At 42.2% G+C, this 70,261-nt stretch overlaps 3 protein-coding genes and 2 long non-coding RNA genes across 17 annotated transcripts; 3 read left to right on the top strand and 2 right to left on the bottom strand.

The window, feature by feature from the left end:
• The first annotated feature begins 2,785 nt into the window (after nt 1–2,785).
• LOC118250333 (cell division cycle-associated protein 4) lies at nt 2,786–11,431 on the top strand. Of its 7 annotated transcripts, XM_035551354.2 has the most exons (5): nt 2,802–2,920; nt 4,700–4,770; nt 6,428–6,508; nt 8,380–8,670; nt 8,810–11,431. In XM_035551354.2, the coding sequence occupies exons 3-5, from the start codon at nt 6,470–6,472 to the stop codon at nt 9,563–9,565; spliced, it is 1,086 nt and encodes a 361-aa protein (XP_035407247.1). In that variant the 5' UTR covers nt 2,802–2,920; nt 4,700–4,770; nt 6,428–6,469; the 3' UTR covers nt 9,566–11,431. The 7 variants fall into 7 exon arrangements, with proteins under 7 accessions (XP_035407248.1, XP_035407247.1, XP_035407254.1 ...); XM_035551355.2 differs by lacking the exon at nt 4,700–4,770 and having other exon boundaries at nt 2,786–2,920; XM_035551361.2 differs by lacking the exon at nt 8,380–8,670.
• Nucleotides 11,432–16,987: 5,556 nt separating this feature from the next.
• LOC118250227 (SERTA domain-containing protein 2-like) lies at nt 16,988–31,076 on the top strand. 2 transcript variants are annotated; one of them, XM_035551139.2, is made up of 3 exons: nt 16,988–17,109; nt 19,627–19,745; nt 27,400–31,076. In XM_035551139.2, the coding sequence occupies exon 3, from the start codon at nt 27,404–27,406 to the stop codon at nt 28,253–28,255; it is 852 nt and encodes a 283-aa protein (XP_035407032.1). In that variant the 5' UTR covers nt 16,988–17,109; nt 19,627–19,745; nt 27,400–27,403; the 3' UTR covers nt 28,256–31,076. The 2 variants fall into 2 exon arrangements, with proteins under 2 accessions (XP_035407032.1, XP_035407033.1); XM_035551140.2 differs by lacking the exon at nt 16,988–17,109 and adding an exon at nt 17,363–17,721.
• Nucleotides 31,077–31,375: 299 nt separating this feature from the next.
• LOC118250228 (uncharacterized) lies at nt 31,376–67,152 on the top strand. Of its 2 annotated transcripts, XR_004779369.2 has the most exons (5): nt 31,376–31,906; nt 34,500–34,620; nt 61,844–61,962; nt 63,360–63,431; nt 67,008–67,152. It is a non-coding gene; the product is annotated as an uncharacterized LOC118250228 (long non-coding RNA). The 2 variants fall into 2 exon arrangements; XR_004779370.2 differs by lacking the exon at nt 34,500–34,620 and having other exon boundaries at nt 31,392–31,906.
• On the bottom strand, nt 36,276–48,220 carry CLBA1 (clathrin binding box of aftiphilin containing 1). 5 transcript variants are annotated; one of them, XM_050710837.1, is made up of 7 exons: nt 48,157–48,220; nt 45,821–45,935; nt 44,832–45,533; nt 41,385–41,533; nt 39,763–39,892; nt 38,328–38,441; nt 36,276–37,044 (listed from the first exon to the last, which is right to left on the bottom strand). In XM_050710837.1, the coding sequence occupies exons 3-7, from the start codon at nt 45,285–45,287 to the stop codon at nt 36,880–36,882; spliced, it is 1,014 nt and encodes a 337-aa protein (XP_050566794.1). In that variant the 5' UTR covers nt 45,288–45,533; nt 45,821–45,935; nt 48,157–48,220; the 3' UTR covers nt 36,276–36,879. The 5 variants fall into 5 exon arrangements, with proteins under 5 accessions (XP_050566794.1, XP_050566792.1, XP_035407031.1 ...); XM_050710835.1 differs by lacking the exon at nt 48,157–48,220 and adding an exon at nt 46,799–47,179; XM_035551138.2 differs by lacking the exon at nt 48,157–48,220 and adding an exon at nt 46,659–46,779.
• Nucleotides 67,153–67,512: 360 nt separating the features above from the next.
• On the bottom strand, nt 67,513–70,029 carry LOC118250229 (uncharacterized). Its single transcript, XR_004779371.1, has 3 exons — nt 69,466–70,029; nt 67,950–67,997; nt 67,513–67,633 (listed from the first exon to the last, which is right to left on the bottom strand). It is a non-coding gene; the product is annotated as an uncharacterized LOC118250229 (long non-coding RNA).
• Between the last annotated feature and the right edge of the window lie 232 nt (nt 70,030–70,261).

Below are 70,261 nucleotides of genomic sequence, written 5' to 3'. Positions count from 1 at the left end.
GTCTGGCCAGCTCAGCAGGGGCTGAGCGGCTCTCAGAAAGGAGCAGCAGAGCTCAGAGGCATCAAGCACAGCCCAGCACGGGCTTGCTCCAGGAGGGGAGGAAGGAAGGGGGCTGGGAGGCAGCAGGAAGCGGCTGCCTCCAGACGAGCGAGCGTGGCACGCAGGTCACGCCACCCGGTACCAGCCAGCGCCAGAGGAAGAGGCAGGCTGGCGGCTCCTGGGAGAGCCAGCTCTCCGATGGGGCTGGCAGGCTGGGGAGTGCCAGGGCCAGTTGCCAGCACGGCTCTGGCAGCCGCAGCCGCTTGGCCACGGGGGCAGAGGCATGGCCGGAGCCTGTGCACGCACACAGCTCACGCAGAGGGAAGCCGGGTCTGTCCTCCAGCCATGCCAAGCGCAACTACCCGGTGCCCAGCCAAGGGAAGGGGGTCAGGGTAGCAGCTCCTCTTGAGCCAGCCCTCCCACCTTCAGGCAGGCAATCCCGATTTGAAAAAGCCCCAGCCATGCTAAGGCCGGATCTGCACCTTGGCCCTGCTCGGAGAGTCTGAGGCGATGCCCGCTCCTGTTAAACCAGCCCCTCTGCCTGCTGCTTTCGCACAAAAAGAGCGTCCCCCTGTTCAACCATTTCCTCTGTGGTGGTTACACATCCATAAGGCTGCTAGTGCTTTTAAATCCCCCCAGGACTACCACTCCAAAGTTTCTGCCGGCTGCCAATCCACCTCCCTAGGAGAGATCTGCTGAGCTGGTTTGCATCATTTTCCTCCCTGTCGTCTGAGTTAGTCATCACACCAGCAAGCAGGTCACCCTGCAGCCTCTCACCAGGTGCAACGTCTCTCATTTCTCCAGCAGCTTCGAGCACATCTACTAAATACCTTTTATTTTAAAGTCTCCTGCCATTCCAGACCAGTAAAATTACCCCCCCCTTTTTTTTTTAATGCAGTTGTTCTAATTCCAGTTTCCCCTACCACATTGCTCTGCAGACATTTTTTTTTTCTCTTTTTGCTCTGTGTTTTGTCTCCAGAACTCATAACTTAAGCATCAGTTCTGCTTTTGCTTGCAGATTACCTTATCTGCAAAGGTTTCATGGGCTGGTATAAATTTCTCAAGATATAAATGTCTGTTTAGGAAATTACCATTTTTCACCTGTTCTTTTCAGTTTGGGGCTAACATTTCATTTACTGAAAACACTAGGTGGATCAAAAACTTTAGCATGTAGTTAAAATTTGATCATTCCCTTTATCACATTGTGGTTACAATTCAATTTTTTTATAATGTTATTTTAGTCCATTCAGAGATTGTTTGCTTTCTAGTAAATACTTTGGGCTGTGTTGTTTTACATCAGTTTGTCCAGATTTTTCCATTTTGACTTGTCAAGTTTTGTTTCTCGCATACATGAGATGTGAGAGTTGTTTTTTTTTTTCTCCTGAGAATAATCAAGTCTTGTCATACCTCAACTAAGAATGCAGTTTTCTCAGTTTTTCAAAGATTTTTTTCAAAGAAGGTGTTGAGAACACTTAACAATTTTCTGATTAAACAATGGGTTAATCAGAAACTGTAATGACTGTAGAGTTTTTAAGCTGTCTCATTTCATTTTGCTGGTTCTTCAAGTGTTTCACTAGGTAATTTAAGGGGGAAAAAAACAACAACAAAAAAAAGATGTCAAGACTGTAGCTGAGAGGGAAAAAGAAAATAAGGAGAGGGGACTTGTGGACCTTACTATATGGATGATGCTATCCCCAGCAAGAGCACTACCTCTGCACTTTCCTAGCACTGATCTTGCAGGAACTCCAGAGAGGCTCGAGGGTTCTTGCAGGGTTCATTGTGAGATTACCTATTTGGATTCACTGCAGCTAATCCAGAAAAAGTCAGTGCCAAGCTGAAGAGCGCATGAGAACGTTGTCTTTGTGGTATTGTTCTTTCAAAGCCTCGATTTGTACTTTTGCACCATGATGTCACGAGCGCCATACGAGAAACCATAAAAAAGCAAGGGGAAATACTGCGCTTCATAACCTACTTGTCTCGTCCCAAAACCTGATCTCACTTCGCTATGCAAATTGTATTTGCTGCCACTGTCTTATATTCAGCTCCATCCCTCTGTTGTTTCACAGCCTTGCCCTCCGGGCCCAGTTTGCGCTGCCCCTCCTGCTGCTCAGCCTCCTCCTCCCCATTCTCCTCCTTCCACCCCGGGGCCAGCAGAGCCTCTGTGTGTGCCGGAGGCAGCAGCTGGAGCCCGGACAACCCGGCCTCCCCCCTGCCGGCTGCCTCGCAGCGCTCGGGACAACCCTAAGTGCTTGCAGATGTGCGGCAGCGCCAAGCTGCGGACAGAGACGGCCAAGGCTGGCAGGCTCCTCGCTCAGGGCGGAGGCCGGAGCTTTTTGGGCAGGGGCCGTTGGAGGAGCAGGGAGTTTTATCCCCCCTTACACCCAAAGGAAGCGGCCTCCCCGCCCTCCGCCTCAGAGCCCGAGCAGGAAATGCCACGAGCCTTGCTCATGGAGGCAGGGGGCTCGGGGCACCCCCGCGACCCTGAGGGGAGCAGCCGGGCACGGCGGAGGGGGGGGTAGAGGAGGAGAGGCTGTCCCGCTCCTCCCTGAGGGCTGCTCCCGGGCCAGGTCCCGGCCTGCTCCCGCTGCAGTCCGCGGCCGGGAGCCCAGCCCCGCCGCGAGGCCTCTGCCGCCGTTTGAACGCGGGGCTCCGCCACCGCCCTCCCCGGGCCGGCCGCCATGGCAACGGGGGAAGGCCCGCCCCGGGCGGAGGGGCGAGCGCCTTTGTGGGCTCTGACAATAAGATGGCGGGCGGGCGGGGGGCGGGGCCAGGCGCCGCGCTCGGCTCCGCCCGCTCCCTCAAGCGCGGAGCGGTGGCTGAGGCGGGAGCGGGGCTTCCTGCGCCGAGAGGCGGCGGCGGCCACGGCACCGGCGGCGGGGTGGTGAGTGGGGGAGAACCGGGCCGGGCCGCGGGGCCGCGGGGGTGCCCGCACTCCCCTGGGGGGCTCCGCTCGGGGCCGGACCCGGGCGCGGAGCTGGTGTGGGCGGGAGCCCGCGGGGCACGGAGCCGCTTCAAAATGGCGGCGGGCGGCTCGCCGGTTGCGCGGGGCGGGCGGGAACGGCCGTTGGCGGCCGCTCGAGCGCCTGGCGGAGGGCGGGGAGAGAACCGGGCCGGGCCCTGAGGAGCCGCGCGGCGCCCGTTCCCCCCTCCTCGGCCTGGCCCCTTCTTCAGCCGCCTCCCGTCGCGCTCCCGCATCAGCCCGGGGCTCGCTCCCCGCCCCGCCGGTCCCGCCTCTCGCCGCCGGTGCCAGCCCCCTGCCTCCTCCCTTCCTCCCTCTGCCTGGCTTCTCCTCTCCTCCTCCCCTCGCCTCCCTTCCCGCAGCCACCCGGGGGCTGGCGAGCTGCCTGCCGGCCCCCCGAGCCCGCCGGGGGCAGCCAGCCCCGCTGCCCTGCTCGGGCCTTTGTCCCTGGCCCAGCGGGGACGGGGTTGGCCCTGCCAGCCCCCGCGGTGCCCGCAGCCCTCCCTCAGAACCCGGCGCCACCATCTGCGCACATGTGCGCGCCTGGAAGGCAGTAACTGGCTTTTCTTCTTCTCTTCAGCTTTATGTGCGGTTTTGGTTCCTTGCCACAGCTGTTACGAAGGGCGGTTTTGAATTTGGGGGACTAAATTCTAAAATTTGGTGGCAAAGGGAAGGTATAATACCTTCTTGCCTTGCTATCGTCGCTATGTTTATATCAGTAAGAAAAGAAAAAAAAAATGCCTTGCTTAAGCAAACCTCTAGCACTTGGCTTGGGTAGTTCTTGTCTGCTTCCACCTACGGACAGACAGCGCTAGAATCTCTTTCCTGTCTTCTCTGTTAGCCCAACTGTTACCAAATGCCTTGTTTTTAACCAAATGCCTCGTTTTTAACCACCTGCATATGTATTTTGCAGCATTTACTACCTGAATTTGAATAGAATGTGGATCTGGAGTATGTAAGCTGATGTTCTAGTAGAAGCTGGATCAAATTTCAAGCACCTTATTTGTAAAACAGACCGGGAATTTGTCATAATCTCCAAAGCAACATTTTTAGTGAATTGCATAATACCGTGCTACTATTCCAAAAAAGAAAAAAAAAAATCCCATGCAAATCCCCTTGTTTTCAGACTGTTATTTTACAGATAGCTGTTGTCTCCTTGACAACTTCTTTCATACAGCTGTTTCAAACAACAGTTAATGTTTTGACACGCTAAGTTTGGGCTCATGACACTCGGTTAGCAGCAGCAGAAGGGAGGTGATACAGCTAGTCCAGCTACTGCCTCTTGGACAGAGACAAACACTGCTTAAAATTACTGTGGGATTTTGAATGCTGTGCCTCAAAAGCAGCAGCAATCTTGCAGTCATGTACCAAGAAGTTTTACACAGCAGCTTGTACCTTGTGAGTACATTAATAAGTAAATTAACAGAGAAATATGCTTAACGTTTTTATTAATTAGCTTTTAAAGTTAGCGTTCTCTTGAGTATTTGTTGGTGATTGTGCAGAGAAGTCTGGGAGAGGTCATTTATTTGTAATTTTTAATTGAATCTGATAATGGCTGTTAAGGTATTTTTTTATTTTATTGTTCTGAGGCACACTGATATGACAAGTTAATAGAATCTGAAGAAATAGTTGCTATGATGGCCAAATTCGTTAATATTTTTATACTAACACAGGTTCCATGTGGTTTGTTTATTGCTCTAGGGAAGAACCTAGAATCACACACGGCACGTCTTATACACTCACGTTACATGGGAAAACTGTTTCCGTCTTCAGTAAGTTAATAGATTACAGACTGAACTGCTCTGCCAGCATCCCCCGTGTCTTTTAGTTTGTGGATGTGATGATAATGGTTCTTTTACTCATGTGCTCCCATCAGCAGTCTCCCCCCATATTAAGTCTACTATTATGAGAGTCAAATGGACAAAGTTTCTTCCTTAAAAATTGTCACGTATCCAAAATAGCTCTGGAAAACCTCTTTGTTTATTGTTCTCATGACTGCATCATCTTTACTTGCACATTTGTTGTTTTTCTGTTTTGTAAGAAAGTTTACACCCATGTCACCTACCCTGAGCCAAAAGTGGATCTGGCAGAGGCTTAGGGATTCAAATGCTCTCAGCGTACTTCTTTTATAGAATGGGCTGAGAGTATACCCAGGGAGCAAAAACCTCTGAACTTTTATAGCATTATCAGGTGTTTGATAGAAATAAGAAATACTTACTCAATCTTATGGTGTGTCACTGGAGTGGTAGTTGAGATGCCTCATGACCCTGTCTTGGATGTTGGTGTGAGCTCAGTCTGTGAAAGAGAATTAGTTGGTTGAAATACAGTTTGTATGGCAGGACAGCATTTTAGTCTGAGTATTTTGGGATTGAGTCAAAAGGTTTTGGCTCAAGAGTGTTTAAGGTGGCTTTTTTGATGTGGTGTTTTAATAAGTATGCAGTTTCTGGAGAAAAATAAATGCTTTTTTTCTGCCAGAAAAAGGCCTTTGTCAACCATCTTCCCCCCCCCCCCCCCCCCAATTTTCAGAGCAAGTGGTTTTCCAAAACTTTTAATTACCAACCACAACAGAAAACAAAGAAAGATGTGCATATGTGTCCAGTTAACTTATTTTTTTCTAGGTATGTACTTCAGCTGCAGACACTGAAGTGTCTTGTGCAGTACAGACATGTCTAGAAAAGTATCTGAGTTGTATTCATATTTTGTCTTACAAGGTTTTTGTAGCTTATTGAAACAGCATTCTTTTTGGCTTTAGTAATTAAAGGAATTATTGCATGTATTTGATAGTTGTATTTGGTATATCGGAACTTGTTTTGCCTTGAATGTCTTTTGAAAACTCAGCCTTTATAGCTGAAACAATTTCATTACTGTAATTGCTTTCATTATTGTCATCTTGCAAAGTAAATCTGAGTCATAAAGTTTCTGTGTTACTGCTAAAGGAAAATCCTACCTGTCTTTGCTGTGTTTCAGTTTTATGTTTGTGCGCACATATTCTTTTTCTGTAGCTGCTAAAGAGATGTATGGTTTTCTACAACAAAGGTGTAAACCGTATGCTTTTGTGATAAACTTGCTTCCAGTATGCTTTTCTGAACCTTTAAGCTTTTAGATGACGGCTAAAGATGTTGTTTGCTCTTTAAATGGCTTCAGCACAGGGATAAGGGAGAGGCTGGTCCAAAGGTCAGGATGATAGCCTAGGACTGGGGCTTAAATGGGCAGTTTCGTTCTCCTGTCACAGATTTTGCATGTATTGTTCACAGATCGCCTTTGTACTCTAGCTGTAAATTGCATTTAATCCAAATTTCTAGAAGTACCGTGAGGATGGAGATACTGAAGCAATTGAAAGATAGGGGTGTATAAGTTTCTGAAATGGGAAACCGTTTTGCTGTGCATCTCCTGTACTTGCCTGACGCCTTGCTTCCTGGTACTTGGTAGGTGCTGCCCTAACTGTTACTGTATGGACTCTTGCTCAGTAGCATGGGAGAAGAGGAAGGACTACATCAAGCACAGTTACTGGTATGTAGCTTTTTGCTCCGTATGTGAAACAGTAATCCTCTAGTATTCTGTGTGGACTCAGAAATAGGGTGACAAAGAACCGTTTTCTTATGGTGTAAGATACTGACTAGAAGTAAATACTATAACAAGGAAAAAAAAAAAGAGGAACATTCCAGTGAATTCTGTGAAACATTTAAGTTTAAGAATCCATATAAGCGTTTTTTTTCCTTTTTGCTTTGTCTTCTACACTTGTGTGTGTGTGATGCATTGATGTTTTCAAGTTTTGTGACATATTCAGTTATTCCATTGGTATGCCTTAGAAAGTATCTAAATGCCAAACAGTAGATGGTTGAAAACCAGGTTAATGTTCCGTTGAAGTTCTAATTATTCTTTACAAGAGAAGAAGTTCAAATAAAAAGAAGCTTCAAACTCTGCACAGAATGTGTAAAGCTTAATAACATAATTAACCCTGTATGAACTTTAGTCCCCAAAGATGTCTTCTGGAGGTTGTTTCACATGGGGAGCATATGTGTACATGCAACTGTATATGAAAAATTAATTGGTGAATCCCCAGATGTGAAGTTTGAAGGAATAACTAAAAGTCTAAAGGTTTGAAGGAATATCCAAAAGTAGAAACTTGGGTTGTTTTTAATGTGAATAATGTGACTAAGTTATAGGAAACATTTTTGCAAAGAACTTCAAAAGCATTTAATATATTGATAGTCCTCAAATAGCTTTTAAGAAATCTGTTAAAGATGGCCATAAGACGAAGTTCCTATATTCTGTATTGTAGTCTCTGTATTATGATTTCTCCAGAATTTTGTATCTTCAGTGGAAAGAAGTCCCTCAGAGTCAGCAAATCCAACAAAAGGTTAATTCACAGATACAGCAATGTAAGAAGTGTGGTAGAGTCAGTGTTTATGTCGCTACAATGCTATCCCCAGGTTTTCAGGGCAGATAACTTTGTAATGTATGATGAAAGGAACAATGTAGTTGCACTTCCGTGGATTTTTACTGACTCTGAAAAAGCCGAAAGAGATCTCTCTCAGAAAATATGGGGACCATTCAGTAACAGCCAAAAAAGTGAGGCAGAGGTTTGGGCTTACCAAGAGAAGTGGAATAAAAGACATTGCAATAGTAATTGGGCTTTATCAGCTTTGAGATAAAAAAATGTTGTTCTGATCAGGTCACTACATTAAAAATCCCCAAAATGTTAGGTAAAGAGGGCAGAAGACTTGGAAAGGGCATAAGGAATGTGCATAAATGTAAAGATTAGGTATTAGCTTTTATAAGACTAAAGGAAACAACATCTATTGTATTTACAAAAAAAAAACGTATTTCAAGAGATCATCTGTAATACTTCACTCACATGGGGCACTATTGTAAAAATGAATGCAATTCAGATGAAGATCTGGAGGCTAGTGCTTGAGATTCATACCTTGGCTAATTCAGCAAGTGATTTTTTTGGGTGGAAATAATCCAAAGTCTTCATGCACCCCACTTAACTTTCAGCTGGTGAACCTAAATTAGGAATACAGGAGTTTTGTTTTCTGGTAGTCAGCTGGGAAAGAAGTACATCCCATACAGAGGATGACTCTGCCAGTCCTTACTGGAATTGCACAATTCATATTGGAATTGCACTGTTCAGTTACTCACTTGAGTAAGGGAACCTGAAGGACTGCTCTAGACACCTCAGTTGAATGTCTCAACTTATCTGGAACAAATGGAGATGTTACCCTCCAAGTAGCCAAAGTAACCTAACCTTTTCAAATATGCTGCCCATGATATATATGTTTTTTTTGAATGTTACTCCGTTAGGCATGTTGGTGTTCTGCAGGGGTCAAATCTTTCAAAGATGGTGTGCCAGGTTGTATTTTTATTTCCAAAATTAGAGGTTAAGCATGCCAGTAGAAACTCGGGAGGAGCGAGGAGAAACTGCCTCTCTGCTAGGTGAAATACAGCCGTTGAGATGTTCGCTTCTGTGCGAAGCAGTGGCTCCTGACTTCCATCAAGTTTGGAACTTAATGGGAACCAGGAGCTGGGAGCCTCTGCCTCTCTCAGATGCCACTCTCCGAAGCCATGACTCGTGGACCTGCTCACCCCTGGTTCCCGAATATCGTCTTTGGGATCCAGTCCATATGTTCCTGGCCCCTGTTGTACCACACTGGCCATTCTATAACCTGGTATGACAATTCTGATGTTTCTATCTTCAAAGAATTTGCTGTTCAAATTTAAGTTTTGTTTCATTTTTTTCAGTCTTTTTTTCCTCCTTTTGAGCTGTTTATGTTGTACAAAGTTTGTTTTATTTTTTTTTTTTAACAGGACACAATGTTTGTGCGAGGATTAAAGAGAAAATGTTTTGATGGCGAAGAAGATATTGAAGGAACTCTGGCTGGTATTAAGGCTATTCCTTCATATAATCTTCAGCGACAGTCACTTTTAGATATGTCCTTGGTTAAACTTCAGCTGTGTCACATGCTGGTTGAACCTAACCTTTGTCGTTCGGTACTTATAGCCAACACGGTACGCCAGATCCAAGAGGAAATGACCCAAGATGGGACTTGGCAGATGATAAATACACAGAGTACAGGCCAGGCATCTGTGGATCGTCTTGTTTCAACAGATATCCTCTGTCGCTCATCTAGGGAACAGGCTGAGGGAAAGCATGTTCCAGGTTACAGTACTTTCAGTAAAGACTTTGAGGGCGACCAGGCACAAGATAGTTCAGAAACTATGTCAACAGCCTCTTCAGTGCAAGCTCCGAGAAACCTGCAAAGTAATGTGTGGGAAATGGAGAATCCACAGGAAAACAAAGGAAACTTTCAAAAGTCGTTAGATCAAATATTTGAGACACTGGAGAACAAAACTCCTAATTCAGTGGAAGACCTCTTTTCAGAAGTTGACAACTCTTACTATGATCTTGATACTATGTTAACAGGCATGATGAGCAACACGAAAATGGGACACTGTGATGGGCTAGAATCATTTTCTTCTCCGACAACTACAACTTCTAGCTCTAATTGTAAATCTGATCTTAACGAGCTTGATCATATTGTGGAAATCCTCGTCGAATCCTGAAACACCTTGTGTAGGAGAGAAAAATCTGTTAATGGAAAAAAGACTCGAGAAAGCTGTTTCCACAGTTTGTTCTATCAAATCTGCACGTGTATTTTACAAATATCTATATATTATATAGATATATATATTAAAAAAGCACTTCATATTGCAAAATAGTGTTAACTCTTAAAGTTAACCTGCAACTTGTAGTGTAATAATCCAATTTCTTGTCCACTGAACTATAAGTACGTACAGTAAATGGTTAAGTATGGGGTCCAAGGCTTTCAAAATTGGGTTCCTTTTACCAGTTTGCTTCATCCTTTGATGGAGGACATGCTCACTGAAAGGAAAGATGAGAGAATCACTCTTTCTTACCCTTCTCCCAGTGAAAATGGTAATAAATAGAGAAGTTGGTGAGCTTTTTTCTATTTTCCTCCGGTTTCTACTTTGTTACAGGACATAACTCCTACTATATCTGCTGCTTCTGATCTAAGTTGCTACATGGCTCTTAAAGAGCAGTAAGCAATGGTTCTTGTTACTCTAGCTAGCTTATTCTGGGTTTTGCTACAATTTTTACTTTAAAAATAGTTTTAAAGTGTTTATTGGTGTTTAGATTTTTCCAGGTATTTTCCTAAAATATATTTTTACTACAGATGTTATGTCAGCTGCTAACTTAGCAACTTTTGATCATAACTGCAGTTGATGTATTTTTTGAAAGGTTTTCAAAAAGGGATGCTTTTTTACTGTGAGCTACCCAATGTAGTTCAGTAAAGTGTATGTAAATGTAAATATACGATTTTATACTTTACATTAAAATGTAAGAGCTGTTTTCATGAATCTGTTTTATAGAGTAGTACTTTACTAAATTGAGAATTGTACAATTATGCTTTTTATACCCCATATACTTGAGTATCATTAGAGGAAGAGCTCTGATCCAACTAGATACAATTAAATTTAATTCATTTCAGACCGTATTTTTTGTTAACTGCAAACCTAAATTACCTAGGTTTTTATTTATGTGTATTTATATGTAAATGTCATCAAGTGAATTGTTTATCACTGAAGTCTACCATCAAATATTTGTTTATATGGGATAACTATCTTGCACTAATTACTACAAAAAGTGTTACTAGCGGCCTTTAAATCTCAACTCGTATGTCTTGATGTTTTGTCATAATTAGTATGCTCCACTCTTACCAAGGGTTTCCTCTTGCCTTTTTTTTTTTTTAAATAACAAAAGATAATACAACATGGGATGGTGTTCATTTCTTCAAGTATTCACATTTATTCTGGAGTATGTATAATTAAGTGTATTCCTATGAGACTTTTTTTTGGGGGGGGGGGGGGAAGGGTAGATGAAGTACAGTGTATGATGATGTTACACCCCCAAAAAACTTACCTCCAAGCTCGTGCTGGGGAAGAGGCCTGAGCTAGCAGGGAGGTAGGCAGGGGGAAGATTGATTGGTTTCTGGAATGTTTTAGCGTTGGCTGCACAAGGGGAAGATTAGCCTCCATTAACTTGGTTGTTTTCCATAGGCTTGAATCAAGCAAGTCACTGAACATGAAAAGAATACGTTTCCATGTCTGACAGACCATGCCTTCCCACAAGTGACCTTAATTACTACACGCTCTCTCTTCCAGGTTCTCAAACCCTCCTCCCCTTCTGGGAGATGTTAAGGACGTTGCAGTGTCACCTCCACAAAAGGAGACCGCTGAGCTTATGATTTCAAAGTGCTTCAGAAGCATCTGGTTTGGGGAAAAACAACGTTACTTTGATAAATTACTCAAACTTGATAATTGAATACATATTAATCCGTATTTGCTGTAGTAGTTAAGCATTGCTTCCTCAACTGTTGATTAATAATCACATTAAAGTATGAAATACTATATAGACAACTGCAATTTCAGTCCTTATAATACAGCTAGACCAAAGAAACACTATGTATTACTGGAAAACAATAGGACGTCATCGATAGCTGAAATGTGTGCTAGTAGTATAATTCAGGAGGATGCAAATATTGATGTGAACTGTCATATCTCTCGGTGAAATAAGTCTGTTGTATTTGGCAGTGTTAGTGTCAGAGATTCCATCTGAAGTTATAAGTCAGCAGGAAAATTTGCTTGATGCTTTTCTGTGTGTGGATAGATGCATTGAAATGGACAGCAGCTGCCTTAGGGTAAAGTAGCCAGGCAGTTTCCAAGTCTTCTAAATGGAACCTTAGTGGTGAGTTGAACAAATACCTTCTGTACCTCTGGGAAAGTGCCCAAAAGCTGCTCTGAACTGTGATGGTTCAAAACCCCTAGGTTTGAACAACTGAGTGTTCCCCTTCCCCCTTCCATTTTTGTTAAATGGGAAGTTTCAAGTGTAGGTATGTAAGAAGATGCTTACCCCTTCCTCTTCAGTGTGCTTCAATCTCCCTGTTAAAGGTAGGAATTATAAGTCGTTCATAACTCTTGCCCTGTGCATGTCCAATGCACACGTGTGTGTGTGTGTGTGTGTATGCACGATCACACCAAACATCTAGACAGGAGCATTCCTTTACTGGGGAAGCCATACCCAGTTAAGAATAATTTGTAGAGACTACTTGGCTTACCTGGAAGGGTATTAGGTAAGTATGCATTTATGTAGTTAAGTATTTAAACAGAAATATATATCCTGTTTTATTATGTTCTTAAAACTTGTGCCAAATCGTATGTGCTCTTACACGTCTGATGTCTTGGCTCAAGTGTTCAGCAGGTATAAGAATTTGTATTGCTGAAACTTGCACAGTCACTCTGCAGATGTGTACTCAGAGCTGCTCCGACTGCAGGTCAGCGTACAGTCGGAATGTCTGCCTGCTGCTTTCTTGCTGTGCCTCACACTATTTCTGCTGCTCATTCTGGGTAGCTTCACTTCTATAAAAAAGAACTTTACTTTCTAGCTCGTATCCTCATTTCTTTGCTAGGCCAAAGAGGTCATAGTTGAATATGCATCAGTTAAAGGTTAATACAATATTATTCTCTTCTGTGTTCCTCTCTGATACAGAGAGAGATTAGAAATGATAGTGCCTGTAAAGTGTTGATTTTTTTGTGTGTGTGAATTGTGAAACGGGGATGTATGGTATTTGCTGATGGCGATTTTCTAAATTTCTGCATGTAAAGGGAAAATAATTTAACCTCTGTTACAGCTTCTGTAAGGTTCTGCTACCATTTCTTGTGGCCTCTTTTATGTGTTCCTGTGGAAGAGTCACAGAACTTGTACTGTACAGCAGTCAGCACTGTGTCTGAAACTAAGTTGTTGGTCTGGATGACATAACTCAGCTTTAGACTTGCACAAAAGAAAGTACCTTCAAACGCAGCTAACCCCCAGTCTGCTTCCTTCTCAGGTAACCTTGAATGTCTGTCCCCTCTGCTTCTGTGCCTGTGGTTTTGTTTCTCTTCTTTTGCAGTAAAGTCCAGAACACGTGGGTGGGGCCTCTGGAGTTTGTGCATTCAGCAAAGGCAAAAGTGTGAATCCAGGCTGGGTTAAGGATGGCTTGTGTACTTGAAGGCATGTCTGCTTATTGCTTTCCTTTAATATTTTGATTATTTTAACCCTTTTCTCATCCGCAGCTCTATGTGAGTTTTTCTAGCACAAGATGTTGCCTAGCACTATGAATGTAGCCATATTTGCATAAAGGACAAATCTGTTAAACAAGGAGGGAATCATTTATTTGGATGAAAAATACCTTTCCAGACTGTCTCAAAGGTACCGCAACGAGGGGTCGTAACTGGCTTTCATCCTTTAGCAGGTTGGGGATTCTCGCAGGAGTCTGCTTTTACCTGTGCTTGAGGCTGTCCTTGATCGATTTTGAAGTCTCAGTATGTCTGGACTGGTTCAGCAGACATTTAAAAAGCATTATTGTAAATTGACTGATAGTACAGTTTCATACTGTAATTATCAGTCCATTACGGATGTCTCGTGTCTCAGGATATTGATTGGAGTGTATGACTGCTTTACAGTTTTGCAACTTAAATTTATATTCCCATATAACCAAACAACCTTTGCAAAAGCCAGGGTGAAAAAAAAATCCTTTTATTTGCTGACAACTAGCATGAGACAGAAATGCTTTCAAAAGTGAGTTCTGTTCAAAGTGAAAGTATGTTTATGTCCTCAGGACTAGGATGTATAGTCCCGTATGCAAATAAAAGTTACCGATGATGACAACTTTTGATTGCTCATCAATTCCTAAATGAGTGTGATTTCACACTATGTGAAACATGATTAATACTAAAAGTACAAAAACAGATTAGCTTTAAGACTCCATAGCAAAGAATATCTACATTTTAAATAGTAAATAAAATGCTTTTTTGTCATTTTGGTTCATTTGACAACAGGGTCTTGCAAGGATTATCCCAACTCCTTTGGTGTCTCTTGCAAAACTGACAGTTACAATAAATTTTTGTGTTTTTTCAAGGAAGTTCCGCGAAGAGATGAAATCCGTGAATAATTCAAGTTGTCAAAGAAGATATACTTCAGTTGCATGTAGTGACTTGACTTTTTTATGGATGGTGAAAAATACTAAAATTTCATTATCTGACGTGATTTTCTTAAGTTCGTATGGTAGCTTTTTTTTTTTAAATACAACTACTCCTTTACTTAACTAAGATTCTCCTAAAATTGAGTGTTTTATGACCTGTAGAATTATTGTGGTAAATGTTGATGCAAGACCAACTTGTCAACAGAAAAATATATAGCTATGGGCAACTTTCCACTGCAGGGAAAACATTCAGTAATTTTAACTGTCATCTTTTTAGGGAAGAATAATTGAAGATACAGGTGATTACATGACTTCTTGCAAAAACGGAATTAAAAAGAAATTGTATCCACATGTCTGCTGTATTTGGAAGTCCCCTAGGAGCATGTGGGAAGTGGCAAGTAAGTACTGCAGTAGTAAAGTGTTACGAGAAGGGAACAGTGCATCGTAATTCTCATGTGCTCCTTACAGACGAGTTTTGGAGATCAAGAAAATGTAATTTCGGTCTCTGGTTATGCAAACTTCCAAAACAAGACTCTAAGGAAGAGTAGGTTATGTTGTTTAAAGAGACACCAAAAGAGTTTAACACGCAGAGGAGAAAAGCAGTGCTTACAACAAATTAACTTCTGTGTGTTTGAGAGAAATGTGAGACATGAAAAGTACCGGGTGGATGGATTTATTTATTATTTATGTGCAGCAAGATGACTGAAGTTTAAGATTAAATTTTTGAATGGATATGTTTTTAATTGAAGCCCAGTAATGTGGTTTGCTTTTGTGCCTCTGCTTGTTTGAAAAGGTATGGGGAGAAAGCACCCATCCCTTCTGTTGTTAATCAGGTTTCTTGTGGCAAAATAGAATAATGGTTAACATAAAACTCAGGCAAATTTTCAATAATGTGTTTTCAAACCAAAATTTCTATCTTGCATCATGGCTTTTTTTCATTTTGAGTAAGTGTAGGATTAGTTACTAAATTCATAGAGGCTTCAAAGGAGGTGGTAAAACTAACAAGGCACTCTTCTTTCCCACTTCCCTGTGAGTGCGCGACATACCATGATTGATCTGCCATTCAGCTTCAGAACAGCTGATTAAACCAGATTTTGCTACATGTTTAGAAAATTATTTTTTACAAATGTGCAGGTGAAAGAGAGCAGAAGAAATTGTGTACTCTACTGACATCCGTAATCCAGATAAGGCACAGAGACATTTTTTAAGTACCTTAGACACAGAGTCAATTAATCACAGGCATAAATCCATAGGAAACCAGTCTTCATTAGTTCCTGTGTTCCTGGAACTGTTTTCTTGACTAGCTGCCTGGTGCTAAGGTAAGTAGAAGCAGCAGACCTCCAGTAGTCCTTTCGGATGAGTTATATAGAGACCCTGGGTGTGGTTTTTCTGGTTCATGTGAAATTCGCAGCAAAAGCAAAAATGCTGCGTGTGAGGATGGTATCCTGGTGTGCGATGGTGACTGCGAGTCAGACTGAAAGACCGTGTTTTAATCATAAAAAATTCATATTGCTAGGTCTCCTGTTTGCCTCTAGGTTAGTTTTAAAGCAAAATGGGAGAGCATTAAGGACTGGTAGAACGTGGTATCTCTTGATAAGGGCCTTTTGAACGTTTTCTCAGGCAAGCTCTACAATTTGAGGCAAAAGCTCCGGTTTCGGGAAGCCTGTGAGGTAGCACTGCGCTCCGGCTCGGGGGTGCGAGTTGCGTGGGATGGAGCAGCCACCGAGCTGGGTTCCAGTTCTCTTGCATGAATCCTCCTGTTGACATTTCACACAAGTGGAAAAAGTGACAAAAACCTTTGCCAACAATCGGTGTCACTTCTGTTAACTCCTGTAAAGGTTGGGTTGTAAATCCAGAGCTCGGCAGCGGGCACTGGATCGAGTCCACGTTAGCTGTTTTTCGCAGGTCTCCTCAGGGCGCCTACGAGGCGGAACCGACCTTCCCGAAAACCGCAGCTGGAGGAGGCACGACTGCCCTTTTCTGGTGGAGAAACCCAGACTGGGTGACAAAACGACTGACCCTACGGGGCCGAGAGCTTCAGTCAGGGTGGGGAAAGCTGGTGACAAACGCTCCTCTGCCACAGCAGGGCACGAAGGCCTGAGGGGGTGGCTGTGGGGACAGTCCCCGTGTCCCCTCGTCCCCAGGCCATGGCTTGCTGCCCCTCGCTCCTCGTTTTTGCTGCCCCGGGCCTAGCACAGGGGCTTGGCGATGCCGCGGTCGGGCAGGTATCGCCAGCCGGGGATCGATCCGTGCTTCGGCGTCACACGCGGGAGCCCGGCTTGCACAGCCGCCAGCGCTGGTTACGCAAGGGCCCGCCGAAGGCAAACGCACGAGGGGCTCGGCGCGGCCAAACGGCCTCACCTCGGGGGGGGGGGGGAGGGAAAGGGAGAAGTGCGCGTTTCGGGGAGCGTTTTCGCAATGTTTGCCCTCGTGTTATCGCTGGGCGGAGGCGTGCGCGCCTCGGTTCCCAGCCGGGAGGTGTGGGAGCGCTGCTTTGGGGTTAAATCGGGCGGTTTTGGGACAAGGCGCTGGGATGGGGGGGGGGGGGGGGGGGGAGCGGGGCTCTGCCCTGTCCCGGGCCGAGTCGGGAGGGAGGGGCCGCCGCCCGGAGGGGGGGGGGGGGGGAGAGACGGGTGGACTCAGTGGCGCCCGCCTTGCTATTGGACGAAGCCTCACGGTGTCACCGCCCACCTCCGCTCTCCTCCCTTTCCCATTGGGCCGCGGCGCGGGGGCCAGCCGCAGCCCGACCCCCTCCTGCATCCCAGACCAGTCAGAAAATGGTTGCCGGGCAGGTTGCGAGGGGCCGCCGGCCAATGGGAGAGCGGCCAGCTGGCGGCGTGCGCGGCCCCCTCCCCCACCCCCCCCCACTCACCACCCCCCCTCCTCATTCCCCACCCCGCCGCCGCTGTGGTGCCGCGGGCGGAGGGAGGGAGGGAGGGGACGGCCGGCAGGGGCGGAGGCTGCCGGGGCCCGGCGGGGGTGGCGCCCGCCTCCGCCTCCCGGAGCCCCAGCAGCGCCGCAGGGAGCCCGGCCGGCTGCCTTGGCACGGCGCGGTGCGGCTCACAGGTGAGGCGGCGGCGCCTGTGAGGGGGGCAACGGCTGAGGGGGGTGGTGGTGAGGGGAGCCCCTGAGGGGAGCGGGACCGGGGTGGGGGGGGGGTGAAGAGGGTAAGGGGGGAAAGGGGGGGCTGGAAGTTGTTAGCGCGGTTATAATTAGCGCCGGGGGGCAGGGAGGGGGAGGAGCGCAACTTTTTCGCCGCCCGGGATGGCGGCGGGTACCGGGGGGGGGCGCAGGAAGGGCCGGCCCCGAGCCTCGCAGCGCGGCGGGGCCGGGCCCTTCACGGCACGGGGGGGGGGGCATCGCCCGGCACGGCCCCGCCGGGAGCGGCTGCTGGGGAGGGGCAGCGAAGTTTGAGGGGACCCCACCGAAATTCTGAAGGGGGCACCTAAACTCCCTCGGCACCCGCCGCCGTCAGCCCGTCCTGCCCGGGTTAGGCCCGGGTTGCCTTCGAAGCGCGTCCCGGAGCAGCCCGGTTCCGAAAAGGCAGCCCCGTCCGGCAGGGCTTTGGTTTGTTTGCCGTCCTCCTGAGGTGCTTTTGGCCCCAAGTTAGCCGCAGGGTGGGAGGTGCCCTGAAAATAAAGGCTGGGGGCTCTGCTGGCTGAAGTGGCCCGAAAACAGGTACTTGAAAAGTGCAGGGGAAGGCGGTGGACGAAAATGAAAGGGGAAAAAAAAAATCTGCTGCATGTATTATTCATAGTGATTTACAGCTACCGTGGGTCTTGTATAAGTTTTTTTTTTTTTTTTTTTTATAACAGGTTGTAAAATCTAAATCTAGTAACCTTACCTCTGTACTCCTTGCTGTCACTCGTTCCTATATGAAATCATGTAGGGGAAAAATTACAACCTCAACCGTTAATTCTGCAGAATTTCTGTGCATTATATAATGAAGGAGTCAAATTTGATAACTCCTTGGACTCCACCTTTGTCTAGTAAAAGGTCAGACTTAAAACACAAGGGACAGCATTCATTTTATATCAAAGACTTTAGACTTTTTCTTAACTAAAGCTAGTCAAAAACTTTTAAATGTTCTGATACACTTATTAGCCTTTTTTTTTTTGAGAGTTCTTTAATGCTCAAAAGATTGCACTTGAAAACGAAAGGACAAATGTTTTAAGTGCATAGAAAATGCAGTCAGTGAACATTCTCCTCCCCTATGTGACTTAGCAAGTACACTGTAATAAACCTCAGTTTTGACCTTTTAAGCTCTTGCTGTTTCAAGCCAAAAAAGATAATGAATTTTCATTTGTCTGCTGTTTTTTTTTTTTTCTTAATTTTTTTTTTTAAACTACATATAATATGGATCATCTTATGATAGGAAAGGAGCCAGCTTCTGGGAGGAAGAGGGGGCTATTGCTGTATTTATTACTGTGGATTAGATTTAGCATTATTAGGTCAGGGGCATCTTGCTGCTGTTTTACTGCATCTTTTCAGTTCCAAGAGTCTGTAAACGGAGGAGCCCTTTGGTAGCACCATGGCAATGAGTTGCTGTGTAAAATGAACTGTATTCATTTACTGCTCCATCTGCCTAAATACAAGACTGGCTTTCACTAAAGAGCTGTAAAATAACATGAATTCCTGTTTCTTAAATACAGTCTTTCACAATCATCTGTCTAACTTGATCTTTGCTCTTGTGGTAACTTTGTGAAGTGATTGGAGCGCTGCAGCTGGGGGGTGGGTCTCTGTGTGTACCTGTCTATGTTGCATGCACACAAAACATGTCAGGTACAGTGCAGACGGTGGGCTGCTAGCCTGCATAAGGGCTTTTATCCTTGGAGCTGAGAAACGTGGATTCTACAGGTAGAGTTGAGACCTCTAGGGCATGGATTGTACAATTCCTTCTGTGTTTTCTAGCCTCCTTCATAGTTGACTGTCACTTCACCCTTTTATGTCTCCCACGGTTTCCAGTGCCTTGGTCTAATCCATGATTTAATCTGTCTACTCTGTTGGCAAACTGCAAATGCTCCTTTATCGGGATTTTGATGAAAATGATGATGTGCTGAATATAGCTTGCAATTTAAAGAGTATCCTGCCTGTTATCTTCTTGTAGGGTTTTGTGCATGCTGAAAATGAGGAAAACTAGGGAATTTCGTAAAAAATTAACTCCTTTTGCAGTCTGTAAACATTAGGGGCTAATTCTGAAATGTACTTCTTTACAATTCATGGTATAAGCTCTCCTGATTCATGATTTGTGAAACTATTACAAACTTCAGTAGTGTTTAGTAACCTGAAGAGGTGTCGCTGCAAGTTTTCACTCCAAAGCCTAACATTTGTAGGATCAGGATTCTCTTCTGTAGTATTAATTTATGAACACATTTCATGAGTTCATAGGTGAAACTATGAGGTCCTCTTACTTCGAGTGCATTCATGAACTTTAGTTTTTCTTATTTCAGTTTAACTGCTTTAGTGGGATTTAGCAGAAATAATTTTAAAAGTTGTACTGAATTGTGTGTTTAATAATTCTGGTTTAAAAAAATAGTAATGAAATATTCTGGTTTTTTTTTTTCCTTTGTTTTTCCCCTTAAGTCACATCATCCTACCTCTGTGGATGGCTTGGACTCGTGCATAGTTCAAGACTATTGGATGACCACACTTTATGCAAAATCTGGAATCTTCCTGCCTGGACTCCTTTCAATTTTCTAAGGGTAACTACTTGTGTATTTTAATTGAATCATATCTTACGTGGATAGCCCATGTTCTGATAATCAGCTGTAGATGTTATTTTTGTGGGCTAGAATGATAAACTGAATAATAATGTTTAAGATTGGGGTGTATGATATAAAGTGAAGTGTTGTAGGCTTGTTGAACACTGTAAGTTCTTTGGTTTGAATATTCTGAATTTGATTTTTTAATGTATTTTTTTCCTTTATAATGAGACAGTGCTATAATGTAACAAAAATTTGTAAAAATGATCTTTATTAAGATCACTGCATTGGATCCTTGTTAACAAAGGCCCCAATCTTATAGCGAGGCCCACTGTGCAGCTGTTGAATCTGGTGCAGTTTTTCTACCATGTGCCCGTGGACTTTGCACAGTATTACAGGCTTGTTGTGAGAGGAGAAGGCACTTTGGATACTGGAGAAAGGTTGCTGTAGGCCACTGTGTTAGGGAAAATGGAAGTGATTTCTGAGCTGGTTATTCAAAGTTACCTGAATATCCCATACAGAGAGCTAAAGATTAATGGCATTTTTTTTTGTTTTGTTTGTTTGTTTTTCTATCAGGAAAAGAGCCTTTTTTTTTTTTTTTTGGTTGCACTTACTGTTAATGGTCTGATCTTCTATTTCTAAGTATGGGTATGCAAATTTGACATTGTTAATAAGCTATGCTTTTGTTCTTAATGGACCTCTATTTAGGTCACCGTAACCCTAAAATATATGCCAGTATTAATTAGGTGAATGCATTCAGTATCTCTGTATTTGAAGTAAACAGATAGTGCAAGGAAAGAGGATTGAGAGTTGTTCAATTGATTAGAACAAGCTCTGAAGAGGTTTGTCATCACATTTAGAGTTCTTTTCAGTAAGATTTTTCTTAGGTGGAACCGTGGTTGTTTGGTTCTTGTGGTTTGGATTCCTGTATGTACTCATTTTATTATGATATAGTTTTATTTGGGAAGTTTTCAGATTTAGTAACTCTTGATAAGGTGTTAGCTTTGCTACCTGCTATTGATCCTTGGTTTAAATGATTCCAGAGCATTCTTACTGCTTAAAAAAAGAAAAAGGAAAAAAATAATCTAAATTTCCTGAAAAATACCTGCTAAACACACATGTATTAAAAACATACACCTGTGAGCTTTGTTGGTGTGGAACTATAGTCACAAGTGGAGAGGAGTGACACTGTTTTTGTGTTTGTGAAAGTATGGAAGTTTTTCTCTGCCTAACACTGGTATTGCCTCAGCACGTTTATGTATCAGCCTCTAGTGATAGATATCAGCTGCTAAGAATACGTTTCATTTACTGTTGTAAATGGCCCAGAGCCACTTGTTTTTAACTTGTGGAAAGTACACATCGTAACAGAGGAGGTTCTTGTCCAGAGTGAAATGTTGTGCCCTGAAACTAAGATAGCCATGGTAGTTTCTAAAGCAAATCTCTTACCAGTGCCGTATGAAAAAAATGAGAATAAGGAACTTAGGAAGATGTCCTTTAAGTGCAGGAATTTTCCAAATCTAATTAGACATGATACAAATAGCTGGAGGGGGTGAGATTCTATCTAACTTCTAAATCAAGGTAAAACTCAATCTGAAGTGCTTGGTAAACAGTATTTCAGTCCCTGAAATATTACTGTATGGTACGTATTTGTTCACTTCTTCCAAAAATAATGAAGTGACAGTGGACAGGTTATGAATTCCAGGCTGTAATGCTGGGTTTGGCTTACTCTTCCTCTCATTTCTTTCCTGTTCTTAATGAATACTCTTCCGCATATTTTTATTTGCAAATGTGGGAAGGGATGTTAGGTGCATCCATAGGTATGTTTTCTATTTTTGTTGGTGGTGGTTTTCTTACTCTTTTTTTAAGTCTGAACAGTAGCATGTCTTGGTTCTGTGTTGTAGCTGCTTTAGCAGTAGCAGGAAGACCTAGGTGTGTTACAGATTGGGATTTTGTGACCAGAAGTTGACATCAGTTCTCCCTTCTCTGGGCAGCTCTTTTCTGGTTGTTTCTAACTCCTGCAGAGACGTGGTTACATAGGAGCTTAGGTATGGGAGTAAGCTGGTAGGACTGCACTCCTCCCTATATGTACATTTTTAGCCACCTCCAGCAGTTACTCATCTTGGCTAAAATGGGGCAGGGTGGGAGGGGGAGACTTAAATACATCTTTGTGTATTTAAAAGTGTATTCTGGTCCAGGTTACTTTTTACTTTCATGTCTTTTAAAGGTGTTTAATTTTCCTTCCCTCCCTTCCTCTTAATTTCTGCTAACAGCCAAGGAGTGGTGGTGTGGGGATCTCCAACGTTTGCTGAGGACACCAGATCAGATAGGCTGTTCTGTGTAGTCTGACGGCTTACTGGGTTACGTAAGTCATGTTCAAGCGATCAGTGTTAAGTCCGGATGGGAGGAAAGGATTTATGCTGTGTCTGTTAACTGTACCTTCAGCCTCACCTTTCTTCTGGGCAGCTTCTTATAACAGGTAGTGCTAGTCAAGACCCAGACCACCACTTAATTAAAGCTTAATGAGGTTGTCACCTATGCTAAAACATATGGGGGATAGGGGAAGGATACCATTAAAACCACTCTGCAGTGTATGCTGAATAATTCTGAGAAACATCCATTAGCTGTGGGGATGTTTGTCTTCCTTCACGTTTCCTGCAGATAGATGCATGCTTGTGAAATGCATCCGTGGAAGAGAGGAGAGCAGGAAATCAGGTTATCAATCAGCTTCAGTCAGTCACTAACACGAGTCACTGATCCGAGGAGACTTCTAGCAGGCTTTACTGTTAGTTGTTTTCCATGGTTATGAGCCAAAGGAGACTCTGAAAGAGAATTACCTAAATTACAAAAGCAAAGAGTCTCTAATTTTGATGTGAATACAAGTTAGCAGAGCTGCCTTACTGAAAACTGGACAGACAGCTTTCACTCCTGAGGTGCTTGCACCTATTCAAGTCTGACACTTGTGTCTCGTGAGGAACAGTTGTTTATCACCTGAGACAATTTTAGGCTGAAAAATGCAACGCTGTCTGTATGACAAGAAATAGCAAATTTGAATTTAATAACTTCGGAAGAGAAGCCAGAAGGGACCGCTACTGATGAAATAATTTTGACCTCCCGTGTAGTGCAGGCCAAGTACTCTGTTGGTGATCTTGCCATTTAAACAGTCTTTGATGGTAAATGAGTAATTCTTGTGTAGTTAGCTGGAGTGCTTGTTTTATGCCTGAAAAGTATGTGTTTAGACAACTTTAACTGTGCCAGTCATGTTTTATATGCTCATGGTTTTTGAAGCTTTTCTGTTCTAAAAATTAACAGCTCTGTGCGGTTCCAGATTCTAAATGCTGTTTAACTTGTTCTTAAAATGTTTTTGGAAGGTGAGGAAGAAGAAATTTAGTAGTTTGCCCAAGTAGGAGTAATTGAGAGTTTTCACATGCTGTGTTCTTCTTTGTGACTGTTTCCAGCTGCACTTCCTAACCATGTGTCAGTGGCAGCTGCACTGCACTATCAGACCCCGTGACAGATGGAGCTGTGTTTTTCCTCTGAAATGGTGGCACGAGTCCTGTATTGTCCACAACACGTTGCAATGTGAATTTTTCTTGGTAGGCTGGAATGTTTCTTCTGAGTAGCTGCAAGCTCTGACCAGGCCTGTTTGTTTGGTATTCCGTGCGGATCTGCCAGCCAGTGACGTGCCTCTTCCCTCCAAGTTTTTTCCAGCTCGGGTACAGTGTAGGATTACAGAGCATGGAGGCTTCTTCTCATCTTAGCAGGGAGGAGTTCACATGAAATGGACTCCATGGAACTGGAAGTAAATGAGGAACGTGCTGTAAGGGGCAGAATTTTTATGTATAGTCTCCTTCATAGTTCATGGACATAGGTCGAGAGTTTGGCACTGCTAAATGTTCAATTCACTTTGTTTCATTTTCCACAGAATAACTTAAAATAAAAAAGCATTTTGCTATAAATGGCCTGTGGCTCAGTTTGCATTACTACAATGAGAGAAGATGAGAAAAGCCAGAAAAAGTTTCTGAGATCTTACATTCCTCATTGTTCATATTTGTGGTTTTCTTTTTTTCCATGACAAAAGATTCTAAAAATGTGGTCATTGAACTTTTTCTTAATGGTCAAGGAAACGCTTACAGTTTGCCTCGTTTATTGTTGAACAGCTACGCATAGACTTCACATTAGAACTTGGCATAGAGTTTAATTTTTGTTCAGTTTATTTTCTTACAAATTACAGAGTTATCAGATTGGCGTGTGCCAAAATCCTGTCACTAGATGCAATTTTCTGAGATCTGAGTAGGTTCCTAGAATTGGACAGGAGTAAGGAAAGTGCAGTTTCTAGGTGCCCTCTTTGTACTTTACTGTGCCTAACTTGTGCTTCTTTAAGTGGGCTGTGTGGTTCTGGTAGGGCTGACAGCTGCACCCGGTGAGCAGCAATATGCATCAACGTGGAAATGTGGATTTTTGTGTGGACTTGGTTGTTTTCCCTAGTAATAAAAATTGAAATGAGGGGAACACTGCATAATTAAGTAATGTGATCGATATATCGCAAAGTAGCGCTGCCAAAAGAGAGAGTATTTGACTGGTTTGGGAGTTCTGGTTTTGGGGTTTGTGTTTTAATGCACGATGCTACAAAAGGGCAAATTGCTTATGAAGTATGAGGTAGTTTAAGAAAATGACCCTGTCAGAAATTCTTATGCTAAAAAGTAAAGCAAAAGGCCTGATAAAATGTAGATTAGCTGGTAACAAAGGGGCTTTGTATCTTTTGTAGGTCAGCAGCTGAGTGTGTTTGACAAGAACTGAAATTTAATGTCTCCTGTAGCAACCATGACACTAGTCATTTTCAAACCCGCTGTACCAGTGGTACCCTGGTTTTATTAGCCTTTTTCAAATTTTTATGTAACCTCTGAAATCACCTCCCTCCTGGAGGGGAGACTTGCAATTAGGGAAAAATCATACTAAACAGGCAGAATTTATGAAACGTAAAATAGGAGTATGTTTGTAAAACACCACCTCAGACATCTGCGGAATCTGTTAAGTAAAAACGTTTGAAGTTGGAGCAAATAATGTTTCTTGAATTTAATTTTTGTAGTTCAGGGTACTGTCACACTTGAACTTTGTTATGTATTTCTAGAATGCTCTAGGACAATTTTTTATGAAGGAAATTTGAGGAAGGGAAAAGGCGTCTGCGTATATAAGCATGAAATATGTAGTCTAATTAGACTACTGTATGACTTTAAAAGTTAAATATTTGATTTTAAGTTGTTCTTGTGAAATTATATATCTTCGCTTATGCAAGTTTGCTTGCTCTTAAGCTTGTGTACAGAAATTAAAGACCACGTTTTTGATATGTTAGAAATTAATTATTCATGTAATTCAAACAGATAAGTCTAGTATTTCCTGTGTGTATAATATAGTGTAAATATATGTTTGAAAATGTATTAAAAGCAGTAAAGTGGCAAAAACAAGTCTTCTGAAAATATAAAATGACAGAATTAGTCTTCCGTGTCCGGTCTTCATTTACTTGCCTTAGGAGTATGAACTTTGGTCTGCACTAGTGGAGAGAAAAGGAAACAGCTAACGTGCAGTGTATGGGAAGGATGGCGCGTAGTGAGCACGTGGCTGTTTTGATGTATGGTTTTATTCTCTATTTGTACAGGGTCTGCGGGCATGCCTTAGTTAGCGCAGCATTTAAATGCTACTTAAAATGGAGAATTAATAATTTTCTTTATTTTTTTTTCAAATCATTTGGAGACACTAATTATCTCCATGATATGTCACAAGTTGGTATATTTAGTAACAGTCTTATTGCAAAGGTCTGTATAACTTGTAGTTTTTCTTAGATTGTGTCTGAAGTTACCAGTTGCTGACAGCATTGTTGATAGTTTTGCTGGGGATACCTGGCACACACACACACACACAGAGCCCCCAAAGTACTTCCAATTATTATATTTGGTGCTGATCTTGTTCTGAGTGCTCAGTGCTGCCTGGCTCTGTTGGTTCTAGATGGGGTGCTGGGATGGGGTGGGAAGATTACCGACATGAAGAGGCAGCCACATTCAGATATCTTTCTTTAAGACATTCAGCTGCTGCTGTGGCGGTTCAGCAGAAAACTTTGGAGTAAAGCACACTTTCAAACTTACAACATTTAAACTTACACGATGAACTTAAAAAGTTTGCAACTTTGGCAGAATTGTTCCTCCAGAGGAGCTGAGTTCTCCACCAGCCTAGTCCAGGCAGATGAATGTAGCCATGGAGCCCTGCAGTGCTTCCTGCAAATCTGGAGAAATCCTGAAAGTAAAAGAAGCTTTATCCTGCTGCCATCTCCTTGTCCCCAAAAGTCTGGCAGCTGGCAGCTGCAGCAATCAGCTGAGCTGTTGCTGGCAGTATGCAGTGCTCACATGAAAAGGAAGCTGGGAGGCCCTCTGCAGCGTGCAGTGTCTGGATTGTTGTGTATGAAGGATCTGCCCTAAATCTGCCATGGGGTGTCTAATTTGTGATTGCTTAATTTTTTTTAATTGTTTGGGAGTGAGGTCTCTGTGTTCCATGGACACATCGAGATGTGTGCAATCAAGATTTTACCTGTGTTTCCTGCTCGTGGTATAATTCTTTTCCTTGTGTGCACAAGTGGTTGCTTAGTGTGTGTTGTCCCTACTAAATAAAACGCTTTGTGTTTTGATGCTGGGTAATCATCATTCAAGCATGTATTTTGCTTGGATCACCTGTATTTTAGGTGTGTATGCCTACAATTAGTTTTGGTGTCACTGTTATAGACCCCCCTGTATTTCAATGCAAAAGCACACAGAGCAGGTGGGAACCAACAAAGTTCTACTTCTTTACTGTGTCTATTTAGCAGGATTGGTCGCTTCTAAAATTCCATTTGATAACCTCCTGCTGGATGTCCTCAGAGTTAAGTCAGTAGCAGGTTGTGAACCAGTAGGCATGAGCACTGATGATAATCCTTGGAGTTCTGCAGCCAAGCCAGATTTAGTCTCAGATACGAATTGGGTAGAAGGATTCCCTAGGAGGCCCAGTTCCTGGTCTTGCTGTGTGGTTTTACTGTAGTAAAACAATTTTAAGTCACCCAAGAAGTGAGTTCTATAAAAGAGACACTGAGCAAGACGTTAAGAATACATTAATGAGATTAAAAATGGGTGTTAAAACTAGTTTTACATTCTAAGCTACTGTGCCTAGAAACAAATGAATGTTAAATTGAAAATGTTTAAATATAAGCATCTATTTCATTTCATATGGACATAAGACTTTCATCACTAATGAGTTTTGTATTCCACATAATTTAAATGGATAAGGCTAAAAAACACAGCTAACCTAGCAAGTTTTAAAATAATTAAGTTCATATCCTCATAGTAGAGTTAAAAGTAAACCTTCAAAAGCAGTCTAAGAACTTCTAAATACTGTTTTTCAGACAGTAGTTACTGTATCTGTCATGTTTTCTCTCGAAGAAAATCCTGTGAAGCAATACAGTTGGAAAGTGCATCTTCTCAATGAGTGTGCTATGTAGGATTTTATTGTCTTTCAGTGTTTTATGGCATTAGAATCTAAGTCAACCAATAAATTGTATGCTATGGACTTTTGAAAGTGCCTGTTGAGATCTTGCAGAAGTCTTGCCCAAGGTTAATTCAGAGTGTTTCTCTTTCAGGTTCATGTTGGGGAGAGGCCTAAAACGCAAGCTGAGTGACTATGAGGAGAACATGGCTGGTCTCTCTAGTGCCTTCGATTCCAGTCGAAATCTGCCATATCCGCTTAAGAGGCAGCTGGTGCTTAACATGTGCCTCACCAAGTTACAGACTTACAAAATGCTGGTGGAACCGAACTTGCACCGCTCTGTCCTCATAGCCAACACCGTGCGGCAAATTCAGGAGGAAATGAGACAAGAGAGTAATCAGCAGCCAGTTAATGTCTGCGCTGGCATTACTCCTAGTACTCACAGCTACACAGGGATGGAGTCATCTGGGATTTCCCTACAGTTGCCTTCAGGTATTAGTCAGCAAGAGTCTAACTGTTGTGACTTGCGGTCTGCAGAAGACCAGATAGAAAATAGCCTGCTGATAGTCTCAGATGATGATATGTCATCTGCTATTTCATCAATTCTGAAGGATTTAGACTTTGTAGAAGACATAAGCCCACCTACTTGTCTGGTTCCTACTGGAGATGACCAGCCAAAGTTTCCAGAAAATGCCGGTCTAAAGCTAGAAGATGATAGACAAGATTTGAAGGGAGCTGAATGCGTGTTTGGTTCCTTTGAGATTTCAAATTCAACTAGCTACTTGAAGGATTTGGCAATAGATGACATTTTTGAAGATATTGACACTTCAATGTATGATTCAGACTTCTGTTGCCCTCCGCTAACGCCACCCAGACCACCACCTCTTGCTACAGAAGAACCGTTGAAAACCTTCCCATCGTGTAATTCTTCTTCAGCAAACAACATTCAAATATGTAGAACAGATCTGAGTGAGCTGGACCACATCATGGAAATTCTCGTTGGATCCTGATACTTGTTTTACCCAAAGATACTTTTTGACTGCCACTCTCATTTGGTTTCAGGATAAAAGCCACTGGAAAAGTTGTAAAGAATTATTTAAAACACAAAGTAAAGAATAATTTGTCCATAGTAGGGTTCTCTAATTCCAAAACTTTTACGAACCAGAAAAGTGGCAGTCCTTTTTTTTTTTTTTTTTTTTAAAGAAATATTTATTTATCAGAACTGTGCAATCATCTTTTTCCTTCCAGGGTGTATGTGGAACTATAGGCACATACCCTTATCACCCCTCATGCCTCTTTCAATAAACTTTTTTATGTGCAATTTTTAATTTGTCAGAAGAATTTACATGCAAAACAAATTTCATATGAGATGATCTTTTACAAAGCCTCCACTTTATTTTTAATATCAGAGTCTATGCCAAGTTGGCATATGTCAAGTTGCATAGTTGGATTGCCTGGATGCAGACACATTACTAGAGATGGGTATATTTTAAAAATGAGACACGCTTTGCTTTCTTTTGGTCGGAAAAGCAGATCAAGACACTTGTCAACAAAGTCTCTTGCATTTTCTAAAGCATTCAGAACTATTTATTTTTGTAAATTTTATAGTCTTTCTACATTTTACTACGTTATTTCATCATAGTTCAAATATAATGGACTTCTAGTTGGATGTGTTTAGCACTACCTCTGAGCTGAAATGCTTTAACTCTTTCCAGTGCTTCGTCTAAGACTGCAGATCTTTTTGTTTCTATTTTTTTCTGGGGGAAAGTACTTCTAACTCATTAAGCTGATCCTTTGACAGTGACCTAGCTGATTTGTGAAATCAAGGGTATTCAATGTTTAAAAACTTTTAAGTATTTACAAATGTAATTTATATGTAGATTGTGCAATTTAACAATTTTCTGTCAGTATTATGTGCTTAGATTTTGAATAATCTTGGCGTTCTTTAAATTAAAACTTACTATGTACAGGTAGCTTTTTAATCTGTTTTGGAAAACACTGTCCTTCAGCTCTGCTTTCACTACAAAGTTTAAGATGATTTTTATGTGCAATATTATTTAAAAAAGATACACCTTTGTATACCTGGCATTGTAGAAAGGAACGCTTCGAACTTAAAACTTCTAGCACCTTGGGAGGATACTCGAGGAGTCACCGTTTCTGTATCCTTTAAGAGACGAAGTTGAGAAGGCTTCCTGCTGCACCCACCAGTGCTCGCTGTTCTGAACGCTCCTGAAATACTCGCTGGTAGGCGGTGAGTCAGTGCCGATGACTAAGAACCGTCCTGCAGCTGTGTCTGTGGGAGCTCAGGGGTCTGACTGCTCGGATGCAGCGTCAGGACTGGGGCCTGCCCGCGCTTTGAAAGCGTTGTTCTGGTGGTGGCTGATGGCTGTGCTGCAGGCTGTACTGAAGGAGGGTTCGTGTGTGTGTGGCAGGTGTGTATATAAGTATATATAAGCGCACTCGTTAACTGAAGATGAGATTTGCAGTGAGAACTATTTTTTCTGTAAGACAGTTTGGATACTGTTTCAGCTTGAATTGAGGTCTGTATTGATCCTTGCTATTGTCTTCTGAAGTACACACTTGCACACTAGTTATTTTTAGGAGTTTTTGATTGTTTTTTTTTTTTAACTATAAAACTTTTACTTTGGTCTTGAAAGCTGCAGCACCTGTCTGATAAGAAAATCTGTAGTTGTAAAAGCTTTGCTTTGGTTTTTTTGTTTTTGTTCTGCTGGGACTTTACAAGAATGGGGCATCTGCAGAGAAAGAAAACATCTACTGTGTGTTGCATCTCACAAACGTTGGAGTCCTGGCCCTATTGACGGTGCCAGGGTATCGGCTACTATTTTTAGTCTTAACTGATGCTGTAGCACACCTACCTTGTGCAAAGATCTTTTAATTTTTTTTTATTTTTTTTTTACTGTGACTCTTTTGGTTAACAGTTAGCTGCCAATACAGTTTGGTATCCCAGACCAGTGGAGAACCAGTTCAGGTCACATCCTTGCAGCCATCTGGGTTGTTTAGCAACCGAAGGGTATAAATGTATTTATATGCATATAATGTATTGATTCTAATATAAAACTTCTGATCTAAAGTATTTTGAATTGCTGGATAAAGGGATTTGTTTGAAGAGTGTATAAGTAGTTCTTGGAGAGGTACAGCTTCAGAATGTACACAGATTGTGCATTGTGTATAGACTACTCTGGCTTTTCCTCAGCCTCTACTTTTGTATTAAAGATATGCCTGAATAAATCCTTGAAATATTAAGGGCCTTCTGCACTGTGATGAAGCAGAGTTGTGGTTAAAAATGTCTTTAAATTCAGTGATGAGGAATAAAATAAAAAAGACTGCATTTAATTTCTTCTTGCATTTGAAAATATGGAATGTTACTATGCAGTAAAGATATTTTGGTATTAAAATTATATCATGTAGCAAATAGTGAACAGTTAATTAATCCACTTACCTTGCAACCCCAACAGAGAGAAGACTTCCTTTTCAGCATTTACGTGCTGAACTTTTTTGTACACTTCATAAATAGATGAAATTGTTGGTACATTTTATCAACAATACAAAATGTGATTTTTGTTAAATTGCTTGCCACAAAGCTCTGTTTCTAATTGCTTGCTTGCATCACAGTGCCAAGACCATAAAGCTGGTATGTAATGCAGTTCGGTAATGTATGGAATTATGTGCAAAGGGAAGATTAATTTTTAAATATGCACAAACTAATTTTAAAATCCTTCCATGTAAAATGAAGTTAGAGGCTAGTTGTGGTGGACCTATTTATTGTATGTTTGGAAATAAAAGCCACAGTTTTGCAGTTTAACCATTTATATTTGAAGCCTCTAGTATTTGTTTTAAAAACAAACAATTACCTTGACACCTTTCTTTCATCCTTTCATTTACAAAGATGAAACATTTTCCCCCAGGTGGTTGCTTTTATACTTTTTTTGGAAATACAAAACACCGGTGTTTCATCCCGCTTGCACGTGAGGCTCGTCCGCACAGAACAAGGGGTGTTGCACAGAGCTTTGTCCAGCTGGTGGGTGCGGTGGGGGGGGATTCCTGCTGTGAACAGGTGATGTTTGTTAGCCTTCAGCTGCCCTCAGACTTTTGTCTTGGCTACCCGGTGTAGTCTCACAGGCCCACACAGTTGTTAGCACTGCTTCTGGAGCTGCCATGCTCGAAAGCAAGTGGCAAACCCAAGTTCTCTTGATGCACACACTTTGGCCACAGCAGGCCTGTGTACTGCCAGACTGGGTGCCGGTGGAAGACTGTTGGTTATGCCATGAATAGACTGATTTGCTAATGCAAATTACACCAGTGACTTCATGTTTAAAGTTTTCCATTCTCTTCCTGTTGTGGATCTTTAAAATGAGAGATCCTGACTCTTCTGCAATTAACTTCATTTTATTGGTTAGACTGTACTGGCTGCTGCATCTAGATGAGGCATTCTTCCTGCCTTTTGCCCTGGAGCCTGCTGACCACAGCTGGAAGAACACGGATCGAGAAGCAACTTCATAGAAATCTCACTTTGGCTGTGAGGTGGCTCCCATCGTGACACTTGTCTGCGTTGCTGGAGCAGGCTGCTACTGCCACTGCAGCACCCACCTGATCCTGGGAGGGGTCCTGACATCCAGTAGAGGAAAACTGCCTTTATAAAGGTACAGTGCAATTTAGCTGCTTAAGAAAATCAGGGAATCGGATCACATTGAAACTTTAAATGTGATGTCAGCTTTCATATGGTTTCCCCAGTTTTAGCCACTGAAGGATCTGAACTTCCGAAGTATGCTGAGCAGCACAGCTCGGTGCTGTGCTGGGTTAAAACGTGGCTGGCCAAGGACATATGTGCAGTACTCAAAGCACTCTGCCTGGCTCAGTATTCTGCATGCACAAAAGATTTCCTTTTCAGCTCAGGCAAGAGTGAAGTACATGCATGACAGTAACCTATGCATTAGTGCTGCGAGGAAAATGAGTTATAATTAGTTGCAGAACTAATTCTGAGCTATTAAAAACTAGCATTAGAAGTGAAGAGTTAAGTTAAGATGCAGCAGTGTGTCTCTGGAAGTACATATTAAACCATTCAGGGAAGCTGGAAGACTTTAGGCTTTTGAGAATTTACCCACTATTCACAGGCATCTTGCCTTTATAGAAAAGAGGGGTTGGGGGGGGGGGGGGCTGCAACCTTCCATACATTTTTCCCTCATTAGGACCAGTTTATCCCAGCAGAGCACTGTGCTGGATGAGCTGTGCTTTAGCACAGGAGCTGGGCTGTGGGATGACATTTTCTTGAGATTTACATTCATGCTTCAGTAAAATGGAGAACTCCTATTAGATAGGACTGAGGCAAGCCTGTTACATCTGCTGGGAGGCAGTTCCTTTTTTATAAAAACAACCCCTTTTTTTCCTCTGACTCATGCAGAGTGGATCCAGCAAGCTGAACTCAAATCCAGTGATGTTTGGGTTTTAACAATTTGCAGCTCAGTTTTAGTCAGATTTCCTCTACTATCTTAACTGGAGTAGGAGTAAGTACTCCAGGAGGACTCCCATGTTCACTACCAGAATGTCAGTGTGCTTATAAATGACCCTGAACTCTGAAAATACTTGTAGTGTCCCAGAAGCCATACAGACCATTTGTCTCGATGCTGCATGGAAACCTGGAAAAAGTAAGCGGAGCCAAACTGACTACAGCAATGTATGTGTTGCTTGAGAGTGAGTACAGCTTGAGGCATAGTGCTCTTGAGCACTGGATAAACCACCTTCTCCATTGCTAAATCAACGTGGGGATTTGATCCTCGCTCAGCTCATGGTGTCTCGCCGCGTGAATATTATCCAAAGTTGTGTAAAGACTCTGCAGGTGAATCTAAGCTGGATGGACAAAGTACATCTCTTGAGCTAGATACAAACAGTTTATTGAAGCCTTGAAGGAGAGGTTTTTGTTTCTATAAGAAATTGGTGTCAGCATGCCAAAGAAGAAACGTTCATCATATTCTGATAAGTTAAAAACATTGTGATGTTAGTAAAAATTCATCTAACATTAAAACCTTTGGATATGTTTAGGGCCTAATTTTTCCTCAATCTAGTCATTCCTGTATTAATAGCTAACAATGTTTGAAAAGTGAGGAAGAGTTTTCCTGAATGGAACAAAAATGTGTGTAGATATTTAATAACAGAATATTGAAAGGAATTAAATTATTATTCATTGATAGATCTTAAAACTGTAAGTGAAGAACAGTTTTCCAGTCCCATCTCCTGAACAGCACAGACCAAAAAAACCTCTTGTTTTTAAAATAAGGTTGAGGGCCTGCAATTTTTGCCATTGGAGAACTCTCAGGAAAAAGATGTCCAATCAGCTAATCCTGCCACTTTTCAAGAAATGTATTTTTAGAAAGCCAGAAAAGACTGATACCACTCTCTTCCCTTTTGAACATAAGATTTATTTTGAAACTAGTTTTCACTTTGGCTCTCTTGTATTTTCTGTTTTGCTCCATGAAATCTGGTTATGACCAATGTCAGCAGTCCAAGGAACTTTCACAATTTTACAGTTTTTTGTTGATTTTTAATCCCGGACTTCTGCATACACCTAACAAAGGGTGGGCCTATGGTATACTTAGAAATACTCATATAGTATGCTTAGAGGTATACTCATACTAGGGTCTGGATTGCTGTTTATTTTACCAAATTTACACTTTTTTTGGACTTTTAAAAAATAAGGTTCTAAAACTATGCCTTCTTACTCTGTTCAATTTCAAAGATCGTTTGTTTTTTGAAATAAGGTCCCTAAAAGTTTACTTGTGGCATAACATTGAACAGAGTATCATTGAAATATTTTCAGTCTTTCACAATACAAGGTTTTTTGTTTGTTTGTTTTCCCATAACTGGTACGGCCTCCTTTCTATAAAGGGAACATTTCAGTAACTATGCTTCTCATTTGAACTTCTAGAAACTTTGTTCCTTGGGTACATTTTCACTCTCATTTCAGATTGGAAGAAAACAGATTGGAAGAAAAAGGCATCTCTGTCTAGCTCTGCTGTCTAAAACTCTTAGATTGGTTTAGTTTTTCTCTTTAAAATCCTAAGCAAATGCCAAAAGTCTGGGGTATTTACTTTCCACAAGCACAGAGTACAGTAACTAGTTCATCAAAACTAAGTATTTCACAGCTGAGAGCTCACAACTAAGACTGAAAATAACGAAATTCATAGCTTAAAACATACTAAAATACAGAAGCTCTGTTTTCTCCCTGTACCATTTTCACAGAATAAACACCTGCTACTACTTAATACAACCATGTATTTCAAGAGTTGGTGAGCAGCGATTGTTAGCACACTTGGCTTGATGCCCAGGAAGGCAACAAGGAAATGACAAAAGGAAATGAACAGTGAGTATTTGTGCAAAACACATCAGAGGGTTTTCCGTCACCACTCATTTCTGAGGATAAGAATAGAAGGCAAGGCTAGTCTCTACTGTGCAGTATGCCTGAAAATGAGAGGCCTGTCTCCCTGGGCATGCTTTGTTGTTTCTTAAGAGAAACAGAGCATAATTTTGTCTTTGTGAATAACCCCCAATGGACAGATTGTGTCCCAGCTCTGATGAGGGCAGCCGGGGCTCTACAAACTCGAAGCTGAATTGATTTACGTTGTAATTTCAGATCTGCAAGTCTTTTTCCTTGAATAAATGAACTCAGACTGAAGACAGGAGTCAAAGGTCTCTCAACTGTCTTGTGCAGCCAGTTTTTATTAAGATACTCAGGTGGCATAAAAAAAATCTGTCCAAAAAATGGAGCCCATCATTTTTAAAAACCTCAGTAGTTTTTGCCTCACTGAATCATAAAAAAAAAAAATGAAAACCCTTTTTCCACTATTTTAGGGCTGTAAGACTTGTTGCTATGACAGACATTCACCCTTCCCCTGGAGTAATGGTGCAAAAAAATTCTTTGATACATTCATCCAATGTTAGGGAAAGCAAAGGCAAACTTTAAAATCTAAAAAAAGGGGGCCTCTGAGGTACAGTGCATCAGCTGCTGGTAATACATGCTACAAACTGCCCCTTCAAGCCCCTCTGCAGGGCCCTGCTTGTCTGAAATATATAATAAAAATGGTATTTTATTCTTATAATTGATTTCAAGTGTTTATATCCAATCTCAAATATCTATTCATCACTTATTAGCAATTTACGATTTTGCAAGTTTCTTACTAGAGTCTATTTAATACTCCTGTAAGTGCTCTGAAAGACTTAGAAGGGAAATTCAAAAACGAATTCAAATCCAGCGTTAAGTGAAAAAGTTAACCCTGCTCTTGTATCCATGTGGAGTTTTCAGTCTAGCCCTGCAAAACTTCTGAGAAGGAAACTGCTGAGCCACTTACATTCAAGTAACACTTTTCCAAATTGTCTCTTACCATTTACCAAGTAACCAATACATAGTTCGTGTTATGCTAATCGCAATGAGGTATCATAGACATTATTTAAGTTCATTAAATTATAGCAATTTTAACTTTGCTGCTGAACAGTTTGCTAGATTAAGAGTTGGAATCTGCCAGTTTCTTAATTCTAAGAATAAACGAGGCACATCATTAATTAACTTTGTTCTGGAATATCAAAGTTTGTTCCATGCTTTCAATACATAAAGTATCTGTCGTAGCGCTTTAGCATTATTTTCAAAAAGCCATCAGGCTTAGCAACTTCCTTACAACGAGAAGTTGTGCAAAGTTCCCATATTCAGAATGGCCAGACCAGTAAATAAATGAGTAACTTGCATAAAAGTTATTATCAGTGAATAAATAAAGCTGCTGCAATGGGCAAGGACGAACCATGGTTTATATGAATATTAACAAAGTGCATCCCCTCCAGCACTCAAGCACACAGGAAGGTGGGCAACAGTTGATAATTACCATAAAATTGTAAAAGGTTTATGGCCAGAGCTTACAGCACTGTGCAGTACAGGTCCTGAACTACACTGCTGTTAAGCTTCAACAAGCACGATTATGGATGGTGTAAGTGTTTGGTAGCTGAATGAATCCAAAAGGCCTGTTACAATCAGCTTCAGAGGTGTGATTTATTTCAGTTAGAAACCAATGCCAGCTCAGAATGCCGTGAGTCCAGTCACACCACTGACACTACCCGTATTACCACAGACATGGAAGTTATATCCTCCTAAACCCCAACAAAAGCCACAGGATGTAGAAGGCTCACTTTTCGTTGTGCTAAGCAGTAGCAAAGTACCAGCTCTCAGCTGATCCCAACTGGACAAAATAGAAGAGATGGTGACAAGGCACACTTTACAACACACGTGAAGTGTGTTTACATTTTGGCAGGGAAAACAGTTTTATCATCAAAAAGGCATTAAGGCCCAAAAGATCAGTGGTTCAGAACAGTAGTCCACCAGAGCATCTTTAAAGTGTGATTGCAGCTGGACTTACTGTAAGAGACATGATTCAGCAGCAAAACTCAGCAGGACAAAATTACATCTTTGACTTCACAACTAGATAGGATAAATACTTTCTAATAACATGGCTTTAGGTACCTGTCACTTTCCTGAAGAACATATGTAGTCTCTAGTACCAAGCCAGTAAGAAAATGAAGGTGAACTGCATTCAGTTCAAAAAGAAGGAAAAAAAAAAGATTAAAAAGTGCACTTGGTTCAACAAATATCATTATTGAAAAATTTCATTTTTAGGTTGTGTGTAGTGAAAATGTGCTTCTTTCTTGGGATCGTTATATGTTGCTTGTTTCCATTTGATGATGTGGTTTTCAAAAAAAGGTTACAGGTGAAAAGGTCATGTCTAGAATCTGGTGGTACAGAAAGCTGAGTGAAAAAATAAAAACATGTTAATTTTTTCCATACTACAGTTCATCACTTAGCATATTTCCATTTAATTTTAAGACAGACATCATAAAATCAGCATTAAAAAAAGGACATAACCAGGAAGATAAATGGAAAAGATCCCACTATATGATTTAACTTGCTTCCAAATTAGGGTGGCAACGTTCATTTTCTAATGAGCTTTAGTTCGAGATACCAAGCTTCAGAGCTTGTTCTTTCCCTTCAGATGGCTACTCCAGAATAAATTTATCATGATACAAAGTTAAGGTAAATAGATTCTTTCTACTTTTACTCCTCCTTAATTCACTTTGAACCACTTCTTCCAAAGCTCCAAGTATGTGTCAGCTAGTATGATCCAAGCAGAACTGAATTAGGAAGGAATACATTCAATACTCTCTCTTGATTTTTTTTTCTGAATTCTCCAACCTAACATCTCTTAAATACAAGGTTCCCAGAACAGTATACTTCAGTGTCCAATGTAGTAAATAGTAATAAACATTGTAAATGCAATAAGCATTGCAATGAAAATGTACTTCAAACTACACAACCCCACAGCAACAACAGTTGCTCAAGTTTATTCTCCACTGAAGAAGGGAACTTGTATTAGAATATTGATCCTAAATCAATCTTTCAGTAAAATAAAAAATTTCTCTTTGTGTTCTGTAACACAGCTTAAAAATATTAATATCCTAAGTCCTTGTAACTGTAACATCAATTCTAACTACTTCTTTAGGTAGTTCCTGTCTTCTAGAGTGAACAAACCAAAATGTGAATCATTCTGAATATCTGAAATGCAAACTTGAATGCAATTTCTTCTCTACCAATTTTGCTTCTAATGTCTCCCTTACCGTATTTTTAAAGCGTGAGTCACAGTAATCATTCTCAGCGATCAACATCAGGATCTCAGTGATCCTTTAATATGATAGTTTTCCTTTGTCATCAGAGCATCCTGCCTCTTTTACATATTGCTGCTCTCTCTCAACCAGTCAACAGCTTGACCTGCAATCCAGGTTGCTTAACAAATAACCTCCCATTTCAGCATCCTCCATATTACGTTGGTTTGCATTTGGAACGTTGTGTTTTACCTTTTATGAAGTTGTCAAATGGGTTTCAGAGAACAAAATACAATCCCACATCCATACAGTCATCTCAGGACCAAGTATTTACACTACCACGTATAATAGAACAGCTGACTATAGCACAGATGAACATGTAAAATACACTGTATGCTTCTCAGTAGTAGTTGGTTTTAGAGCAATTCTTACCTTGGTCTGGATCAGTGCTTTGCAGTTATTAATACTGAATCCATCAAATCCAAAGTCCTCATTATCTTTAACATCTGATTCCTCAAAAATATCATCCTGGCTCTTTGAAAAGTCCTAATAAGACAAAAGTGAAATTTCCTTTACTAGTGACTATAGGCATAGCCAGACATATAGGTTAGGCATTAACCTAAAGAGAAGTTTTCCCTCAAATAACAAACACTAAATTTTACTTTATGGAGCTGTGTTTAGATTTATCATGTGCCCCTTCTCAATTAAAAAAAAAAATAATCCTATGACAAAACAAGTTCTACAACTGTGAATCAAATTGTGACTTAAAATTTAAAAAGGCAACTTCAAAATAGATTTCCAAATAAAATTTGGAAATTCAGCTGAACTAGAAAATTCCCGAGAAATCAGTGTTAAAAGCAATACGATTTTCCAGTAACAGAAAAAGAAGTAATGACACCAGTTTAAGCTGCTAGTGCAAGGGACAGAAGAGGAGATTACTACATTGGAGAAATGTCTCCAATTCTCTTCTGTTGGATGACATTTCTATAAAAGTGACTGTCAAGTGCAGAATAAGTTCTATACCTTCAGCACTGTGATTCTGTTTGTATATAACTTGCATGAAAGGTCAAATATATCCATAAAATGAAAACTGCACACAACAACCCCACCGCAGCAATCAAATTATGGATTGGAGCAGTTACTTCTGAGAAGCAAAAGCAACTGCTTCATGCCACCTAAATAACCAGGTTGAATACTCAAGCATCCCTGATGACTTCATCTTCTCAAAACAAGAGATTAAACAGATACATTTCTTTTACAGATTTTCAATACTGTTTGTTGTTCTCGATTCAATTTAAAACACGTTTCTCTCCTCAAGCCTTGCAAAAACAGACAGTAATCTAAGGAAAAGGGAAGTGGAATACACTTTCAGTTCATATACAGTAAAAACTTAATGTTTTTACTCCAGTAATTACTTTAACAGCCTCACTGATTCAGATCCAATTTTCACTTAATAGAAAGATATTAGACTAATATTTTCCTCATACTCTGAGTAAAAAAGAAAACTGTTTAACCATACACACATCTGAAACCAAATTCTACATTTTATACCTAAAGTTGACTGTGCCATCTAATGCAACAGGCTGCTACGTAATGGAGACCTCAATGTAAAGAGGACCAAAATCTGATCCCAGCACAATTTCATATATACTTACATATAATGATGAGAAAATATTAGACTATCATTTTGTGCCAGCTACTAGGAGGAAAATTAACTCTGTCCTACCTGAAACCAGGACAAAGGTTCTCTTTAAACTTATGACTAATCACAATCTGTTTCCTCATTCATCTACATGTATAGTTTATATAAAACCAATTTGTAATCAAAGGTCTATACTGGCATACTAGGAAACCTTCGTTCAATTACCGTTCGATTTGCATCTATTCCAAGAACACTCAAGAGGTTTTCTTGGCAATGAGATTTACTCCAGGGGTGTCTTAATCTGGAGGTATTATCTAAGTCTCTAAGAGTTCTCCATATGTTTCCAGAATCAATGCTAGGAGAGAAAACACAATGTGAGGTTATAAGGTGTACAAAGTTTCCAGTAGAGACATATATAACTTTTAGTTATTTTCACTACAGAGAGTTGCGTACTGGCTTCCCTAGATCTAAAAAGCAACATTTGTCCAAAGTATCAACCCAATGCACTAATAAATTTGCATGACAATTACTGGATACAGTAAGTCAACATAACCTGTATGTGTGGGCTTCTCAGATAAGAAGTGCATTAGAAGCAGACTTCAGAGTTGTTACATGCCCACAACGCACATTAATTAATCACTTCTGTGACATGTGGGTACAGAGTTCAGCCCTACTAGTTTTGTACACTGCTTTATCTGTCTCTCAAACCTTTCTCCTCTGTATCAGCAATATGGCGTTGCAGCAGCCTGCTATGGGTCAACTTGCTCATATCTGGTCTTGACATGTACGTACTACGCGACAGAGAGTCAAAGCCAAAGGCACACGCTACTGAAATGGTGGGAATTAAACAGTTCCCTCTACATACTACTTCAGGGTCTTACATTGTATTAATCCTTTATAAATCCAAATGCTTTTTATTTAGTGCAGGATAAAAGTATTGCTGATCTTGTTTAGTTACTCATCACAGTATATTGAGGCTTTTTCATCTTTAGTTAGAACTCTGCTATAATACTGCAGTCCCTTTAAATATATATTTCTTATATTTCTCCACAAGTTTGAGGCTGAATAAAATATAATGCATATGCAAGGAACTTGCTGAAAGGATGCCCACAGTAAATGTTTTAATTACATTTCTTGCAATTCTTATGACATTTCCAAAGCATGACAAAACTTTCTAGATACAAAGCCTCAGATGTATGCAAGAATAACTACAAAACTGTTTAGTAACTGCAATTCTTTTCAGAAGCTGTTGGTCCTTCTAAAACACGTAATAAATCCAAAACCATTCCAGCTGCCTTAAGAGTAAGCTAAGTGATACTAATTGCTATTAACACAACCCCAGGAAAGAAGCCAGATGCACCACAGATTCTGAAGGAAATCTAGTTTAACATGAAGAGCAATAACCACCTGGGAAAAAGGGGGGAGGGAGAAAAAATGAGCATGAGTTGTCAGGAGAAGCAGCAGCAGTGCTCCTGCTTCGGATGACAAAGAATTAAGTCAGATGTGTTGTGAAGAAAGGACAAGCAAACAGGAAGAACAGGCTGCTTGTTGGGTGTTCTGGCATTCCAGAAGCTTAGTCATACGAAGTCACACCAACAGCAGGAAAAACTCTAAACAGAAATTTGTACTTTTGTTATATTCCCTTCCTTGCTTTCCCATAGCTAAAACAATTCATTTCCTTTAACAACACAATACATAAATGGTAAGATCTGTATTCTGAAAAAGCGTAGTGGTTTAAAAAGTTTGTGTTTGTCAGAAAGTACTACAAATTTTTAAATTATGAAATGTAATGTAAGTGCTGAGGAAGTGTTTTTTTTTTTTTTTGGCTATTGATCTAAACTCATTACCAAAGTTGATTCTTCATAAGCTCAGGAATCCCAACATCTTCATTATTTGTATCAAGTACTTGATCTAAGCTTCTTATGTTCTCTCTGGACTGCGATACAAAGACTTCTGGAAAGCCCAACTTAAGTATATCCTCATAGCTGTGGTTTGCCTAGAAAAAACAGACTTTTATGACATACATTATACAGGCCAGCCCCGCAGTTCATGAAGGACTTGGTCCAAAGACTACATTGTTTCCACAGATTGTATTATTAACTGTATTTAAATTTTGTACTATTAATGGGGCCAAGGGACTGATCCCATAGTTCAGCATTTTGAGTATTTGCCTAGAATTAGAGTAGGAGAAGCAAGAGCCCAAGAGTTTCTGATGAACCTCGCTCTCTAACTTTACAACTATAAAGTTATACATTGCTTTGTCTACTAGTAGTCAAGATTCCTTCTCCTCAAGGAAATTCAGTCCAGGTCAAAACCAACTAAAGCTCATTTTGTCAACAGCATTTCTAACACACCTAATGCAGCCAAAGATAACATAACTACTTAATGTTACAGTTACCAATAAATACTTGCACTGTCCAAGTCCACATCAAAGCTGGGGTCAGCATGTCTCCATACACTTGCGTTTGCACCAAACTTTTTCCATCCTATGTTAAAAAGCTTCATCACATTTACGTATTTGTTCCTCCTCCAGCAGTGGTATGGAGGAGGCTTGGAGGTGTGAACATAGCCAGGTGAGCGATCCAAACCCATGAGAACAGGCCCAGTGGAAGTAACAAGGTGATCTGAAGACTAGGAAATATGCGTACAGAGATAAATGTGCATAATTTACATCTTATCCTAAAGGGATGTTCTTGTGCCATCTGGTCCAGAAGCTTTTTCCTTTTATTCCTTCAAAGAAGGAATAACTGCAGTTTTCTAAATCAGAGCAGCTAATTGACTTCAACACCCTGCAGGAGGACTGCAATCCAGAAGCAGCGATGTTGTGTGAAAACTAGAGAATGGAACCAGGCAGCTCGCTTTCACTGCCTACCAATCATCAATTTAATCTGAAAAAACGTAAACATGGATACTTCACATTTTGACAGGTTCCTTTAACTGGAATTCAAACAACTGAAATAAATTCAGATTATTTCCACAGTTTCTTCATACTAAATTCAGGCAAATACAGTGAATATTTAAAGTATTAAGAGTAGGCACAATCAACTAGAGGTAGAGGGCTTCTGTACTTCCGAGTATGCTTCCAGAAATAAAATTTGTGCCCACATTGAAGTATAGACCTTACTAAACTGCCCTTCATGATGGGTGACTGTGGGAATATTCAAAGACTCCTGGATAAAATCCTTTGAATCTTGCACAAAGTATCCTAATATTTTAAACTGATTTATAAAATATTTTGGTTAATTTATAACAAAATATATGGAGGAGAAACACGTTTAAAAAGTAAGATTCTATGAAAAAATACTTCTTAAAGAGTGAATAGAGGAAAGCACAGGCCTGCCTGGTATTCATATCAGAGTAACATCAGCAGCTGTAAGAAGAAATTACAAACAAGTCACTGAATTACAGTTTAGTCAAGCCAGATGAAGAGCTCAATATATACAGTAAAATCACAAGATTTTCTGTATTAATTTTATCTTGGAGATTTGTACTGATTATAAAAATATGAATGCACTAGTTTCAGATCTGTGCTTTCTGAATAAATCCTCTATATCCTATTATACCAGAATACTCTAGGGCTTAAGCAAGTGCACTAGTCCCACTCACAATGGTCAGTATTTAATTAACATGAAAAATCCTTAAAGTTGCTCGATCACGTAGACAAAGTATCCTGTTACTGCAAAGAAATCAGTGACTGTTTTCATTTTAAAATACAGGACTCTGCTCCAGCCTGTTATCATTCAATTAACTGAAGCATTAGATAACGAGGGGCAGACCTCTGACGATCTCTACAAGTCCCATCTAACCTCCCTAGGTGCTTCTCCATTGACCATACAGAAGACAGCCCCAACCTGATGAGTTTATGATCTCAAAATAACAATACAAAAACCTCACGAATGAAGGACAAGTTATGTGTATGTTCTACATTCAAAGATACCAGCAGCTCTACAGCTGTTTCTCTGCCCTGAAAAAAAGGAAAGAAATGGAAACATATTAACCCTCCCTAGAGTTTCAGCTCATACCAGGTATTTCCTTTTGACTTTGACAAAAGCAAAAATAAAGGAAAGGGTTTGGTACAATTAAGATGCACCGCTTTTAGAAAGAAACTGCTGTATTCTATTTCTGCTCCAATCTTTATACACCCTCCTTTTTCAGCATAAGGCTTCTTATCTGAATTTCCAGCACAACAAATGATTTACCTTGTTTGTGCATACCAGCAACTCATCACCAGGTACATTGCGACCTCCATTCTACCACTGCTAGACAGTTTACCCCACGTGCACCGTTGTGCTTTCCCAAGTAAGACGTCTGCAATAAGTACCCAGCTAAGGACAAGAAAACCTGTCTCGTGAAAACTCAGTTCCTGCACATATCAGAACTCATTTAGCAGCCTATAAGCAGTAAATTATTAACTCTGTTGATTAACTCTGTGAAAGTCTTAGTTGACCACTATCCCTTCTTTTTACAAGCATTTTAATTCAGCATTAAAAAAATGAAGGCTTTTCATTTTGTTTTGTATTTGTACATTCTTACTTAACCTCTGTTAGTTTGCTTCACTTTGTCTGGTACACACTAAAACACCTTAATTGCAACAAGGTATAACCCTTAAACTGAAGGGTGTTTTTTTTTTTTTTTTTTTTTTTTAAGGACACATTGTTTAACTTAGTATTTACTCAGATTTTAGTTCTAACATGTATAAGAGAACGTGACACCCTATGCCAGAAAATGAATGGTATTAAGTTATTTTTATTCATTTCATTTTGTTTCACATTAACTTCCACCCACAACCAATCAAAAATTTCAGAAAGACTGTTGGATTATTCAAGAAGTGTATTAAATAACAGAAATCAATGTTTTATTCAAATTCTAACTCAAATTTCTGTTGGTTTATTTGAATAAGCTTGCAGGAAATTCAGAGGACTTTTGTCCACCCTATTTTTGCTACCCACCTTCCCAATTCTTTGTTTCCTATGCTCATTTTGTCTAGCTTTTAAATTGCATATGCTTAAGGGCAAGGTTCATCATTGTATTTGAAGGGTTTATGTATTCCTAGTCTCCAGAAGCAAAGCAACGCATTACATTCTTTAAAGCTTTCTAGCAGGATAACTTAAGCATTTGTCAAACACTGTAAAGAAGTTGCTTTTGTTCCACTTAAGTTAACTGCAAAGTAGCTTGACAGTTTCTCTCCCTGTACAGCATTATCCTCCATAGAGCAGACATTCAGATACAGATCTTAAGATGTATGAAGCAGTAATGCAAACATTTCTGGTCTTTGGTATACTATTAACACCTACCTCATTTAAAGAGCTCGAAACATCATGTATCCCACTGTGTAGAGATGGCTCAGAACACAAGTGACCAGCAGAAGTACTGTAATGTCCCCTGCTCCAGTCCGTATCATCTTCAGAAGTTTTTGTAGACTTCACTGAAATTTCAGGATCATGATCAAATCTCTCTGATTTGCCTAAGGACTCCCTGAAGCCTTCAAAATCACCCCAGGAACCACTGGGTTCTGAGGTACAATAACTGCTCTCAGAAAACCCCTCACTTCTACTGCTGCTATTCACTACAGGGAGGCTTTGCTGCATTACCCCAGGATTAGTAATTTCTTCATTATTTGTCCTTTCATTCATGTTACAGTCACTCCCATCGAGAGATATACCACCTACTTCAACTGCTAGATCTCTCGGAGATGTCCAGAGTGACGTGTCTGTATTACTACAACTTTCTACTAGTGACAGGTTCTGCATCTTTGTTTAAAAAGAACAACCCACATTCAGACATCACTTGTTGAAATCTGTACTGAAAAACAACCAAACCCTAGTTAACTTTAGTTGTATTAGAAATTTGAATATTTCCAAAACATAACCAAGTTTTTCATTTCATCCCCAAAGAGTAATAACATTGCTAAATCAAAACAGGATGTCCTTCAGTCTCTCCTCCAGAAATCCACACGTGTATGTTATTCAGTCTCACTTTCTGTGTAAGACATTAGCCTGAAAGGAAAGAATTGTAAATAAATACTTCTGTGATAAGGGCTGCGTAGGAATAAGAAAAGATAGTTGATAAGGTAGTAGAAAGAATGCTCAAGTTAAAATAAACACATTCCAGTATTATGCAACTGAAAAATCACAGCACTTTGGTATACATTTCAAATAATTTTGCCCACATCACAAGAAAACCATGAAATTAATAACAACATTTGGAAAATACTTAACAGAAGTTGTTGGATCTTAACTGAGTACTTAGTGCATATACACAGGAGACACGAAGAAATACTTACAGCCAATATCCACCATTATAACTGTTTCGCCCAGCTCGTACTGGTTGCAGACAGGGCTCTTTTTATTTGCATGGGTTTTTGCAGTCTGAAAGATTACCAAAGAGGCAAATGTGACCTGCAGCAACACAGGAACCAGCAGCTTAATACTGTGAAAAGCAATAGTGCCTCCAACTATTTAAGCAATTAAGAGTGATTTAATAAGATCAATGTTCACATCTGTGAACTACATATGCGACGCTGCCTTTATCGTTTCAGATCACCGCATCTCCTCAAGCATCCTTCCCACTGAGGGGTTGCTTTTGGCAGGCGCGGGGGCGTTCGGAGCTGCAGTAACACCACTTTTTAGAGACCGGTCACTATGAGATTATCTCAGCAGAGAAACAGGACAAATCTTGATTTTTTTTTATGTTTTTTCCCCCTCCAAGCTTACCCCGATGGCGCAGCCAGGCACTACCCCCGGCGCACACCCACCTGGGCTGAGGGCAGCCCCCGCGGACTCCAAGGGACCGGGGCGGGGGGCGGCCTGGGGAGGCAGCCTTGGGGAGGCAGGGCCGGGCACCGGGAGCCCCTCGCAGCCCCCCAGGACCCCCCAACCTCCCCCAGGGCTCCGTGATGCCGGAGCCGCCGGCATTTCACCCACAAGCAGAGGCACCCCCGGGGCGCCCCCTTCAGCCGTGGAGCCCTCCGAGGGGCGGCGGGGGGGGGTTGCCCGCAGCCTCCCTCCGGGCTCCCCCCGGGGCACGACGAGCCCAGCCCAGCTCCCCCAGCAGCCAAGCTCGCCTCAGCCCCCAGCCCCTGGCCACCGGGCCCGCGGCAGGCGGGGGGGGAGCAGCCTTACCGCCGCCGATCCAGCGGCCCGGGCCCGGGCGGGAGGCGGCGGCAGGTCGCTATGGGCGGGACTAGGTGTGCCTCCCTGGCGGCGGCCTGCCTCCCCTGCCCGACCTCCTCCCGTCAGATCTGCGCCTTCCCCTTCACCACCTCCTCCGCCCCGGCCTCCTTCTCCTCGGCTTTCTCGGTTGTTGCCCTGGTGAAGTCCCCGGTCCTCCGTATTTCAGTGTCGGGAGGAAATTCTTCACTCTGAGGGCGCTGAGGCGCTGCCACAGGCTGCCCAGAGAAGCTGTAGGTGTCCCATCCCTGGAGGCCAGGCTGGATGGGGCTTTGGGCAACCTGGTCTGTGGCAGGTGTCCTTGCCCACGGCAGGGGTTGGAACTGGATCATCTTTAAGGTCCCTTCCAACCCAAACCACGCTGTGATTCTCTCCCATTTCTCTGGATCAACAGATCCTTCTCTCTTCAATTCTCTGTGCCCCTGGGCCTCTGCTGTTCCAATTGCCTCCACCTTTGTCTCCCTGGGTCAGGCCCACCAGCTGTCTTGCAGCCAGAAGTCAACTCCCACCCTCCAGAAAGAGCCAGGAGATTGGTTTTAAACTCATGGCATTGGAAGGAAAAAAAAAAAAAAGTAAAAAAAAAAAAAAAGTATTCACCTTTTCTAGTTTCTCTCTGCTGTAATCTGGCAAGCTAAGGACATACTGGTTGATGGTGGTGATTTGTGCTTGTTTTTAATTTGAGAGCAGCTAACATTCTCACATAATCACAAAATTCCAGGACACAGACTGAACAAAAAAAGAACAACAACAAGAAAAAAACCCTCAATCCACCCAATAATACAACCTCATGATAAAATACTAGGAAAAAGCCAGCTATAGCCTCCTAGGATCTTTTCCTCTCCCTCATTTTGCCCTGTGAGGGACTAGGTTGTCCCATTTCTCCTCACTTTACTGAGGCTGGGACTCGACCCCCTGGCTGCGTCAGATAAAGCTGGAAGCTGTGGGTCCCTGGGGACAGGCCACCCCCCTGCCCGAGGGGACTGTCCCTTCTTGTTCATCTCTTGAGAGTGGCAGAGGGGCTGGAGGCAGTGTGCCCGAGGCTGTGTGCTCCCACATCTGCGAGGCAGAAGGAAAAGCACAAAGAAAACTCCTCAGCCTCCCCTCAGGGTGTTGGCAGTAACTCCCTGTCCTCGGGGCTGGGTTTAAACTCTGGGCAGTCCCAAGCAACAAAGGACAGTTGTAAAAGCAAGGAAAAAGATTTTCTGGAGCAAGGCCCAAAATAAAAAGCATTTTCTAGGCATTACGGTACATATGTTTTTCAGCCCAGGCACAGATACGTGCACTCCCCTCCCACACATCTGACTCTCATTTCAGGCTGTAGTGTTATATCTGAGGGCGAGAGGCTGACTTTGGGAGCAACGCCCAGATGCAGAGCCAAAAGAACTTTATTGGCAGGTCTCTGAAAGATTTTGTTTGTTTGTTTTCTTTCTGCTTTGGAGCCATTTCTTACCCGCCATGGCCATCCCGTGGCAGCCTGCAGCTCCAAGGAAACCCGACCAGCTCAGCGAGACTGTGATTCAGCCCCAAAGCTTCTGACTTGTTAGCTTCTTAGGATAGCGTCATCATCCTGCACTGCAGTAAGTTTGTGCTTTAGAGACCTCTGTGGTTCCCGCGGCTCTCTTAAGTTTTGAAGGGAGCGTGGCTTTTTTTTTTTCTTTTTTTTTTTTTTTTCCAGCAGCCAAGATTGTTTTGCACAGCTTTACATTTTCACTCCTCAAAGCAAAAGGCAACAGACAGACAGCGTAAAGGCTGAGACGCTCCTCTCATACCATGCTTTGCATCCGGAGGGGAAGGGACGCGTGGGTTTTGCAAACCTGCCTCTGCCCTGCCAACTTCAAGCTGCCTTTACAGTTGGGTGAGCAGAGCCGTGAAACAGCCGGTGAGCGTCAGAAGCTGCTCCAGGTCTTAGGAACTCCACTGTAAGAGCAGGACACCTCAGGAACACACCTTAAAATCCCACCTGGGAAATAACCAGTTACTAACCCCTAGTCTCTACAGGAGAAGCTGTGGTGCCCCCGAGTCCACAGCAGCACGGGCTGCACCACCTGCTGGACGCACCTGCTGCCTCACTCTCGGGCAAAGTCAGCTAAAAACCCAGAAAATCACCCCAAGAGAAACCTGCTCTGGGGTGTTTTGGGCAGGTTTTAAAATCAGAGGGAACCAGCATGAGGTATGGCCACCCTGCAAAGTGGATTCCACCCGACCCATCTGAATTAGCATCTCTTGGCTCAGCCCAGCTGAGACAGTGCTGTGAGTGCAGCAGCTGCTAATCCATGTTTTAATGACACCCTCTTCTAGGCCAAAAATTTAAATGGAAAGCAGTATCACAGCTGGATTAACAGTTTTTTCCCTCTGAGAGTGCTGAACTGGGGACAAAATTCCTGTTATTTGTTTGGTGTGTAAGTCTCGTGATTTTGTCTGGCATAAAACAGGGTTTGGGATTTACCCTGTAATTCCTGCATTAGTTCTGTAGTTTCTTTCTGAAGTATCACTTGTATTAAATAAATAAATAAATAAAAAATCCTGTCTTTATGTAAAGAATCAGTCTGCAAAAAGCTTCAAGCATGGACTATAAGTTTATATTTAGACACTTCAATGTATACAACTAGTAGAGCAGAGCCTCACTATTCAAAACTTCACCAATATAAATGACTGATCTAACTAAACACTCATTTGCAGCTTCTATTGCTGCTCCTGCCACCATTCCTCCATTCCTCCTGGAAAATTGTTCGAGTTTAGTATATAGACTCTAGAATTATTCTCTTTTTCATTTTGTCCTTTAGGGGAAAAACAAAACAAACAAAACAAAACAAAACAAATTTGCAATAAAGAAGCTCAATAGAATAGCTGAAAAATACCTTCACAGAAAATCATCACCACACTTCAGTAATATGAATTTTCACTCATTTGTGGAGTGATCTAGTCCTGAATTATTGAATTGTGTGGTTCCCCTGTAAATAACTAGGGTGATATTGATGACTGCTTTGTTCATTCACTTTCCCTCCTGGTAAAAATACAAACAAATAATAGCTTTGTATTTTCAGCATTTCTTTTTCTTTCTTTAATTGAAGCATTAAACAAAATTAATTTGCTATTTAATTGATGAACATATTCTTTATATTAAATATTGGATATCTTTTCTGAAAAAGAGTAAGTTACATTTATCTGCACTGGCTTAAAATGACATTTAGCAAGTAAGAATAAAGGTCAATTCTGAGTGACTCAAAACCAACTTTTCAGTAAATAAGCTGTCTTTTCAGAAGATGAGTAATAATATTTTCTCACTGTAAATACGCAGATTTTCAGATGTGTAGGACGTCAGCAGTCATTTCAATAGCAGTGTGGAGTGCTCAGGGTTTTGAAAAAAACATTGCAGAGATCATCTCTAAACACTGGTTTAATTGATCAGCTGTGGCTCAAATTTGACAGTACGGTTCATAATTCCACGAAACTCCCTCCTGGCACAGCAATGTTGAGATACCTTCCAGCTTTGCATTGCTGTTGGTGTCACAGTGTAGATATTTCAAAATATCAGCAAAATCCTTTGTCTTTTTCCTGATTGAGAAATGAGAACGGCAATGCTTCAGGGCAGACACTTCTCCCCATTGCAAGATGGGTCCGGATTTCCTGCAACCACTGTGAAATATCACTCTGTGGGATGGAAGTACCTGAGGCACCTATAGCAGTTAGAATTTTGGCTAAAAGATCAACCAGTATGTTTTCAACAGCAGGTGGCAGCTCTCCCTTGTGTCTCTTGCATACATGCAACAATATTGATGCTCCTCCTGTGCAAGGGAAGTAATTCATCCTCTCTACACACTATGTTAAAGAGGTATTGGAGCACCTGCTTTATGTGCTGACCACAGAAAAGCCATTTCACAGGACCCCTCCACTGTCTGTCTGTAGAAAGGCCTACCTACAAAAAAGTCAACATCCTTTGCCAGGAGATGTAAGATATACTTTAGGTCCTTCTCCTCTTCCTGCAGGTGTGGAAGGTAGAGGAGGTGTAATCCATCTCTCAAAAATACTAATCGTGCAAGAGATGGGAGTGCCCTGGGTTCAATGGCTGTCCTTAGCAATTCTGTCCAGCCCAGAAGTGTTGTTTTGAAACCAAGTCCACGTTTACTTCTGTGGCTAGTCTGAAAACCAGTGTGAAATCACTCTCGTTTTCAGAGTGATTTTAAAAGCCCAAACTAAATGTCTTTTGGGGAAAGGCAGTGAAGTGCCATTTCACTCTGGCAGTTCATGGAAACACCATCTTCCAAAGCCGTATGTGGGCCGCACTACTTGAAGAACCTCCGGCATGTTACCTAACACATGTACCAAAAGGAGACTCGAACTTTTCAGAGCTCCTGCAAGATCCTGAGGTGGTTCCTGTGCTATATATAAAGGGCCAAGTGCTATAGGCACCTTCCTATTTGCCAGCATCTGCCAGCCTTCAACTCTTTGCCACCACTCCATCATCCAGTGACACTTCTAGATTGAAATCCTTTCCTGTCTTCAGCTGCTTTCCCTTCTGTTGTCAATCCCACTTGCTGAACCCCTCATTTCTTTTATCATATCTTTTTATTTTTTTTTCTACTCCCCGTTTGCCAACTGTTCTCTCGTCTGCCTTTAGCCTCCTTAAAACTCAGGATGTTGCAACTTGGGACCCTAAGGAAGAGGTAGCACTCATTAATTCATGCTATATGGGGCAAAATGTCTCCTGAGTAGCAGAATAATTTGGTGGCAGAAGCAGGAGGTTGCTACCCTCATGCCTGCTGTTGGTATGGCAAGCAACAGTCCGTAGATTTCAGGAAGGCGGTCTTGAGGTCCCATTGCACTTCACCGAGAGCATGGCAGGCACGCACCTTGTAAGCAAGCACAACATGTCAGCAGCTGCTCACATGGGCTTTGTCACCCTGGTGGAAAACCAGGAGAAATGTCAGTGCTTTGGCACTGCTCCAGGGCTGCTATTCCTGGATCCTACAGAAGACCCCTTTGAGGTCGTACTATGAGATAGCTTTTTGGCCTCCTCCCCACCACGACTGGCAGTGGCACCCTCTGTGTGCCTGCTCCTGTTTCCATCACAGTAAGGGTGCTGCTCTTCTGTACTTGTTTCTTGGTGAGGGGGGACACAAGGCTTCTAACGAAATTACAGCTTTGAGCTCAGCTCTGCAGGGAAGTGACAAATATCACCAGGCAGCTCGGGAGGGCTGGCACACCATTAAAAGCAGTCCCCTATGAGCTGCGGGGGAAATCATTCACCCAGCAGCTATGTGAAACCATCAGGAGCCATCACAAACTGCCTGCCCCATCCTGACCTAGTATGGATGGCTTTGCCTCCCACCCCTGCGACAAACATTGTCGTCATACAATCATAGAATTGTTTAGATTGGAAAAGACCCTTAAGATCATCCAGTCCAACCATCAGCTAACACTGCAAAGTCCACCACTAAATCATGTCCCTAAGCACCACGTCCACACCTCTCTTAAATACCTCCAGGGAAGGCAACTCTGCCACTTCCCTAGGTGGCCCATTCCAACGCCTAACCACACTTCCTGTGAAGAAATTCTTCCTGATCAAACCTAAACCTTCCCTGGTACAGCCTGAGGCCATTTCCTCACATCCTATCACTCGTAACCCGAGAAAAGAGGCTGACATCCTCCTCTCTGCAAAATCCTTTCGGGTAGTTGTAGAACCCATACAACTTCCAGTTCTCATAAGTACAGCTTGAGGGCTGCCTGACTGCTGGAAAGCAAGGTGCAAAGCGTCTGCTACCAGTCACAGCAGTGCTTCTTCCCCCTCCCCTCCTCATGTTCTGGAAAGTGTGGGATGCCACATAGCCACCACACGGAGTCAGATGTACCACTGGAGGTGCTCCAAAGAGGATGCTGCAGCACCTCAGGACCAGCATGGCACTTTGGAGAGGGAATACAGAGACAGACAGACCATGAAGGCCATGGTGCTATTCAGCGACAAAAGGCTCTGTAGAGGTGGCGTGGCCCCACAACAGTGTTCTTCTTATTTTTCTCTTATTGCTGTTTTCTCCTACTTAAAGCTCCACTCCTTGCCCTGAGTGCAGTCAAAGCAGAAAAACTGGGAGCATAGCTTTTTGTGGTTTCCCTTCTGAACGCAGCTGAATGTGGGCCCCACACTCCCTGGACTTGCTCCTAGAAAAAAGCTACACGTCCCACATCTTCAAAGAGGTGGTTGTTAAATGTATGGCAGCAGTGCGTGGTACCACAACAAAGCTGTGTTCAGTGCTAATAGTTGTCACCGACTTACACCCGCTCCTTGCTCTTTGATAATTTCATGTTAAGCTACAGTTTCGTGTCTCTTTTTCTGCTGATCATTCCAAATTATCATAGACTGCACTGAGCACCTCCATAAATCCAACAGTCTCTGCCACCCACATTTTTCTTTTAGATATCTAGACATTAATTTATTGAAAACACGCCTTGTAATTTTTGCCAGTGCCCTGCACGCAGTGTAAATTGAGTTGTGATTGCTGCGGTTTGCAGCTTGCTAATCCTCTGTTTTAATGCCTGATTAGCTCCCAAATCCATTATTGTTAGTGAGATGTGCGTGTGTGGAGGGCAGGAGGATTTCATCCTCTTGGCTGAGCGTTAAGCTGCTAAAGGTACACCTGACTGGTGCCGTACCAGTGTATTAATTAGCCTGCCTGGAAATTTCATCGCTTCAGTGAGGTTGTTGAAAGGTTGGGCACTCCATTAGGACTGCTGCACTTCAACTTTAAGTCTGAGCACTTGGGACTTAAAAACACTCCAGGAAAAAAATAAAAATAAAACAAACCATTAGCACAAAAATAGTTTTAAAAACTTGAATCCCTCCCTTCAAGCAACGTTTGGAAGAACACCAAATGATTATAATTAGCATTTCTGAAGAAGATGCAAGAGATTACAAGAACCTTGCCTCTTCATTCCCCAGGTGAGCATCGCAAGGGCTCCAAGGCAGCTGGAGCAATGGTCAGCAGTTCACTTTGCAGAGGGCGAAACACCACCACTCCACCTTGCCCCGTGAGACACAGAATGAAAGGAAATTTAAGCTTATCCATCGCCAAAAGAAGGCACTGAGGCTGGTAGATGTCTCCATGTCGCAAACTCTGTGAAGTGAAATTAATCACCCATCAGTACAGATGTAATTTTATTCCTTGGAGCGCATCACTGCAGTATGAATGAAGAATACATGCCATCATTGCTAGAAAATAAAAACATGGAATGAAATGGCAGAAAGGCAGAATTTGTGTGTGTTTTGCATATGTGTGTAAGGAATGACCTGCCCTTCCTGCTGGATGGTGCCACCACCCGGGTAGAGCAATATGACCGTGGTATGGACAGCAGGCAAGGGTTAGCTACCAGGTTAAATAGCTGACGAGTTTTTAAGCTGAAGTAAACTCCCAGCTGAGCTTTCAAGCTCTCGTTATGCCTGCTTTACATCTGGCAGGTGAGAACGTGATCTCTTGGACCTCTCGCTGACCTTTAAGGTCGGACACGTGTGTCTCATAGCTGAGGGAGCCACAAACATGTGCAAGGAGCTCCGGCAGCCCAGGGTACAGATGGCAGCTCGTGGAGCTGCGATAACCCTCGATTGCATTTGGCTGCGAGCGAGCCCGACGAGGCAGGGCAGGCTGTCAGCGCGGGGCTGCAGGAACAAGTCCTCCCCTCCTGCCTTCCCTGCGAGCGCTCCCGGCTCGTCTTCCTTCCCGTCACTGCTAAAAATACCGTGTGTGCCACCCTCAGTCAGATACAGAGTGATTTTTAGAATTCATATGGCATGGGGACTGCTTTAAAGCCTGATTCAACCATCCCCATGAGCCTTGTTTCCAGCTACTCTTTGCAGCGTGCAGTTAATAAGGCAGTCTTCTGCCTTCATTCTGCCTTGATTGCAAAGTGCTAAACTAACTACAGCTCAGTGTATTAGCTTCTGTAAAAAGAAAAACTCAAACCTACAAGGTTAAAGCTGTCTGTCAGGAGCTGGACGGGGAAAGGAGGCTGCTCTCCAGCGGGATGTACGCAGAACCGTAACTGTAAGGTTGGACAATTTACAGAACAGATCAAAAGAGGGCAGGCGAGAGCACACAAGCCCTTCCTCTTGTGTTAACAATGCTATCACAGCTAAAGCTGCAAGAGGGCAGCATATGTTGTGTTTAATGGTTTGTTGGCTCCTCCGCTGAGGTCACATTTCTGAGAGCAAAACAAATCAGCCATAAAATCAGGGAACCTCTGCTGCCACAACTGGGTCTGGCCTGGGACTTCGAAGCCTGGATCTAGATCCAAACTCTCCCAAAATGCCCAAGTACTTGCGTTTTAAGATTTAGATTGTGTTCATTTCTATTTATAGGGGAAAAAAAATGGAAAACAGAAAAAGAAAGAAAGAAAGAAAAAGACAGCACACATCTATTAGCAGCTGGCCTAGGCTTCTTACGCTATTGTAAATGAGGTTAGCAGTGCTCTATGGAGTATTACCATAAGGTTGCAATTAGCAATGAGAATTATGCCACACACATTTTACATTAAAGAAAACAGTAGTAGTAAAAGGCCAATGTTCAATTCAGGCAACATCAAAGTATGCACGTCATTTAAATTAATTATACAGCAAAATGTAAGCTTTAGAGGCATAAACACACCAAAAATTTATTTTTTAAAAAACTCTTATTGAGAAGTTTGGCCACACTTTATATTAATTTTCCATTTTTGAATATTTTATAAACAGGCACCAATTTACTACTAGCTTGAATACAGACACAATTTACTTGGATATGAACATGTCAAGGAAAGACATTTTGCTAACTAAAACTGTCTTTAAAAACAAATTTACTGAGCTATTACATTTTATAAAATACTTAACCATGTACTAGCCATCTAAATATTCACCAGTTGCTTTCTACTTATAAGCTATTAATGCTTTATATGCTGTTTATGAGCAGAAACTTGCAGAATGAGGTGATTTGAAAGCTTCTGGGAGCCTTACATTTTTTAACTTACAGCTAACACCTGGGTGTTTTTCTCCCTACGGTCAGCGAGACTGGGCCATTAGCTGTAACTGGAAAAAAGACTGGGTCCTCTCTTCTGAAATAATGACACCAAGGTTTCTATATTTAATTTTTTTAATATGGAAAGGCTGGTAGGCAAAAATACTCCGAATAAAGAGAGGACTGAACTGAGTTTAGTGGGGTAACTTTAGTATTTCAGATCTTTGCCTTGTTTAATTTTAATGCATTAATTTTGCATTTGAACACAGCATCTTTCAGCATAGATATATTGGACTATATTTAGTGCCAGTTAATGCAGCCTGTGCTAAGTAAGTAAGGGCCATGGATGCATTTGACAGCATCTTTATGAGGGATATTAACTGCACAAAGCAGATTCTTGCAGAACATCCCAAACGGAGACTTAGAATCAATGACATCAGGGGGTAAAAATGCCACATGGTCAGCACATCTGGATCAGCACATCATGACAGCATTTGCTGCAAGGGACCCTTTTGAGCCATGGTCAGACTCAAGCTGCCATTTTCCAGGCAGAAGCCTTGGGCAGGACAGCAGTATAATTTTCCTGGGTCTGAGCCTGCTGGTGTAATGGGGTGCATGTTGTATCCTACTTCCCCAGTGGGGCAAATCATGCCCAGAAGTTCTCACTTCAGAACTGCTGAAGGGCTGTTAGTGAAGTGTGAAGAGAAAAGCAGCAAAGTAGAGCCTGTAACATGGAAACAAGCATCTGAGGTTTGTTCTACAGGTTGAAAATGATCTTCAGACACAGTGCTGGCAAGGGAAATGTCAGCTTAGCCAGAGTGAATGCAGTGAGAGCCTCTGCTCTAGGCACTGCTACTCCGGCAGCTCTTGGTCTGCACTGTGGTATTGCTGTGAATGCCTTGTCCCACAGCCATGGGAGCTGATGGCCAGGCTGGCTGCTGCTCCACAGCAATGTTCTTGCAGCAGGGGTGAGGGACAGGCCCTCCTGACACCACACTTTCCAACCAAACAGCTGGTGAGGCTCCAGCTGTGCGCCCTGTAAGTCTCCAGATGTTTGCTGGTGAAGACAACATTTGAGCTGCCTACTGTAGATAGTGGTCATGTGTGATCAGAAGTGGAAGCTGAGGTCCATGTTCAGCTGGCAGTGGAGATGAGAGGCTAACCATCTGAGCCACATGCCACAATGTGCCACAAAGCCATTCCTCCATCCTGATAGACAGACCAAGGTTTTGGGTTGGTACCTGGGCATCCTGCTTTGTTCAATTTAAGTGTGCATCTTTGATTTAGCCCCCATGCCAGGGATCTGGCTAACTTAGCAGCATGGGAGCCGTGGGCCTGGAGAAGTGCTGGGCTTCCTCTGCTTCGAAGCATCATGTGGCTGCTGGCTGATCACCCCTTGTGCAGGGAGCTGCAATCTGCTGCCCAGGTTTCCTCTAGCTGTGTGTGAGGATGCCATGTGTCTTGAATATGCCCTGTGTCCCTCGTCTTGGTACACTACGGGTGCCACTGCTCGTGTTCTTCCCTTTCTCACCCCTGAGCATGAGGAAAAAATATGATTACCCATCACTTGGTTCAGCCAAGGGACTACATGGATGATTTACACCTCATTCACCAGACAGCCACACCAGCAGTCTGCAATTCAGAGCGCTCTTTATGTAAGAGAGCTGTCTGTCTGTTCTATCTCGGTTTTGCTGTTATTTTTACCCTTTTCTTTTGCTACATCTCCAAAAAATCTGCGGGGCCTTAGCTAATTTGGCTTCATTTACAGCAAGGATTTCAACATTCAACCAGCCAGACCAAATTACTGATTTCAGATGTCTGATCTATAGCATAGGATAGAGTCTTGGAGCAATTAAAACTAGCAGAACTGGTGTGTGTGCAGAAGTGCGGATTGGCTCCAGCACCATACCCCTTTCCATCTTTATGCCTTTTCCAAGAAATTAAAAGACTTTTTTTTTCAATAAGATGTGGAGTTCTAACTTTACAACAGTAAAAAAGAAAAAAGTCTATAGACCATTTTGCTGACTATACCCCAAAGTCCTTGACACTCTAAGTAACAAGGCTCAGCAAGAAATATGAGGACCGTGTGTCTGAATGGAGCATGCATCTTGCATGAGGAAAAACCTGGGGATATGATTTTCCTAAGTTTTCTTCATGTCACCTTCTTAGCTGTTGTATACTTAGAACCACTAGGAATAAAACCATATGATGTGTAACTGGCAAATGCTATTGTAATTTAAAACAGTTTTGGCCGTCAATGGATCTTATTGCAAAACATCAATTTTTTTAGAGCTATTCCATGAGCAAGGGGACCTTCATGGCTAAAGGAGCCACCTCCCATCAGCTGAGCCCTGGTTGCTCATCCCGTATGCATTTGCTGCTGTGTTAACACGTGTGTTTTGGTCCTTGGGTGAAGCAGATGGAAAGCAAACAGGGGAAACTGCTACCACGGTTGTGGCACCTTAATAGTATTTGATGTTTATCCACACCTCTCTCATAAGTATGAGTTACCAAGGCTGGTCGGCCTATCCCAGATGCAAGAGCAGGTTTGTTTTATCCTACAGAGCTCTTCCCTAAGGCCTCAGCTGCTGGTACAGAGGAATAAGCTTGTCTGTGTGTTTCACTAACAATTATTCCTGCATTTGCCCAGTTTTTCTACCAACTTTATCAGAATTCTATAATAACCAAGCTCAGGAAATCCATACTAAAAGATCCTTATCTCCTCTTAAATAGCAATTTACCCTAACACCATATATGAAATAATTATATGATATGATAAATTCATGCCAAGCTTTGGTTGTTCCAATTGACCCAACAGCTTTCTTCAATTAATGACAACCATTTTTCCATAATATAAAAATGAATCAAGTCATTTTACGGACTTGCAGGCTGAGCTTTTGAATGATTTCATCCAGAATTTTATATTTCGGAGGTGGATTCATAGTGCAAAAAGAGTAGATGTATATGCAGCAGTTTAAATAATCAGATTAAATGATTCATGGTGTATATATAAAGTTGCAAAACAGTCATCTTAAGGAAAACACATGCTTGATGAACACTTAATGCTTATTTTCCCATTATTTGAGTAACTTTGAGAGTCATTTTTCATGTATACAGAGTGTTAAGTAAGAAATATGACAATATTTTACCTTAGGGGGACTGTGTTCTTATCTTTCGACTTGCAAGAGGCATGAGGTGAAATGTCCAAGCTGTTCTAGCTGTCATAGCTATATAATACGACTTTGAAGTATGTTAATATTCTTTCTGAGCTGTTCCACTGCTCTCCAGTGAAACCCTCCCATTACAAGTTGTCTTCAAATAACAGAAACAGCTCAAAGAGCCATTAATCTTCAGGGCCATGTGATGCTGCCTTAGACATGTTGCAAAAGTGGACAAGAAAAGATGAGAAGTTAAAACTAACAGATGTGGTTAAAGTGTGGAAATTCATGCGTCTTGGATTCCGTGGATTTACTTTAATCAGTTCTGTGACCTGTTTGGTTAAGCTGTTGTAAATCCTAGTGTAGGCACTATGAGGGATACTTAGTAAGGCTAATACAAGGAAGATTCTTCTCCCTAGGCTCTTTCCACAATCACAGGAAAGAGAAAAAAGCTTTTCCAGGAGAACAGCTGGGGCTGTGAATCCACTGAACTGACCTCATGAAAAGATGCTGAAAGAGCAGTGTCCCTTCCTCCAGCCCTTCTGCTCCCCACAGCCAGCTCTGGTTCTCACTGGGCTTCCCGTCAGCCCCATCAGCTCTCTAACACTGCAGAAAAGGATGCTGTTATTTTCCATCGGGTTAGTTGCTGTCAGGCTGGTGGCTGAATTGGCACACAGGGTGATCTGACCTGAAGAGCAAGGGCTCCCCCTGCAAGGCAGTGAGCAGTGCTTCGAGCCGCTGAGCATACTGTGAGAGCTCTGCGCCTTACAGCACTTCACCACTGCTGTACATTCAGTATATATATACGTACATATATGTACCTGTACATACACAGACTTATATTAAATACGCAAATATTCATATTTAAACACTTACATAGAAGGATACGTCCCCCAACATTTGCTGAAGAAGGGGTTACATCAATCTATAAAAACTATTTTGAGGAATAGTTTGTTTAAAAAAAAAAACTGTTGCTATGGCTGCAGTGGCTTTTGTGTACAGTTATTTAAAAGCGGGCTTATGCAGAATGAAGTGACAGACTGATGTGTATCTTCATGTGGCCAAACTGACACTGGCTGTTGGTTCAGCTCTGCTCCCTGTTTTTGACAAAGGATGGCATCTCTCTGGCTCCTGGCTTAGCGAGTCCAGAGCTCTCTACTCATAGCCATTTCAGGCAGCTGTGACTCAAGCAACCACTCAGACTGTTTGCTGGCCTGAAAAAGGGGGCATATGTGTGTCATTTCCTCCTGTAGGCACACAACACATCATTTTCCCTTCTCTTCATTTTTTTTTAAATAATTTTTGTGTGATAGCAAATTGTTTAGGACTTACCATACTGTGCAAACTGCATACCAAGACCAAGACTACTGAGAATGAGAAGGTTGAAAGATCTTTGTTCTTTTAATGGGTCTTCTTTTGGACTATTTAAACATCTAAGAGGCACCTGACATGAAAAGTAACTTTAAAAATGTTGCCCTCAGATTACAGAAGGAAAAAGCAGTCAGTGAGACTATAAAGCAAGTCAAGAAACTGAACTTGAGAGGCCCAGGAAGGAAATGTGGTGTGAAGCCTGAGGCTGGAAGGGGTCTCAGGAGAAGTGATTTTAAGGCAGAGCAAGTAAGTGCTTGGCAGACACAAAAGGAATACTTGTTCATGTCTGTGGGATAGTCCGGCTTCCCAGAAATAAGTGTTTCAATGGTCTGATTCTGGAGAATATTTTTCACATTGTTGTTTACTGTCTTCCAGGAAATCAAATCAGTTAGTGGCTTAATCACAGATTTGAACGGTATGACCCATATCTGATGGGCCAAAACAGTGTTTCCAATGCTCTGTTGATGGCTCTGTTGCTTTCCATTTTAGTTTAGTTTAGCTTACAAAAGCATATGTGAGATAGTACAACAATGAGAAAAGAAAGGGAAAGAAGAGAAGACATTCAGACTTTAAAGAACTTGACGCAATTGATAAAACCTTGAATGTAACTACTGAAATGAGTATCATTCCTTTCTTCCTCCAATCTTGAAAACGTTTGTGAATAGTCTGGCATTTTTCACTTGCCCAAAGAGTCCAAGTCCAAGAACTGTGCCAGCAGTGCCCTGCACATGGTGCATATCCCTGTGGGCCATTAGCAGAAGTCTGCACAAGTGCTCATTTGTAGGTCAGAGTCCAAGTTTTACCCATAGAAAGGCTAAGTGTAGTTTCAAGGATCACACTCTGCATAGGATGCCAGAAAGTTTAATCCTTTTGGAGGAGGGACACTAAATAAGAAGTCATTCCCAAGCCACCCATCTTTGGGGGTCAGTAGTGATCTGTATAGGTCCTCAGGAGCTTATGAATGCAAACTTTGAGTGCAGCAAACAGATCCAAATCCCATGAGATCCTCTCTGCTATTTCAGATCCACTCTGCCAAAGAAGTCTGCCAAAAGTCGATTTGAAGTTGTTATCATAGCCATTTCTTTATAATGCAGTCATTAATTATCCGCCATGTTGTTTAGAAAACAGTACTAGTGATTTTCAGACTCGGCCATTCCCAGCTGATGTCTGTGCTCCAGAGGTGTATTGACCAAGGCCCTGATGCCCCAAAATCTCCTCATAGGCAGACTCCTGCTCAGGCGACAGCTCTCTGGAGGTGCAGACTCCCCACTGAGCCACCACAATGGATCACGGCCCAAAGGTTTTTCTTCCAGGACCTGCAGAGGAGAAAAGTGCTAAAGCCGGGCAGAGGGGAATGTCAAAAGAGCTGTTCTCTGCCTGCAGAACCGGCAGAAAAAGGGCAATCTGGATTTTATGAATGAAATGCTTGGATGTAAGTTGTATGGTGCACCCATAGTGTGTACATATACCACTATATTCATGCTATGGTATGTTCAAGTGCTGATACTGAAATATTTGCATTAGCTGAATGTGTTAATTATTTTTTAGAGTTGCTCATCTTCATAATTACAATAAATAATAGTTTTTCTCATTCAAAAATTGCATAATGTCTGCTGATTCTCTTCACTTTCAGCCGTGACATTATCTGTTGGATTCATCTGTTTCTTCCTCTGAAATGTACCTCAGCAGGATTTCAAGTAGCAACGACTTGTTCAAACCACCCACTTTTTGGCAATGGAGGTAGAACCACAGGTATGAAAATCTTCCCTAGCAAACCCTATTTAAAGAGATAAAGACAGAGGGATCATACAGATGGCACTTAGTTGGAGAGAGTTCAGACAGGTTTTGTTAGAAAGTACCTTTCTGTCCATGAGGGAGATACTGCCTGTCATCGAAGGCTTTATAACCTGATACAGCAATTACCTTTGTGTGGGCGATAGTCTGTGCTCATAGCTGGGCCAGCATTGGTATACTTGTAATGAACCATCAGGTGTAAATACTAAAATGAAATTCAATGCTTCCCCAAGAGGAAGTGCAGCAGAAACAAAACATCTCTCAAGGTGCGTTGGTACACTGTAAAGTAAACCCAGCACCTCCCTAAATAGAATTACGGACCTCTGTAGTTTAAGATAAAAGCTTATTGTCTGTGAGCAAATAGGCTGAGGCCAGGATCTGAGCATTGTCCATGGTCATCCTCGTCACCAAGCTGCTGGTGGGCACCATGGCATGGTTTTCTCCCCACATTCGGGGTTAGGGAGGCCAAGGATCCCTCCTATAGGGAAGGTGGTCAGACACCAAGTAACTCTGGCTGTGACAACCCTCCCTCAGCAGACAAGGTCCTGAGTAAACATTAAAGGTCCTTCACTTCCTGACCTTAACGCTCCTCTGACTTCTGGCCAGCATGCTCTGGGCCTGCAGATCTACAAACCTGGCACTCCTCGTGTGCATCTCACGGGGCAGATAAAGGAGCACACAGAGGAGGCTCCAAGAGAAAGGGGCTCCCACCACATACAGGCTGCTGCTGCCTGAGGCAGGAAACCCAGGGCTGTGCTCCCACAAGCGACAATCCCATCAGTAGAGCACTCACTGGGATTGCAGGAAGGCCAGGTTCATTGCTCACTTATGTCACACATTCCCTAGGATACAACACTAACCTCTGGGTCTCGAAGAGAAGGCCTTTCTCAGCTTTCACTTCAGAGGAATTCAAGATAAATTTTGTCAGAAAGAGAGCAAAAACAAATGTTAAGATCGAGGCAATCACTTGAGGATCATAAGTACTTTAGTATAACCTTTCTTCCTGGAACTTATGTAGATGATTTTCACATGTAGTGTGCAGATAGCCCCAGAAAAACAGAGGTTGAAGGCCTGAGAGATTGTCCCAGGCACTACACAGAGACTGACACTGGATGTCCCATGTCTTAAATGCTCTCTCCTTATGGAAGACTTTGCCTGCAAAGCCTTCTTCAGTACAATGCTTTTGCTCATGTTTTGAGAGAAAAGAGTAGATTTCGCACTTAGAAAAGTGCTGAGCTCCCTTTCTTGATGGGGTGCAGGATATGGATCCCAATGGGATGAGATGCAAGTTTTGGGATCCTCATCACTGCACATGGGTGAGATTTATACAACAATTCTTTCTGCTTTTTCCCCAGCAACCTGGTGACCCTGGATCACATGTTGAGGGCCTACTCCCCACATAAGGAGCCTAAGGAGCACCAGTGATGGTCAGTTTCTCTGTGAGAACATTAGCACATTGCTATGTGATGGAGAGACACTCCACTGGACTTCAGTGGCCTTCCACTGGACTCTCTCCAGTATGTCCAGGCCTTTCTTATACTGGGGTGGGGGCACAGAAGTGGACACAACATGGCTTCACCAGTGCTGAGTACAGCAGAAGGGTACCTCTCTTGGCTTGCTGGCAATACTTTACCTCATGCAGCCAAGAATACCATTAGCCTTCTTGGCAGTAATGGCACATTGCTGACTCACGTTCCAGCTGGTGTCCACCAGGACCTCTAGGTCCTTCTCTGCAAAGTTGCTTTCCAGATGGGTGGCCCCCAGCATGTACTGATGGTGTAACGTACACATACATGCCTGGACTGACAAATACAAACCATGTTCTGGCTTATCTTTCAAGTACATGTTGCAATACCATAACATTTAAACAGTGACATTACAGTATTCTTAGCAGACTGTATTATACAAGAATCAATACTCATGTTAATAAGTAATAGCTAAAACCTCTACAGACTGGTTTTCCAAGAATATCAAAGACTTGGCAAGCAAGGAGCTAATTCATGCTCTTATATAGTCATTTTGACTTCAGTGGAAATGTTTATGTAGAAAAGGAATAGGAACATTCGGTGACTTCATACCAATGAAAGCAGAAAAGGTGAGTGAATCTCATGTAGCTTCTTTTCAGAAAAGACCTGGCATTCCCTGCTTGGCTGGATGCAATACGGGCGGTCCATGTTTATTCTCTTTAACTTCTGTTAGACAAAGGCTCCTCTTCAGGTCTACCTTTCAGTGCTTTTGATATTCTGCTGTAAGTTAAGAGGAATCAAGGGCTATTCAAGATCCTTCTTTTCACATTTGACAGTGTGCTGCAGTAATCGAAAGGAGGAACTATACTACCACAGAAAGAAGTCCCTGCATGGAGGCACAGTTAATGAAAGCGCTCCACTTCTACTAGTGCATGACACTGTCTCCTTTTCTCTTACCAGTGTATGTAACTCTCATCTCCAGAGGGATTTTATTTATTTATTTATTTATTTTTGCTATTGTAGCATCAGAATAGAGGGTCTAGGGACTGGAAGGCAAATGAAATAAGCAAGCCATGACACATAAATGAGGCATTTGTGAAGGTGAAAGAATGACCATGTTTCCTGGATCCCCAAATATTTTTGAGGATAGTCAGTCCTCAAATCTGGGCCAGCCAATATTATTTCATAGGCAGGTTTCTGAGCAAATGACTAGGCACGGCTACACAAAGTTGAACGTGAGTCAGCAATGTGCTCTTGCTGCTAAGAAGGCTAATGGTATCCTTGGCTGCATGAGGCTAAGTTTTGCCAGCAGGTCAAGAGAGGTGATGCTTCCCCTCTGCTGAGCACTGGGGGGGGTGATACCTGGAGTGTTGTGTCCAGTTCTGGGTCCCTCAGTACAAGAGAGACATGGACATACTGGAAGTAGTCCGATGTAAGGCCACCAAGATGCTGAAGGGACTGGAGAACCTCTCCTATGAGGCTGAAGATATGCAGTAAAATCCCCCTCAGCCTTCTCTCTTCAGGGCTGTACAAGCCTAGTTCCCCCAGTCCCTCCTTGTATACCACATGCTCCAGACCCCTACCTTTCCTATCTGCTACATCCTGTCTCCTCTCAAAACTTTTTGAATTGAGAATAAACCAGTGCTAATGGGAGGGATGGTGAACCACCATTGGATTCCTGTCCTACTACAATGAGGAGCAACTGCCTGAGGTTGTTGGGGTGGTGTCAGGGCTATATGGGCTCCAAAACATCCTTAAACCATTAATCCTTAAAATGTGGTAGTCTCTGGATCAAAAGTGCTCATGGGTGTTGCTGCCAAGGTAGTTCTAAATTTCTGTTCGTTGCAGTTATTGCTACAGGAACATTGCTGGCATAACATTTTCTCCTGGAGTCTTCCTAGAACACCTGCTTCATTCACCATGTGTGCAGGCGTAAGCCGGGACAGATGTTTGGGGAAAGAGCTGAAACCCCAAAGCTCACAAGGCTGACGTCCTTTTATCAGAAAAGAGGCCACCCAAGTTCCTGATTTAAGGAGGGAGGCAGGAGGAATCTTTGAAAAAGAAGAAACTTCCTTAACGTGTTTAAGAAAAGCTTTTCCAGAGACAATATTAAAAATACGTTGGTGGGGTGAGAGAGAAAGAATTCTTATTTATGTATAAAGTTACACACAGAGACAATGTCCAAAATCACTGAAAAAAAGAGTCTGTATGTCTCTGATTTCCTGAGTAACAATAGCATGTGTTTAGTATTATGGCTAATCCCTTTTAGGAGCCAAAGTTAACATCTTCCAAAGTATAAAGTTTTATTTTGTTTTGCTTTGTTTTTTAAAGCTGAGTTAAATTCTAGTGCTTCAAACCTGCTTAAATGTAGGGGAACAACAACAACAACAACAACAACAAACCACCACCACCACCACCACCAAAACAAAAACAAAAACAAAACTCTGGAAAGTCTTTATTTAGCTTTCTGTAATCAAAACAATTATGCAATTGGATAAGTAATCAGGCCAGTTCAGGTTGGTGAAATTTTGCATGGATGAGCAGAACAAATTATCTTTTCTGTGAACCTGGAGAAAATAGCAATATAAAAACCACAGTGCCTTTTTTTTTTAATTATTTTTTCCCCTATTAAGAAAGGATAGCCACATAGATCCAGTCTAAAGGGGTCTTGGGGTAGCTTAAGGAGATAAGCATGAAGACTTCGCAGGATGAAATACCATGCATATCCCACCGTGCAGGGCTGTCATGGGACAGTTGGAGACAATGACAGGTGGCCAGAGGGGGCATCTTTGAGGGTTTGTACAGTTCCCACATCCCAGCATATGTTTCAGTTGCTGAGACTGTTGTCTGTGTTTTTTCTGTGCTCAGTGTGTTGTAGTGAGCAAGCTCTGGAGTTTGCAAGTTGTAAGAAGGATACAGGAGCAGCCCATGACTCCCAATCCTCTCATTTCGAGCAGCATGGCTGTGAGCTCAACAAGACAGCAAAGCACATATGTATTTCCCAGGTGGCTTAAGTCATTTGTCTTTAACTCAAACCTCCTTTTGGGTGTGGAATAAGGAGTTTCATTTTTAACAAGACCTCTTCAAACAAAAGTACTGGGAACTATAAATGAGTATATTTCGTTAGGGGCATTCTGTGCACTTGTAGGAAGGAGCAGCATTAAAAAGAAACTTGTAGAGCTGGTGCGTTACCAGGATTTCTTATGTAGGAAAGGACATAAAGCTAAAGGGACTTTAGTCTCCCCAAAATCAGTTCTCATGCATCCTCTCCCTTTTGATGGCCTTGTACACCGACCTGTCTGATGGTGACAGTGTCCTTCCTGCAGTGCCAAACCGCCAGAGGAGGTGTGTGAAACAAATTGCAGCATCGGTGTGCAGAGACCCAGTCCCCATGGTCAGCCATGGTCTTCAGTTCATGGCTAACAGGGAGTGGGGTTCCTCTTTTAGATATGAATTCCCAAAGACAGCATAGTATTTCTATTTGTTGTTGACACCGGATTTTTCTTTAATGATTTTCTTGTCTTAAATGACTTAAAGGCAGTGGTTGGGACTCAGCGCAGCACTTTATAATGCCTGGAGAAGAGGACTGCTGACATCAGATCCGTGATCCCCTTCAGGAGTCAGCTCTGGCAGGACAAGAAAAGAACAAAGCTGGAGAAGTTTCTGCACTTCATCCCTTCCTCATCCAAGGACAGTTAATTCCGTATGGTTTAAAGCAGAGAAAATGAATATGAAATCAAAAAGGGCCCTTAGTTAAAACCTGAGGAATTCAGTATGGACCCGGTGCCATCCATCCAAGCTCAATTTCCTGCAATTTGTTTCATCTCACCAAAATACTGCACAACAAATCACCTTCTCAAATAGCACAGGGAGATAATCTGTAATTCCACAGCACAGCGTTGGCAAGCAAAATGTTAGCACGTGAAGAGCAATCCTAGCAGTAAGAGGATGACTTCTGGTGGTTTTCGTTATGAGCAGAGAGATTTTTTTTTTCCATAAATTTAGCAGAAGGAGCAAGGCACCAAACTGTTTAATTGATTGATCCTGGTAGTTTCCATTTCCAAACATTCAGCAGCTGATAACTGATTTGTACAGCTGCTTTCCTCTGACTGATCCAGTAACTCTTCCAGACTTGTGGGGGGGAACATGACCAGATCCAATATCTATAAAATGTTCAGAGAATCGACATAAGAACCAAGCCAGATCAAACATGAGCATATCCTTTTTCTGTACATAAGGCCAGGAGAGAGTAAATCACAGGAAAAAACATGAATTTTCCATGTTTTTAGAACTGGATGTTTCAGCTAATCTCAATGAGCCAAAGCAAAGACAGAAGAGAAAACATTTTACTACAGATCATTAATACAATGGCACTAGATTTACCTCTGAGAAAAAAAAAAAAAAAAAAAAAAAAAGAAAAAAAAAGACACTTCACTGTGGTATTTGTTTGTCTTCCCAAGCTCGGCTCTTGGGATTTACCTCTTCACATTTTTCTTGGCATTCAGGTCTCTCCACCTCACTCTCTACCTGAAATTGAGGAAGAAAATACTTTTCACAGCTGAAGGCCCATCTGCTCTGTAGGGATGTTTGATTGCACAGTGTTTCGTGCAACGCTAGAGGCTCACTGTCCTCTGTGATTATGATATCATTTACCCTGCCCTTTCCCTGCCAACATTCCCTGGTGTTATGTGCTTACACTTTAGCTACAAGCTGGAGAGGAGAAACTTTCATCATCACGTCCAGGCTGTTCATGAGAGGAACGGGTGCAGGTGTGGGAGCAATTCACATCATCTACTGCCGAGGCTGTCAGACCAAGGCTTTCCAATAGTACGTTGTCAACCCTGTGCTTAGACAGCCTATTATAAATGACTGCAGTGCCAAAATAGACTTTTGCATTTCCCTTCCTTCACTCACCTCTGAGAAAAACCCTGGACAGCAAAACTAACTGGTCCTTGTGGGGCAGTCACCAGTTTCACCTTCACAGTAAAACCCCAAGTGACAAAAGCTGCACTCCTCAGACGAGACTTTGCTCACAACAGTCTATCACACAGCCTGGAAGCAAAGCAAATGAATAAAGGCACTCCCACTCTCAGATGTGTAATTGGCCATCCACTTACCCAGCTCCAGAGGCATGTTGTGCGTGTCCCACACACACAGCAGACCCCCCCCATGGCAATCTGCCCATCGCCATGTCATCAACATGACCACAATTGGTTTCACAAATAAGCTTGTGTTGCAAAACATAGATGCATGCTAAGTCAGAAAGCCCAGCTAGCACAGCCTTCCCTGACACCAAAAAGAAGCAGATTCCTGGGGGAAGAGGTAGGAAACAAGGCAGGTATTGAGTTACCTATCCCCTGCTTATGCCACCCCAGCCTAATTCCCATCAACCAGTGATTTAGGAATTGTGAAATATAGGTAGCATCTGCGCTATCATATTTAGTATCTCTCCCTGGGCTTTTTTTCCTCAAGTTTGTCTAAACCTGTGTAGGCTGTTGGCCTCCACAACATCCTGCAATGATGAGTCACAGTTCGGCTATGCATTGTGTGAACAAGCACTTCCCCTTGTTTATTTTAAAATGAATCTGCTACTTGCTCATTTCACCCAGCACCCTTCAGTTCTCATGTACAACAAATAACGTACAACTCTTCCTCAGCCACCTTCCCCGCACCATGTGTGACTGTAAAACCTTCTTTCATACCCCCTCCGATCATTTCTCATATCCTTACCTTTTATTGCTATTCCACCCCCTGGTACCAAGAATCCCACAAGATCAGTGGTCTCAAATGCAATCTTATATTTTCTGCAGTACTACAGGGGCAGAATAGTCAGGAATCACCCATAAACACCAACTTACTTGGGATTAGATAGAGGCAGATAGATTAGACTGCTATAGCATGAGATACCAGCTTGCTCTGAGTGCTTGCTATAGGCAGCACTGAGTTGAACATAGGATTTATTTGATAGTGCCTTTGTTTTAGGAAGCCACCTCACCTTTTTCCTGCTAAGAAGGACAAGGCCTTGCTTGCTTCATGAGCTTTCTGGCTGGACCTGAAGCTGGACCTGCTCTTCCAGTCTTGCGTTTGCTGAAGATCAGACACTGATGCCTGAATCAATAATAATCCTCACGAAGTGGATCGATCACTTTATGACTCAAAGGGAAAAATACCATGAAGAGATGTAAAAAAAACCCCAAGCACGTCAGTTCAGGATGACCCAACATGCAGGGAGATAAGCTTCATCTTCTGGTAAACTCACCAGCTCTTGCACTTTGTTTTGCTGCAATAAATTTAACATCAACAAAAGTAAGCTCAACAGGCCAATCACCTGAATACTGTGGACAGAACTGTCTCCTAGTAAATCCAAACCCAACTTGAATTTTTCTTGTTGTTGTTCAGTAGTGAATTCTTGGATAAACCAGCCCAAAGTACAGCTTAAAAGAATTTGAAGGAGGTTGTTGATGCCTAGTTATCACTGGAATGGCTCTGCTTTTGTTTGAGTTGCACAAATGTACATTTTTGGGAGTTTAAAAAAATGGAAATGCAATTGAAACCACACATCCCTTTGGGTTGTAACTGGAACATCTTTTGGCTTGGGGGGCTGCTGAAAGAACAGAATGAACCTCAAACAACACCAGAAATTGTTTAGAGTTATAGAAAATTAGCCAATTATCCAACACAAGGAGAGGATTTGCTCATTAGAACAAGCAAATGCTTGCCCTGTTTGTTGACATCTCATGACTGGCTAACAAGCTGCCACGCTCTTAAGAACAGAACAGTTTGACAACAAA

Source organism: Cygnus atratus, chromosome 5 (genome assembly GCF_013377495.2).
Source record: "Cygnus atratus isolate AKBS03 ecotype Queensland, Australia chromosome 5, CAtr_DNAZoo_HiC_assembly, whole genome shotgun sequence".
In the NCBI taxonomy this organism is placed as follows: Eukaryota; Metazoa; Chordata; class Aves; order Anseriformes; family Anatidae; genus Cygnus; species Cygnus atratus.
This window is presented reverse-complemented; position numbering and strand designations above follow the sequence as displayed.

Coding starts and splice junctions, on each gene's coding strand:
- LOC118250333 (XM_035551355.2), top strand. CDS start 6,470: ATGGGAGAAGAGGAAGGACTACATCAAGCACAGTTACTG. Junction 6,509..8,379: donor TACATCAAGCACAGTTACTG/GTATGTAGCTTT, acceptor TTCCAAAATTAG/AGGTTAAGCATGCCAGTAGA. Junction 8,671..8,809: donor ACTGGCCATTCTATAACCTG/GTATGACAATTC, acceptor TTTTTTTAACAG/GACACAATGTTTGTGCGAGG.
- LOC118250227 (XM_035551139.2), top strand. CDS start 27,404: ATGTTGGGGAGAGGCCTAAAACGCAAGCTGAGTGACTATGAGGAGAAC.
- CLBA1 (XM_050710837.1), bottom strand. CDS start 45,287: ATGCAGAACCTGTCACTAGTAGAAAGTTGTAGTAATACAGACACGTCA. Junction 38,442..39,762: donor GAATAGATGCAAATCGAACG/GTAATTGAACGA, acceptor TTGTCTTATTAG/GACTTTTCAAAGAGCCAGGA. Junction 37,045..38,327: donor AAGCACTGATCCAGACCAAG/GTAAGAATTGCT, acceptor TTTTTCACTCAG/CTTTCTGTACCACCAGATTC.